Below are 72,089 nucleotides of genomic sequence, written 5' to 3'. Positions count from 1 at the left end.
AATTCTACATGTATGAAGTACAAAGTATTACAAACCCTACCTGATGGACATTTTCTTCACATACAGCACCCAAGTGTATTTTCAAGATCTATCTAGCAGTACACAAAAAATGGTGATGACTATGGGTTTGGTCTTCATAGACTCTCATCTGGATTTACATATCACCTTCCAGGTCACACCCTACCCCACCACCACCCTCTTACTTTAGTTTCTCTCCTCTTTCTTTCCATTTCTGATGATGGGCCACAGCCAAAAACGTTGATTGTAATTTCTGTCCGTATATCTGCTTGACACAGAGTTTCTCCAGCATTTTGTATGCCGCTATAGAGCAAAGGCTTTTGCAACATATTTTTGTGCTGAATGTAAAGCAACTATCCACCAATTGAGATTTTCAATAGAATGATACTTAGATCTGTGGGATTATGACATGATTTCATAAGTAGTCAAATTTTAGAGAATATTACTGGTGCGTCATAAAGTGATAAAAAGTAATTAAGAATTGTCAGACATGAGTTCCAATTTACAAATAAATATTATCTTTTAAAAACAATGTTAACTCATTATATATAATGACCTCCAACAGTTTTTTTTAAAGTCTTTCAATCAGAGGATGTTGATATTGCAGCAACATGACCATTTATGGTCAACCATTTATTGCCCTTAAGCAGAGGAGGCAGTGAAGAGTCACCTGCACATCTGTTCCTAGGATGAGGCTTTCCTTTCCAGGATATCAGAGACGTCTTCCTTCTTCAAAGTACGAGGTTTCCCTTTCTCCACCATCGATGTTGCCCTCACCTGCAATGCCTCCATTTCCCAGATATTCGCATTCATCTCATCATCCAGCCACCTTAACAGGGATAGAGTTCCTTGTGTCCTCATCTACCTCCGCATGAGCCTCTGCATCCAACACGTTCTTCTCCGCAACCATCTACAATGGGATTCTACCATCAAACACATCTTTCATTTTCTCCGCTCCCTCTATGATTCCCGACCGTATCCGTCTCTCCCCACTAATCTCTCTCCTGGCGCATATCCCTTTCCCTCTCACCTTAAACCCCTTGCTCCCTTTTATCCTGGGGAAAAAGACAGTGACCATTTCCCTTATCTATGCCTCTCAGGATTTGAGATACCTCTCAGATACAGAATTGTTTATGATATAAAAAAATAGTTGACTGCACTTCTCTCAAAGAAAAGTTTTGAAAATAAGAGATTCTAATTCTTTTTCTATTCAACTTCATGATATTTAAACTTTTACATGAATTTGTTGTGCCCATTCCAATCTCTAGCATTCAGTAAATGCTAAAAAAAAGTGCTTTTTTCCCTTTCCTGTTTATTTTCCTCTATGATGACGCACTAGATCATTGTGAGCAACTTTCTTCAAGTTTATTATTGAGCAATATCGATTCTCTGCTGGCCACAACATCCAGGCCAATATATTCCAGGGGTCTGGAAATTTCCCTCTGCTTCCTTTCACGGTAAATAAATTTAATCAGTAAGCATTGTCTTGCTATTCTTATTGCAGCTTGTTCCTCAGTCCCAAACAGGCAGTCAGTTTCACGCTGTTGTTCAGTCTCATGTGGAGTGGTAGTTCAATGCACTGAAAGAAAACAATACCTCCTTTCAGTTTTCCCTCTAACATACCAGCTGCAGAGTAAAACCACTGATTTCTCAAAGTCTAACCATATCACGAATCTTATTGGTGCCAATTCACTATCCACATGAAATAATTCCAGTTGAAATCAGTTTAGAATTAAATATTGTAATACAGAGGCACTTCAAAATTAGAATCAAATTTCTTATCACCATCTTATGTGACATGAAATTTGCTGTTTCGTGACAGCCACAGCACAAGGCAGAAAATTACAATAAATGACAAATTAAATAAATAGTGCAAAAAATGGAATAAGGAGATAGTCTAAATGTTCCATTCAGGAATCTAATGGTGGAGGGTAAGAAGCATTGAGTCTGGGTCTTCAGGCTCCTGCACCTCCTCTTCAATGGCAGTAACAAGAAGAGGGCATGTCTCGCAAGGTGAGGGTTCTTAGATATGGATGCCACCTTCCTGAGACACCACCACGGTGGGGAAGGTAATGCTCATGAGGGAGCTGGCTGAGACGGCAACCCCTTTGCACTGGAGCCTTCATACCAGTCAAAATGGTCTCCACCATACATCTATAGAAAGTTGTAAGAGTCTTTGGTGACACACCAAATGTCTTCCTATTCCTAATGAAGCTGTGCTGCTGCATTGTCTTCTTCATAGGTGCATCAATATTTTAGGCCCAGGATAGATCACCCAAGATGTTGATGCCCAGGAACATGAAGCTGCTCACCTCTTCCACTACTGAGCCCTCAAAGAGCTCTGGTGATAAGTACTTACTTTCCAGACAGAACATTGAATGGGAAAGCAATCATTGTTTTTAAAATTTTAAAGAGACAAGTTTAAAAACAAAGGAATAGAAACAAGAATGGTCAAATATGCAACACATGCCTACTTCTCCAGTCACATTATAACTGATCTTTTACCCAACAACACTTTTCTACACATTTCCCTTAATACCCTTAAGATCTGAAAATCTATCAATCTCTATCTTGAACATACTCAGTGACTGAAATTCCTCGGCCGGAATAGAGAATTCCAAAGAATTCGCCCATTCAAGTGAAAAAAGTTATTTTCATCTCAGCTCTCAGTGAATGAATTCTTATCCTGAGATTGTGATCTTTGGACTAGACACTTCATTCCGGGGAATCATTATCTCATGCCTAATCTACACTCAGCTGTTTGAAGTTTTTATGGTTTGACAAGATTACCTCTTAAGTAACTAAACGCTGGTAGATGTAGCTGGCCTAAACCTGCTCAATCTCTCCTCAAAGGATAAACCAGTCACCCCAGGAATCAATCTAGTTGTACTTTACTGCACTACCTCCATCACACATCCTGTATATTCCTCGTTATGTAAAGAGACCAGGTCTTGACAATACATTCCAAATTCAGTCTCACTCATAATTGGAGCAGGATCCTTCCACTCTTGTATTCAAAGACGCTTAATGTCAATGCATTGTTTGCCTTCCTAATTGCTATGATTGCCTACCAATTCTGATACATACAAATTGAAAAGTAAAACACAGTTTTATTTTTAATTAGTCCACACAAGAAATAACAGCACCAGCTAAGTACTGTATTCAAATTGAGAATCAAGATTAATTATGATGCAACCAGAATTATTTAAGATAGTATTAGTAATCTCTAAGAAAATTGCTATATTATTACAATCTGGGGCATCATGGAGTTCAGAGTTCAATTCCAGCACTGTTCTGTAAGGAGTCTCCATATGTCCTCCCCGTGGAATGCATGGGTTTCGCCCAAGTCCTCCAGTTCCCTCCCACGGTCCAAGGACGTACCAGGTGGGTTAATTGGTCATTGTATATTGTCTCATGATCAGGTTAAAGGCTGATTTATACTTGTACGTACTAGCTTACGCCATAGTCTACGCAAGTGGGCTACGCTGTTGTGAGCATTTATACTTTTGTGTTGGTGTGTCTGCGTCTCTCTGCAATTCACCAATAAAACGCTAGTTGGTGGTGGGGTTTCTATGCCACTGTGTTCAGTTTCTTCGTGTTGAAACTCAACACTAAGAAACTCAAACTTCAAACAATGGTGACTGAAGCTGAAGGAGGGTGAATTTTCTGTGCTTGTCCGGCCACTGAGAGACATGGACGAGGAAGTGCATTTCAAATATTTTTGGATGTTGGCAGGTAGATTTGACAATTTGGTTCATTGTCTCCAGCCATTTATTTTGCATCAGTGTACGCACAGTATACTCAGAGACTGGCAATCACCATTCGAGTTTTAGCTTCAGGTGGAAGCCAACAGGCTGTAGCAGCTAGCTACAAACTGGCATCAAGCACAGGGTCCTCCATAATTTCAGAGGTCTGTAAAGCTTTATGGAAAGCATTGCAGCCAGAGTTCCTTCCCTGCCCTTCAGTCGCCCAATGGGAAGCTATTGCAGCGTCGGAGGAAATGCGATGCTACCAAGCGGACCAATCACAGTTGTTTGGTCTGCGTCGGCGCAACGCATAGTTACATTTTGGGAGCGGTGCACATCAGGCCACAGCGTAGGGTTCGGCGTAGGGTACGCGGCTACACCGTACCTACGGTGTGCATTTGATGCACGAGTATAAATCAGCCTTAAGGTTAATTGGAGTTGTAGGATACTTGGGGTAACGTGACTGAAAATGCCAGAAGCGCCTACTCCACGCTGCATCGTGAAATAAACAAACAGACAGGCAAATAAATAAATATATGGAAATAGGTCATTTAAAACTTTGACAAATTCTATAGATGCATGGTGAAGAGTGTACTGACTGGTTGCATCATAGAAACACTCTTGAACAGCAAAGCATACAAAAAGTAGTGGATACAGCCCAGTCCATGAGAGGTAAAACCCTCCCACTTACCCCCGCCACCCACCCCCCCCCCCACTTTGAGCACATTTACAAAGAGCATTGCTGCAGGTAAATGGCACCCATCATTAAGGACACACACCATCTGGGCCAGGCTCTCTTCTCACTGCTGCCAGCAGGAAAGAATATAGGAGCCTGAGGTTCAGAAACAGTTATTACCCCATAACTATCAGGCTCTTGAACTAAAGGGGATAACTTCACTCAACCCAACACTGAATTGATTTCACAACCTATGGACTCATTTTCAAGGACTCTACAATTCATGTTCTCAATATTTATTACTTATTTACTATTATTATTTTGGCTTTTTTTCTTTTTTTTTCTAGTTGCACTATTTGTTGTTTTTTGTTTATTCGTTGTTTGGGTGTAGTTTTTCATTGTTCCTACTGCATTTATTTGTATTTATTGTAACCTTCCAACCCAATGAGCTCTGCTGCCCAGCAAATCACCTATTTAACCCTAGCCTAATCATAGGATGATTTACAATGACCAATTAACCTACTAACCAGTACAATTTTAGACTGTGGAAGGAAACTGGTGCCCCCGAAGAAAACCCATGCGCTCACAGAAAGACCATACAAGTATTCTTACAGAGGAAGCCAGCACTAAACTCTGATGCCCTGAGCTGCAATAGTGACGCACTAACCACTACTACTGTGGCTCTCGCAACAAAATGGATCTCAGGGTAGTATACGGTGACATATATGTACTTTGTTAATAAATTTACTTTAAACTTTGAGGTACTGTAGCATCAAACCATTTTAACATGGAATTGAGACTTAGTGATGCCGAGTTTTCTACTGACTTAAAGTATGTTGGAACAAATATATCCTTAAGGAATATGTTTATGAAACTCAGTGTTATTGAGAGGATTCCTTTCACATTAATTAAAACATGGCCCCAAGTAAAACTGCTGTTAAGTATGCCTGTCTGTGCACAAATAACAACCATTTCTACCATAACACAATGCCTAATTAAGCTGTATCCAGCTCAGCTTCAAAGTTAGACTGTCACTAGATGAAAGCATCGAAGCCACTTCATGTAAATCCTTTTGTTTTAGTCTGAAACCATCTAAATGATCAAGTCGATTAGTTTGTAAAATTAAGAACTTAGAATATTCCTAAGTATTATGTTGACTATTCAATTCAAAATGCAGCTCACAAGCAAAAATGACAACCAGCTTTAAGTCATGCTGCGAACAGTTTGCTGCAGTCATTTCATACAGGTGCTCAGTGAGTCATTCATCAAAATAAGTTTCAAGTGTGTAATGTGACTTGCACATCCACGTAATCCTGGCTCAAAACTTCACAAGTTTAAACTCCCACAGGATCATGAGTTGAATGCAAATTGCACAGAAGCCTACCAACAGTGTTGTACTCAGGGGCACTCCCTGAGTGAGACTTTGGGAAGTTAGTCCTAGGAACAGTTCCTGCTGCACTAAATGTCATCCCAACCCAAAGGAATTATTGTTTTTTGATTGTATTCTGGTAAAGGCTTCAATAAAGCCAAAGAGTTATCAAATTCACAGTAAGTCAAAATCAGTACTGGCTCATCACTTTCTTCTAAAGGACAATCAGGAATGGATACTAGAAAATAGCAGTGATATCCTGTTATCAATTGTTATTAATCACTGTATCGCTCCTGTGAATAGAAAAATTCCCAGCTGCAAGGTTAACAGTTCAGTTAGAGATTTAAACTGGTTACCACCTCAGATGCTGGCACCACATTCATTTTACATAAAATTATAGGCATGTGGTCTGCATGTGATGGGAGCAAAGTACACTGGAGCCAAGTGTAAAGACAATTTAACAGAGGTTGGGGTCGCTGTATAGTTGCACTACTGAGGATACGACTGAGTATTTTGTTTGCCAAACGTACACACTTATGGGTGGACCCACATATCTCCTGGATGAGCACTGGAAAGCCTATCTGAATGCACTCATCATCAAGGACCATAGAGTAATCTATCAGTTTGGAACAAATCCTTTCTAACATGGAATTCCAATGACAAACACAGAGCCGCCTGTGGTTCAGCAGCTGATGATCAATACCAAGACTCCGAATGCAACACAAGCAGCTCCTTTAAAGTCATATTGATCCACAGATGTACGACTGTCTGTTTACTTGTATTTGGTTGTTCTGTCTGAAATTAAACACTCTTCTTTTGATCTTTACACAGCTACATAACCAACTGAGTTGTAACAACATATTTTTTAAGTATTTTGCAAGTAGCTTGGAGAAGCAGCTTATTCTAAAGGTAAAAACAACTGCTGATGTGAAAATATTTCATGAATACTTAGAGAGAAAATATATTAAAACCTGTTGCCTCTTCTTAAGCATATAAAAAGTGGAAAAGCAAGCTTCAGAAGACACAGTACCAGTGTGATAGTTGGCTTTGTGAGGTGTATTTTCACCAGCAATTTATAATGATTTGCTGTGAGAGTGAAGATGATTCAGACGCTGTGCTGAATTTCTAATCATTTAGCCAGACAGATAAATGTGCCAAGCACATGATAACTATAACAAGCCAGGTTTGAGAAATCTGTCAATGCAACACATAAAATCCATCATTGCACAGATGAAAGTTGTCAATGTCTGTGTGTGAGTTGACATTATTAACGAAGTGCAAGTATCTTATATCCAACCTATACAATCATGTAAAAATATTGTTATTAAAGATCTAAGATTAGCTTTATTTGCCACAAGTGCATCTAAACATGTAATGAAATGCATCGTTTGCATCAAAGACCAAGATGTGCTGTAGAGCAGCCTGCAAGTGTCACCATGTTTCTGGTGTCAATATAACATGCCCACAACTTACTAACCCTAACTTGTACACCTTCAGAATGTGGAGCACCCAGAGGAAACCTTACAGACAGCAACAAGAATCGAATCTCAATCGCTGACACATTACACTAGCCACTACACTGTCACGCCTCAGTGAGATATATTATCTACATATATTACCTCTCAAAATCTATGGAGCCCTGCTTACCCACATAGCATGAAGAATGATGTAATGTCGAAATTTGACTTCTGGCAAGTCTTTCAAATGTATTGGGCTGAATCATGATTGGCACTGCTCTTTCATTAAAATAAATTACTAACGCAGAAGGAGCAGGCAAAACATTTTATTGATCAGTCAAGCACAGTTCTCCTGCTGTCTTTAGCAATTAGCTGCTCATCTTCCTGCTTGATAAACCTCATGCAGACACAAACAAACCAGAATACTTCTCGACCTTTCTAGATCACACCACAACAACATCAGTCATGGGAAGGGTTTGCAAGGATCGTCCTTGCTCTTGTACAAGCCTATGTCTGTAGTTTTTTGAAGATATTGATGAACTTCAAGTAGCAGACAGACATATTGTATTCTCTGATACTTAGAAGAAAAAGATATCCTTGACAGGTACAACATTCTTGAAGGGTTTTACTGGTTAGATGCAAGGGAGATGATTAAGGATTCTAGAAACAGAGAGCAAACTTTCGAAACAAGGAGACGGTTGTACAGGACTAGGATGGGGAAAGATTTCTTCACCAAGAGGGTAACAACAAAGCCTCCTCCAGTATACACCTCCCACAAGCCTGTGCACATTCCTCTGCACCCCTCACCTCTACCCCTCCTAGGAGGATACTGCTATCCTATTTCATTACGGTGGAACACACTTATTCCTCGCTCTGTACTGCAATGCTGCTGGCATATATTATGTGACCCTTTATGGACTACTCCAGAGGGTCAAATCAGCGAGGATGTAGGAAATTTAATCCCAATGCCTGCAATTTCCGAAAAAAAAAGGCATCCTTGTACGAGGCAGTCTGGCGGCAGCTTTCTTCTTTATGGATATTCTTGAAGATTAGTTAGCGAAATCGCGAACTTGATTACATGCCTGGCACTAGAAAAACTGCTTCCAGACCAGGTTCTCTATGAATTGTGACTTTCTCATGTCTCTGTTCAGTTACAGCGGTGGTAGGCAGACATGCACAATGACATTATCGCCACCTTTTCTTCTTACCGGAGCAGTACTAGGGAATGAGGGTCCTCTGTGTTCAAATGTTTTCAAAAATTTACCAGTTTAAAATATATATTGGTCAATTGATTCTCTTTTGGATGTCTCAAAAATATAGCAGCCAACTTCACAATCTCCTTCATAAAAAATGTATTGGAATTCAAAGGAAGTTTATTTGCATAGAAATGTTAGAATGAATTCACATGAGGTAAATCAAGATAGACATCCGAGTATCTTAGTAAGTTACTTGGAAGAATTTTACATCACAACTAGACTTGTACAGTTTATGGTTTACTGAGCTGTCAGTTACAAAAAAAATCACACTGCATGGTTCATAGCAAAAGAGTAATATCTCTTTAACCCTGAAGCAGCTTGGGAAACTGCAAAATGTTCTCAAGTACTACCAAATAAACATCCCTTGGTGGAACCAAAAAAGGTCCCTTTCTTTGATGTTCAACGACATTTAGAAGCAACTCTAAATCTTCACTACATTAAAAAAAAAACAGGAGAACCAGATACCTGACAACACTGGAAATCCAAAACTCTGAAATGTATAACTGTGGGACCCCACAAGCAACTAAAGAATATGCAACAGTGTTTGATTCATAAATATGTAAGAGCTATCACAATGATGCATTTGCTACATTCAAAGCAACTGTCTGGCTCGACAACCTAAATACAAAACTACAGTTGCTGTTCTACATCGTCCATAAGACTGAAGGCAGTAACATTAACTTACCCGACATGAACTCCTTGACGGCCCAATTAAAAAATCTTCTTCCCTGAAATCATAAAAACAAAGCACATTTTGAAGCCATTTACTTCAGAGGAAATCTTGAAATATTACCAGCCACCTATATGTAAAGCAATTGCGGCTAACTGAATTAGTTCTGTCTCAATCTCTGATCATAAGTTAACAGCATTACCTTTGGAGAAGTTTATTAGCAAATGTTATGTGATTCAGCTTTCAGCCTATTGATTTTTACATGGAACTCTTTACACATTAAAATTCTGCAATTTGTTTTCAGGAAAATGCAGCAAATACACAGCGGGTGAGTCCATAACAGGAAAACAAGTGAACAATTTGAGTGTGAGTGAAGATGTAGCAATTGTATCATGCAACGTTAAGCTCTATACAGTTCATTAATGACTGAGGGAATTTGAACAATACATAAATATTGCATTGTTGAAATAGAAATAGTTACAGACAACTTTATGCATGCCTAAAGATCTTCATAAAAATGGTTATAGATTTGCACAGAGATATTTTGACGAATTTAAATCAAAGTGGCATTAGGAGTTTCTGCTCATTATATCTGCACAGATAAGGTTGCTGAACCTGTCTAGGAGTTCAGGAAATTTTACAGCAAAGCCTCTTTGGTCTGCCACTTCCACGATCTTTTAAATTAGTTCAAGTTCCTAGAGTCAGGATCAGTTCACAAATTGACCCCATACCAACTTGACATGACAAATATTATGTTTGTTAAGAAAGTATTTCCAAACATCTTTTTGCATTAGAGACACCTCTTAAATCTTTTTCCTTATCAAAAGGATGTATTAGGCAATCTATACAAAACTATGAAAATATTCAGTGTAATTTATTTTACAGGATTTTCAAAGAGTTTGCTGAGGGATGGGAGCCTGATACTCCCTGACTAAATGCAGTTACTTTGCATTAAATTCATTTTCAGTTGAACTGATACAGAAAGATGAACAATGTTTGACGAAGTATCAGTGGAAGTGATTGTGTTTAATGATGCTGCCCAATAGTACTGGCTTACAGTAGACTTTACATCAGAGAACTTCAAGATTGTTTAATGTCATTTCCAGTAAGCAAGTGTAAAAGAAAACAAAATAATTGTCACTCAGGATCCAATGCATCACAAAATAAACCTAATAAGATAAAGAACACGATAATAAAAGTCATGATAAATATAAATATGTAAAATAGCTGATATACTGTACATAGATTGATTGCATGCATATAAATTGACACTAGGCATAGGATAAGATACCTGTGCTGCAAGCCTCGAAGAGAGCATAAAAGCTGTTCAGAGTATCACAGAAGGAGGTATCACTGCTACAGTCTCGCTGTTTTCCATTGCATAGTCAGTAACACTCTGGGTGCTCTGCCACATATGCCAGGGTTTGTTATTGGACAGGTACTTCTGATTTTTTCTGCACGAGTAATCTCTGCCCTCTTGGTACTTAAGATGGGGTTTCCCCCTGCTGCTCTGAGAGCTGTTCTGTCTCCCGACTTGACAGCATACCCCACCTCTGCGTTCAGCCAGGGCTTCTGTTTCGGCTGTGGAAGACCGTTCTTGAGATACTGATGTCCTCTCTGCATGTACTGATGTAGTCGGTGACCAATGAGGCCAATTCCTCGATGTCTCTGATTTCTCTGTTTGTGTGGCCTCCTTGAACATCTGCCATTAGTCCAATGAAAGCAGTCCTGAAGCATTGAGGTTGCCTCATTAGGACATACTGTGATGGTCCTTTTGACTAGTCAACACTGAATGTCAACTGTGATTGACAATCAATGGTGACTACAAAGAGATCAGAAATACAGTATAGTTGGCTTTGCACAGTTCAGACCAACCTTCCAGGATTAGTCCTACTCAATCATTCATCAAGTAGTCTGATAATCAACTTGATATAACCTGGGAGCAACCTGGGAGCAACCAACAACGATCATGCTGGAGCAAAACTGTATGCGTTGCGCAGGTAATGACATTATCCAAAGGGTTACTCATGCAGAGAAGTGTTCAGTCAAATTTCCAGAAAAACATAGGAATAGTTTTTGTCACTTTTTATTCCAGATAACATCAACTTTCAAATGAACCTCCTGAGGATAGATAGCTATATAGTTAAGTTTTTTTTTGTAATTTTCTGCATATTACCACAAATTGCTACAATATTTTAAAAACGATGGATTCTGCAGGTGCTGGAAATCCAAAGCAACACACACAAAATGCTGGAGAAACTCAGCAAGTCAGGCAGCATCAACGGAAATGAATACAGTCAATGTTTTGGGCCGAGACCAGGGTCTCAAGTTCCTCCAGCATTTTGTGTGTATTACTGCAATATTTCTTGCACTCGATTTGCGGTTGCATGTCTGAAGTACATCTATGTCTGTGCAGTGCTCTGTGGCATCTTAAAAGGCATTAGAAAAGAGTTAAATCAATGAAACAAACTGGCTTCCTTTCAATTTTCACATCATTAAATGTTAGCATGCATAATCAAAAGACTTTTCTAGTCTTAAAGTAACTTACTTTTTAATAAGGTTACCTTTTTACAAATTCAGATCAAAATCCTTCACACTCCTGTAGACCTTGGTGCCAGTACAAAACAATCAGACAACATTCTGTATAATCCTATGAACACGAAATCCACAGTCCCATATTATATTACAGGACAGATATCAACTGCAACTTATCATTAAAACAACAAATAGTTTGAACTATCACTTGAGATTATAAGTTTTCTTGTGCTCATTGCAGAAAGATATCACCTTTGGGGATAGATAGTTCTTGCATATCTCTATATATAATATATCTCTCTCTCTCCCTATCTATATCTATCTATCTATCTCTCTCACACAGACACACACACACACACACACACACACACACACACACCCCCCCGCAGTTCCTGAAGATTTCAGAAACTTGGACAAGTTGGTATACTGTCCATGAAGGAAGAGCATTTAAGTGAATAAATTGGAAAGGAGGTTAGACAGCAGTCCTCATTGTTGTTCCCTGAGTGAAGGTGATGGGTGGCTGGAATGACATGTTATGATTGGAACCCCTGTTAAACTCACCAGTGAAGCCACGATAAGAGCAATGGATGGGGGCTGAGGTGATGGCAACTTATGCAGACTCCAGTTTCACAGCAGCTTATCTTGAGTGACACTGCAGCAGGGTTTCCTCACAGCAGCTCTGTTGATTCTTTCTATGGTAAATGTGCGTTCAATGTTAACACTTTCTAAAACTACCTACCAACTAAATATACCTTTATCTCCCCTCTGTCCACTTTCCACAGGGATTGCTCCTGCCATGATTCCCTTGTCCATTCATCCCTCCCCACTAATCTCCCTCCCGGCACTTATCCCTGCACGTGGCCTAAGTGCTATACCTGCCTATTCACCTCCTCCCATACCACCATTCAGGGCCCCAAACAGTCCTTCCAGGTGAGGCAATATTTCACTTGCGAATCTGCTGGGGTCATCTGTTGTGTCCAGTGTTCGCGATGCAGTCTCTGCTGCATTGCAGAGACCAGTCAGAAATTGAGGGACTGGTTCATCGAGAACCTCTACTCCATCCACCAAAAGCAGAACTTCCCGGTAGCCAAACATTTTAATTCTGATTCCCATTCCTGTTCCAACATGTTGGTCCATGGCTTCCTCTTGTGCCAAGATGAGGCCACACTCAGAGTGGAGCAGCAATGCCTTATTATATATCTAGATATCCTCCAACCTGATGGCATAAAGATCGATTTCTCCTTCAGGTTAAAAAAAATTTCCTTCCCCTCCTCCCTTCTTCTTCTTGTATTCCCCTTGCTGGCCTCTTACCACTTCTCACCTACCTATCTCTTCCCCATCTCTCCTCCTCCTATGGTCCATTCTCCTATCCTATCAGATTCCTTCTATTCCAGCCCAGCTGTTTTCACCTATCACATTCTAGCTATCCTCCTTCCCCTCCCCCACAGTTTTATTCTGGCATCTTCCCCTTCCTTTTCAGTTCTGAAGCAGGGTCTTGCCCTGAAAGGTCAACTATCTATTCATTCCCATCGACGTTATGCTGGGAGAGTCCAGTACCAGAGGGCATGGTTTAAGAATAAGGGGTAGGTCATTTAGGACAGAGTTGAGGAGGAACTTCTTCTCCGAGAGAGTTGTGGAGGTGTGGAGTGCACTGCCTCAGAAGGCAGTGGAGGCCAATTCTCTAGATGCTTTCAAGAAGGAGCTAGATAGGTATCTTATGGCTAGGGGAATCAAGGGTTATGGGGACAAGGCAGGAACCGGGTATTGATAGTAGATGATCAGCCAGGATCTCAGAATGGCAGTGCAGGCTCGAAGAGCCGAATGGTCTACTTCTGCACCTATTGTCTATTGTCTATTGTTATCTGACCTGCTGAGTTCCTTCAGTGTTTTGTGTGTGTTGCTTTGAATTTCCAGCATCTGCAGCCGTTAATGCATTTGTACTTTTTAAAACTGGCTACTTTTACTATTTCTTTATTCACTTTCCAGGAAGAGAGCAGATCCAACAACACCTATTGGCCATCCTGAATTATCTTTGTGAAGGAGTTGGTTGCAGTAAATCTTTGCAGCCACATGCTATCTGTCAGACACAACCTGCCTGTTAAATTGACAACTGTCTCTGTAGTTCACTTATTCATTCTCCAAGATGCTATAAATGGGAATAATTTTAACTATCAGTATGGGTACTTTATTCAGAAGACATATTATAAAGCCAGCTGACATCATAACAACTTTGCTCCCCGCCCCCATATCCTTTCTCCAGAACCTTATAGATAGATAGATATACTTTATTGATCCCGAGGGAAATTGGGTTTTGTTACAGCCGCACCAACCAAGAATAGAGCATAAATATAGCAATACAAAAACCACAAACAATCAAACAACAAAATGCAAACTATGCCAGATGGAAATAAGTCCAGGACCAGCCTATGGGCTCAGGGTGTCTGACCCTCCACAGGAGGAGCTGTAAGTTCGATGGCCACAGGCAGGAACAACCTCCCGTGACGCGCAGTGTTGTAGATCGGTGGAATATGGCCGGAGTCCAACAGCAAAAAGTTCAATATCCGGGCTACAAACACGTTCCTCGATCGTAATATGACCCAGATTGCACCATCCGTTGTTAACCAGAACAGCAAGCCCCCAACTCCTTTACGCTTACCGCTCTCAGTGCACTTCCAGTCAGCCTGAACAGTCTGGAAGCCCTCCATGGAAAGTTCTAATCAGTTATGTCCTCGTGCAGCTCCATCCCAGTGAAACACATAACACTGCACTCCCGAAATGTTCTCTGACGCCTGGCTAGTGCTGTGAACTCGTCCATTTTATTACCCACCGAACTCGTCTTCTCCATAAGTCTCTGTTGTCTTGACCCGGTCCTCTTTCCTCGACTTTGTGATCCCCCACTGCATCCTCTGTGTGTTTTCCTCCAGATTTCAGCAGGGGTGTCCGCTGCTCTGCTCGCTAAACCGGCCGGCATAAGCGCAAGCAGCTGATCCCTGAAATAGACAATGCGACCATGCTTCTGCCCCGCTAATGAGACGTGTTGGAATATAACTATTTGCAGCGCTAAAAACCCAAATAAAACTCTCTCTACCAGCATGTTAGAGAGGGTGCAGCTTCAACGTGTTACCGTGAAAAAAAAATACAAAAAATAGCGTAAGTTAAAAAAGTAAGAAGAAAAAAGTAAGAATACTGGTCGGAAATCCCTACTGTTATAACAATACAGTAGTGGCAGTTAGACATATGATTATCCTTGAAGAATTGGCAACATGAAAAGAACAATAATTGTTCAAAGATCATCATTAAGAATAACACAAATATTACACCAACAGCTTCTGGGCCATTTTAGGGATCTGCTGGAGACATCTGCACAAATTCTCAGTTGGCAGTGAGCTAAAATATCAGGTAGGTAGCAATTTGTCACAACAACACCAGAAGTAACAAGAGAGTCCTTGGGCACAGCTTTGCAAACCAAGGGTAAACCTGAGCTTCCAGCAGCCTTCCATTCTAACTCTTCACCCACTGCCACTCCCACCCATCTTCCACTGAAGCTCAAGTAAGCTTCGGGAAAAGCTCTTCATTTTTCATCTGAGAATATCCCAGCCTCCAGACACAACACAACACAACAGAAACTCAATAAATTCAGATAAACAGCCTTGCCAGCTTTGTATCTCACATTTTCAGCATTTCACAAGTTCCTCTCTCACCTGTCTTCTATTTATACCTCCCCTCGATTTATGTTACAAGCCTTCACTAGCCTCTCTCAGCTGTTTTACCAGCTTCTCCTGGTCTCCATCTACTCATAGTCCTTGCTTATTGTTCCTTCTGTGTAAATTAAAATCCTGTATCTCTAATTTTCAAATTGAGATTACAAGGCCTCTGCACTGAAGCAGTGTCTGTTTCTGTTTCCACAGATGCTTTCCTACTTGCTGAATATTCTCCACATTTTCTCTTTTTATCACAGACACATCATTCTGGCTGAACATCCACAGATGCTGGAACAGAAGAACTGCGCTCATATGGGAAGTAAGACATAGCATCCGCAAACAGCTTGGTGTATCCCTTAAGCAGAAGGGATTCCATTCCATTCCATTTTTGAACAACCAGTCTGAAACTAAAAGATCTGGGGTGAGCTAGAGACCCAGACAGAGGAAATAATTCCTCCACAAGCACCAAGTAAATGGGAGTGATGGGTCAAAGGATATATGCTGAAAAGTTTGGCCATTCCTTCAATGAAGATCCAAACAAATGAGACATATACATATTACAATTAAAGCTATGTATGAAAAATCAAAGCATCAGAACACTAATTTTAAATTCTCATCCTTTCTCTCGGGGATCCAGATAAACAGCCATGAATATATTGTGTATCAAGGTGTGGACACACATGGCATAGTCTCATCACTTGGAGACAGAACAATAAACAGAACATGTTAGAAGACTGCCCAAGGAATATTCCTGCAAGGACTGTCACTGATGGCTGATAACATCCTAATAAATTCTGCCAGAAGACCTTTCATGTCCTCAGGATATCCAAAGACTTTTACATTCAGTGATTGCATCCAGTAGAACGTCCTACTTATCTCAGACATTTCCAAAAACAAGAAATTATCCTGTAAACTGCTGGTCATTGTGTCTGGCCCGTGGTTTCAAATATTAGTCATTATGTTTTCTTTCCTCACAAACATAATCAGACCTGCTGCATACAAATGATTGTTTTCTGTGGCCTTATCACAAACTTTGTGTAAGGCACCAACCTGTTTTCCCATGTCTTGACTTTTCCTGTTCTGAATGTGTAATGTATCTGGGTTTTGGAGCCTGGAAAGGTCACAATGTTTGCTCTGCTATCTGCACATGCGCAGGCGTAGGTTAGCCCATCTGGACTCAAGTCAATACATGGGTTCTGGAGCATGGGGAAATAGAGGTGGGATGGTTAGGGGCAGTCAACAGATGAGGAGAAGCACTTTGGTCTGAGCCACTATTTCCCGTGTCATCTTCATCCGTTTTACACTTCCCTGTCTTGCTGCAGATTCAGATTTAGCAAAGAACTGCTAAGGTTAGAGTCATAGAGCACTACAGCTCATAACCAGGCCCCTTGGCCCATCTATTCCATGCCAAAATATTATTCCCATCAATATACACCTTGATCATAGCCCTCCACACCTCTCCCAACCACATTGTTATTCAAACTCCTCCTAAATATCAAAATTGAACCTGCTTCCACCACTTCTGTTGGCAGCTCATCCCACATGTACACCATCCTTAAAATGAAGTTTCCCTCAGGTTCACTTTAAATATTTCACCTTTCATCCTTAAACTATGACCTCTAGTTCTAGTCACACCAACCCTCATTGAAAAAGCCTTTTTGATATATCCTATCTATACCCCTCATAATTTTGTAATCCTTTATCTAATCTCCCCTCATTCTCCTGCACTCCAGGAAATGAAGTCCTAACCCATTCAATGTTTAACTATAACGCAGGTCCTCAAGTCCTGGCAATGTTCTTGTGAATTTTCTCTGTACTCTTATAATCTTATTAATAGATTTTCTGCAGGTGGGTGACCAGGACTGCACATGTCTTCTAATTAGACCTCAACGCCTTATACAACTTCAACATAACATTCCAATTCCTGCAGTCAATACTTAACACCAAAGTGCCAAAAATTCTCTTCATGACTCTATTTACCTGCGATACCACTTTCAAGGAATTATGAATCTGTATTCCCAGATCCCTCTGTTCTCTCACACACCTCTGTGCCCTACTGTGGAAGTCCTATCTTGCTTTATCCACCCAAAGTGCAACACGTCATGCTTCTCTGCAATAAGTTCCATCTGCCATTTCTCGGTCCCTTGTTCCAGCTGGTCCAGATCCCTCTGTAATCTTTGATGGCCTTCTTTACTGTCCACTATGACCCCAGTCTTGGTCTCATCCTCAAATTTGCTTATTGAGTTTACCATATTATCATCCAGATAATTGATAAAAAAAAATCAAACAACAATGAACCCAGCACAGATCCTTGCAGCACACTATTAGTCACATGTCTCCAGTCAAAGAGCAACAATCTACTATCATTTTCTGGCTTCTCTTTCAAAACCAATATCAAATCCACTTTACAACTTCATCCTGAACACCAAGCAACTGAAACTTCTTGACCAGCCTCCCATGTACAGCCTTGTCAAAGACCTTGTTAAAGTCCATGTAGACAACGTTCATTGCCATTCCTTCATCAACTTTCTTAGTAACCTCCTCAAAATCTCCACAAGGTTGCTTAGACATGACCTACCTTGCACAAAGCCATGTTGACTATCCCTAATCAATCCCTGGCTATCAAAATAATAATATATATGATCCCTTAGAATTCCCTCCAATAACTCACAGACTATTGATGTCAAGCTCTCAAGATTATAATTTCCCAGCTTATTCTTGGAGCTTTTCTTGAACAATGGAATAATATTAGTTACGTTCCAATCCTACGACACCTCAGCCATGATTAAGGACATTTTAAATACCTCTGCTAGGGCCCCTGCAAGCTCTGCACTAGCCGCCCTCAAGTTGCAAAGGAACACCTTGTCAGGCCCTGGAGATTTATCCATCAAAATTTGCTTCAGGACAGCAGGCAGCTTCTCTGTCATCCGTATACGGTCCATGACTCACTGCTGCTTTGCATCACTTCTGTGGACTGTGAGTCTGGCTCCCGAGTAAATATAGTTGCAACAATCAATTTAAGATCTCACCCTTCTCTTTCGGCACTATGCATAGATGACCACGCCGATCTTCAAGAGTATCAATTCTGCCCCTGCAATCCTTTTACTCTTCTGTAGGAACCCTTGGGGTTCTCCTTCACATTGTCTGTTAGAGAAAACTCATGCCTTCTTTTAGCCCTCCTGATTCCCTTCTCAAGTGTCTGCTAGCATTTTTATACTCTCAAGTACCTCGTTTGTTACTACCTGACTATACCTGCTATGCACCTCCTCAACCAGGGCCTCAATATCTCTCGAAAGACCTCCCACTTACCAAGCATGCCAGTAAAACAACCTATTCTAATCCGTACTGGCCAGGTCCTTTCTGATGAATTGGCCTCTCTCCAATTTAGAATCTCAGCCTGAGGACCAGATCTGTCTTTCTCCACAATTGTCTTGCAACTAATGGAATTATGAAACCTGGAGCCAAAGTCTTCCCCTACATACACGTCTGTCACTGCCTTGTCTCCTTATCTAATTGGAGATCCAATATCACATTCTCTCTATTTGGGACCCCTATATATTAATTAAGACCATAAGACATAGGAGCAGAATTAGCCTATTGAGTCTGCTCTGCCATTTCAACATGGCTGATCCAATTCCCTCTCATCCCCATTCTCCTGCCTTCTTCCCATAATCTTTCATGTCCTGACTAAACAAGAAACTATCAATCTCCAGCTTAAATGCACCCAGCAATCTGGCCTCCACAACCACCTGTGATAACAAGTTCCACAGTTTCACCACCCTTTGGCTAAAGAAATTTCTCCTTATCTCTGCTCCAAATGGACGGTCCTCTATTTTGAGGCAATGATCCTGGTCCTAGACTCTGCCACCAATGTAAACATCCTCTTTCCATCCACTCTACCTAGGCCTTTCGATAGGTTTCAATGTGATTTCCCTCCGTCCCCCCCCCCACCATTCTTCCAAATTCCAGCGAGTACAGGCCTTGAGACTTTAATCTCTGCTCATATGTTAACATTTTCATTCCCAGAATTATTATTGTGAACCACTCCAAACCCTCTCCAATGTTAGCGCATCCTTTCTTAAATAAAGAGCCCAAAATTGCTCACAGTACTCCAACTGAGGCCTCATCAGTCCTTACATAGCCTCAGCATTACATCCTTGCTTTTATTTTCGAGTCCTCTTGAAATGAATGCTAATATTGCAGTTGTCTTCCTCAACACCGATTCAACCTGCAAATTAACCTTTAGGGAATCCTGCACAAGAATTTCCAACTCCCTTTGCAGCTCGAATTTTTGAAATTTCTCTATTTAAAAAATAGCCTCTGCTTTCATTCCCTCTACTAAGGTGCATGAGCATACACTTCTTGACACTCGATTTCATTGTCCACTTCTTTGCCCATTCTCCTAATCTGTCTAACTCTTTCTGCACCCTCTCTGCTTCCTCAACACTACCCCCACCTATCTTTGTATCAACCCCAAACTTGGCCACAAAGCCATCAATTTTATCCTCCAAGGCATTGACATACTGTACAATGTGAAAATAAGCGGTCCCAACACAAACCCCTATGGAAAACTATTAGTCACCAGCAGCCAATCCGAGAAGGATCTCCTTATTCCCAATCTCTGCCTCCTGCCAATCAGTCAATGCTCTATCCATACTAGTGTCTTTCCTGTAATACCACAGGCTCATATCCTATTTAGCAGCCTCATGTGCGACACCTTGTCAAAGGCTTTCCGAAAGTCCAAGCACACAATTCCCACTGATTCTCCTTTGTCTACCCTGCTTGTTACTTCTTCAAAAAATTCTAACAGATTTGTCAGGCAAGACCTTTCTTTAAGGAAACCATGCTCACTTTGGCCTATTTTGCCAAGTGCCTCCAAGTACCCCAAAACCACATCCTTAGCAATCGACTCCAACATTTTCCCAACCTCTGACTTCAGACCTATAATTTCCCTTCTTCTGCTTCCTTCCCTTCTTGAAGAGTGGAGTGATATTTGCAATTTTCCAGTCCTCCAGAACCATGCAAGACTATTGATTCTTGAAAGATTATTACTAATGCCTCCATAGTTTCTTCAGCTACCTCTTTTAGGACCTTGGGGTATAGTCCAACTGGTCCAAGTAACTTATCTACCTTCAGACCTTTGTTTCTCAAGCACCATCTTCTTAGTAACAGCAACTGCACTGACTCCTGCCCCTTGATACTCTCGAACTTCGTACATCCTACTAGTGCCTTCCACAGTAGAGACTGATGCAGAATACTTATTCAGTTCATCTGTTATTTCCTTGTTTCCCATTACTATCTCTCCAATGTAATTTTCCAGCCGTCCAATATCTACTCTTGCCTCTCTTTTAATACTCTCTGAAAATACTTTTGGTATCATTATTGATTTTATTGGCTAGCATACCTTCATATTTCATCTTTCTCCCACCTCTCCTTGTTTTTCTGTAGTTGCCTTCTGAGGTTTTTTAAAAAATTCCCAATCCTCTAAATTCCCACTAATTTTTGTTTTATTATATGTCGTCTGTTTTGCTTTTATGTTAGCTTTGATTTCCCTTGTCAGCAATGGTTGCGACATCTTGCCTTTAGAATATCTCCTTTGGAATGTATCTATACTGTGCCTTCCAAATTGCTCCCAGAAACTCTAGCCATTGTTGCTCTGCCATCATAACTGCTAGCGTGCCCTTCCAATCAACCTTGGCCAGTTCCTCTCTCAAGCCTCTGCAATTCCTTTTTCTCCACTGTAGTACTGATACATCTGACTTTTGCTTCTCCCTCTCAAATTCCAGAGTGAATTCTATCATATTATGAACATTGTTCCATTAGGGATCCTTTACTGCAAGCTCCCTAATCAAACCCAGTTCAATATACAACACCCAATCCAGAATTGCTGATCCCCTGGTGTGCTCGACCATAAGCTGTCCCAAAAAGCCACCTCAGAGGCATTCCACAAACTCTCTCTCTTGGAAACTAGTATCAACTTGATTTTCCCAATCTACTTGTATATTAAAATCCCCCATATTAATGTAACATTTCCTTTTCGACATGGTTTTTCCATCTCCCACTGTAATTTGTAGACAACATCCTAGCCACTGTTTAGAGGCCTGTAAATAACTCCCATCAGGGTCTTCTTAACTCTACACATCAAGGATTCTACATTTTTTGATCCAATGTCACTTCTTTCCAAAGATTTAGTTTAATTTTTTTTACCAGCAGAGCCACTCCTCCTCCTCTGCCTACTTGCTTGTCCTTATGATAGATTTTGTATCCTTGGATATTAAGCTCCCAATTACAATAGTCTTTTGGCCATGACTCTGTGGTAGCCACAACGTCATAACTGCCAATCTCTAATTATGCTATAAGATCATCTACCTCATTTCATATATTGTGTGCATTCGAATACCACACCGTCAGTCCTCTATCTGTCACCATTCTACACTACATCTCAAGGACTGCAATTTTGGCCTATCATCTGCCTGGCCTTCCTGACAGTCTCACTATACACTACCTCTGCTTGTAAACCAACATCCCAATCCTCAGCCCGATTGCTCTGGTTCCCATTCCCCTACCAAATTAGTTTAAACCCTCCCCAACAGCTCTAGTAAACCTGTCCGCAAGGATATTGTTCCTCCTTGGGTTCAGGTGCAAACCCATCTCGTTTGTACAGATCATACCTTCCCCAGAGGAGATACTAATGATCCATAAATTGAAAACTCTGTCCCCTGCGCCAGTTCCTCAGCCACACATTGATCAGCCAGATCATCCTAGTCTTGCCTTCACCGGCATGTGGCACAGGCAGCAATCTAGAGATTGCTGCCTTGGAAGTCCTGTTTTGCCAGTGGTTGTGGGAAAAATTATGTTAAGCCTACATGCAAAGACAGGAATGAAACATTGAGCATGGTGGGACTAATATTCTGAGCTGTTTCTATTTTAGTGCAAGGAGTATTGTAGGTAAAATAAGAATGAGCTTATTGCATTGATCAGCACGGGATTATGATATTGTATCCATTAGTGAGGCTGGCTGCAGGAGGGGTAAGACGAGCAGCTCAATGCTCTGGCATTTTGTTGTTTTAGGCATGATGGCGGGGAGATATTAAAGGGGAAGGGGTGTCATTACTTGTTAGGGAAAATATCATGGCAGTACACGAACAGGACAGATTGGAGAGCACGTCTACTGAGGTTATATATACATATCAAATATCGCTATGATGATTGTACGTTCTAGTATCAATTGTTTGGCAACAATAAAGTATAAAGTATATAGGTGGAACCAAGGAATCAGAAAGGAATGACCAAGTTAATGGACTTAAATTATAGATCTCCCAAAAGTCAGTGTGATTTAGAAAAGCAAATTTGTGGAGAGATAGAAGACAGTTGTAAGAAAAATAAGGTGGTGAAAGTAGGTCATTTTAACTTCCCACATATTGATTGAGGCTTTCATATTGTAAAAGGACTGCATAGAGTTTGTCTAGTAATCATAATTCTATTAATTTCAAGAGAATTATGGAGAACGATAGGATTAATCGTGTTGAGAAAAGCCAATTTTGATGGCATCAGAAAGGATTCAGCAGGTGTGGACTGGGATAAGTTGCTTTCTGGCAAAGAAATGCTTGTTAAGCAGGAGTCATTCAAAAGTGAACTATTGAGAGTACAGAGTTTATGCATACAGGTTAGAATAAAAGGTAAGGTTAACAGGCTTACAGGACTTTGATGTATGAAGGATATTAAGGCCTTGGATAAGAAGAAAGAGGAGGAGATACATAGCAGGTAAAGGCAGCACAGAACAAATGATGCTCCTGAGGTGTATAAGAAATGCAAGAGAACACTTTAAGAGGGTAACTGGAAGGGTTAAAAGAAGACATGAGATTGCTCTGTGAAAGGATAGCAAGGGACAAATTTGATCCACTTCAAGATCAGTGTTGCCATTTATACAAGGAGCTGAAAGAGACAGGGGAGATATGGAACAGATTTTTTTTTGCATCTGTATTTACTCGGATGATGGACTTAGAATCTGCAGAACTGAGGCAAAACTGCAATGAGGTCATGGTCCGCATCCGTATTACGAAAGAGGAGGCGTTTGCTGCCTTGATGCAAATTAGGGTGGATGTCGCCAGGGTCTGACAAGGCAACACTTAGTGGAGAGGGTACTGCAGAGATTGTAGGAGTCTTGGAAGAGGAATTTATGTTGAATTAGCCCCGGGTGAGATGCTGGAGGATAAGAGGATAGCAAATGTTCTGTTGTTTAAGAAAGGTGCTAAGAATAAGTCGGGAAATTATGGACCGGTGCATCTAACATCAGTAGTGGGCAAGTTATTAGAAGATATTGCGCAGAACAAGATATATAAAATTTAGATAGACAGGTCCTGTTTAGATATAATCAATGTGGCTTTGTGTGGGGTAGGTGCTGTCTAACTAATCTCACAGAATTTTTCAAGGAGTTTACCAGGAAAGTTGATGAAAGAAAGGCAATGGATGTTATTTACATAAACTTTAGCAGGGCCTTTGACAAAGTCTCACATGGGAGGCTGATCCATAAAGTCTAGTGGTGTCAATGCTGGGTCTGTTGTTGTTTGTTATCTATATCAATTATTTGAATGATAATATGGTAAACTGGACCAGCAAATTTGCAGATAGGCATAGAGGACAACAAGGAAGGCCAAAGCTTGCAGCAGGATCTGGGTTATTTGGATAAGTGGGCTGAGGAATGGCAAATAGAATTTAAGCAGACAAGTGTGAGGTGTTGCACTGTGGGAGAACACACCAGGGTAGGACTTACACAGTGAGTGATAGGGCACTGAGGGGTGTGGTGGAACAGAGGCATCTAGGAGTACAGATCCATAATTCATCGAAAGTGGTGTCACAGGTAGATAAGGTCATAAAAAGAGAGCTATTGGCACATAAATCAATATAGTAAGTACAGGAATTGGGATATTATGTTGAAATTGTGTAAGATGTTGGTGAGGCCTAATTTGTATTGTGTGCAGTTTTTGTCACCTACGTACAGGAAAGATGCAGATAAGATTTAAAGAGTGCAGAGAACATTTACAAGGATGTTGACAGGACCTGAAGACGTGAGTTATATGGAAAGATTGAATAGATTAGGTCTTTATTTCCTGCAATGTAGGAGACTGAGGAGAGATTTGATAAAGGTAAACACAGTTGTTAGAGGTAGCCACAGAGTAAATGAAAGCAAACTGTTTCCACTAGTTTGAAGGTGAAAAGTGAAATATTAAAGGACAACCTGAGGGAGCCCATTCTTTATTCAGAGGGTGGTATGAATGTAGAAAGAACTACCAGCTGAAGTGGTGGATGATGGTTCAATTACAACATTTAAGAGAAGTTTGGCTAAGTATATGGATGGGAATGGTATGGAGGGCTATGGTCCAGGTGTAGGTCGATGGGACTAAGCAGAATAACAGTTTGGCATGAACTAGATTGACCAAAGAGCCTATTTCTGCTTGTAATATTCTATGACACTATGAAGTTGATTGTATCGCAATTTTGAATCTCCAGGCGCTCATTGTATTGCCACATCTAATGATCTGTGCACACAACTACTCTTACAACAGGACAAAGCATTGCCACAGAGGAATAAGACATCATGCCTCTCCTCTCAATGCAATCTCTCTGCCTAACATCTGCCTCAGATGTTCTTCCTTTTTTTCCTTGAGTTGCTTAACAAATGTATCCAGATTAGCAGGATTGAAGGATCTATCCTTTTCAGATAGTCTTACCAATGCTCTCCTTTTCCCAGCAATGTTCCTGTTCACTTGTGAAGTATGAATTACCTGGTGAGAACTCAGCAAACAGTACTACTGTCTCCAGCATGTCCAAGTATCATTCAGACAGATAGACAGTATGAGTAATGATGAACAGATGGCGTAAATTATGCTGTATTTCAAAAGCCAGTGAAAATGTCCTCCATCAATGAGGAGGTTTTGTGCTTTCTTGCTGCACCTTTTATTGCATGAGAGAAATATTTATGGGAGGTTAACATTAGTGAGAAATTCTAATGTAAGGTCTATGAATCTCGTGCTCACTCTGCCCATATGGTAAAAGGTTCAAAGTTCAAAGAAGATTTATTATCAAAATACATACATGTCACCATCTACAACCTTGAGATTCATTTTCTTGAGGGCATTCACAGTAAATAAGAAGAAACACCACGGAATCAATGAAAGACCATACCCAACAAGACAAACACCAATGTGTAAAAGACAACATACTGTGCAAATTCAAAAAAAGAAAAATAAAATAATAATAATAATAATAATAAACAAGCAATAAATACCAAGAACATGAAATGAAAAGTCCTTGAAAGTGAGCCTATAGGTTGTGGAAGCAGTTCAGTGATGGGATGGGTAAAGTTGAGAGAAGTTATCCCCTCAAGAAGCTGATGGTTGAGGGGTAATAACTGTTCCTGAACCTGATGCTGGAAGTCTTGAATCTCTTGTACCTCTTTCCTGATGGCAGCAGTGGGAAGAGAGCATGGACTGAATGGTGGACGTCCTAGATGATGGATGCTGCTTTCCTGTGACAACGCTCCATATGGATGTGCTCAGTGGTGGAGAGAGATTTACTCATGATGGACTGGGCTGTATCCATCATCTTTTAATGGCTTCTCCATTCAAGGACATTTGTGTTTTCATTCCAGGCTGTCATGCAACCAGTCAATATATTCTCTACTACACATTCATAGAATTTTGTCAAAGTTTGAAATAAAATGCTGAATCTTTGCAAACTTCTAAGAAAGTAGAGGCGCTGCTGTGTTTTCTTTGTAATAGCACTTCGAGTGGGACACAGGACAATATCTCTGAAATAATAAAACTGAGGAATTTAAAGTTTCTGACTCTCTCCAACTTTGATTCCCCCAAAGAGGACTAAATTGTGGTCCGGCAGTTTCCTCCTCCTGTGGTCAATAATCAGCTCCTTGGTCTTGCTGACATTGAGTGAGAGGTTGTTGTTATGGCACCACTCAGCCAGATTTTCAATCTGTCTCCTATGTGCTGATTCATCACATGGCAATGGTTTCGTCAACAAACTTAAATATGGCATTGGAGCTGTGCTTAGCCTCACATTCATAAGTGTAGAGTGAGTGAAGTAGGGGACTAAGCAGACAGCTTTATGGTGCACCTAGATTGATGGTAATTGTGGAGGAGATGTTGTTGCCAATCTGAACTGACTGGGAACTGCAAGTGAGGAAATCGAAGATCCAGTCATACAAGAAGATATTGAGGACAAGGTCTTGAAGCTTATTGATTAGTTTTGAGGGGTTGATAATATTGAATACTGATGTATGCACTTTCACTGTTCAGAAGTCTCAGGGTTGAGTGAAGAGTGAATGAATTGGCATCTGCTGTTGACCTGTTATAACGGTCGGTGATTGGAGCAGGTCCAAGTTGCTCCTCGGGCAGGAGTTGGTATGTTTCATCACCAACCTCTCAGAGCACTTCATCACATTGTATGTAAGTGCTACCTGATGATATTCATTGAGGCAGGTTACCACATTCTTCTTAGGCACCAGCATAATCGAGGCCTGCTTGAAGCAGGTTGGGTAACTCCGACTGACAAAGCAAGAGGATAACAATATCTGTGAACTCTCCAGCCAGTCGATCAGCACAGGTCTTCAGTACTCAGCCTGGTACCCCGTATGTTCTGGATTCTTCCATGGGTTCACCCCCCCCCCCCCCCCCGAAGGATGCTCTCATGCCATTTCAGAGACTGAGATCACAAGTGTTCAGGGGCTGTGGGAGTTTGTGAAGGTGCCTCTGTGTTTTGATGGTCAAAGGCATTGAGCTCATCTGGGAGCAAGTTCCTGTTGTCACCTATGACGCTTAGTTTCACTTTGTAGGAAATGATAGCATTCGAGCTCTGACACAGCTGTCGAGCAGTCTTCAGTGATTCAAGTTTGGTCTCAGAGGAGAACTCTGTTGGTAAGTAGAACGGACGGCACTAAATCATTACATGTTCCAGGCTGGGGGGACAAAAGTGCAACAGAACCGTTATGTCTGAGCACCATGAACAGTTAATCAAGAAACAGGGACCATTCACTTTTTGCATTCTCCAAATCAGCAATCCAGTCCATCCATTCTATCAAGAAGCCCTCAAGTCTTACCGGCATATCTGGCGTGTCTGAGGTCAGCCATGTCTCCGTGAAGCACAGAACACAGTAATCTCTCATTTCTCTCTGATACAGAAACATTGCCCTTAGTTCCATAATCTTGTATCCTTGACAACAAGATACTGGGTAGAGGAAATTTCATACCCTGATGTTTTAGTTTAGCTTGGAGTTCTTTCCTCATCCATCTCTTCGGGCTGTAGCAATGTACCACCATCAGCTTAAAGGTGTTGTAGCTGCATTCATGACAGTTGTCCGCCGAGTCCTTTAGAAGATCGTGAAATCCCTAGTTCATTAAAATGTTTCAAAAGTACGTAACTTAAAGGGAAATTACAGGCTGCAGATTGCAGTGAAAGTAGTTCAGAAGTAGAAAAGATTTGAGATAATATATGAAATCAGTCTTTTTGTCAATCCACTCCAATGAATGTAGTCTTCAATACGGTCAGATGTTAAAAACTGTCACCTTCAAGGAAGAAATTCTAAAATCTTTAAAGGTGTATATCTGTTCTACGGAACAATATAGTAACTTAAGCCTTCAGTAGTTGTCACTCAACTGCATAGCCCCAGCACTTCATGGATCTAAAAGGCTGTGTTATGGATTGTTAGACAAAGGGCATCCTTCAGAAATTATTTTGCTATCAGACATTAGTACAAATAAGAACCAATCTCCAAAAAATTAGAACCTGTCCAAATGTAAACTGCAAGCAGTAATCAGTGTTAAAAATAAAAGAAAATAAAAATAAACAAACAATGCAGTCTACAGAGGACAGGCTACTGCCCACAGCAGGAGATCCTTCAAGATATATGGTTCACAAACTGATATGACAAGAAGATGTTTTCCTATGCAACAACCAAACATAAAGCAATGGGGTATGTTAATTGATTTACATAAAACCAGGCATCTTCAGCTAAATTATTTTGCATCATGTGATAGAGATCAAGAAAAATGACAGATTAGACTATGTTTATAATTTAGTGCATCAAACATGTACTTGCTCTGAATATCAGTAAATGGGGTGTTGGTCAGCCCTCATGACACTAATGTTGGGTGCAAAAACTGCTGGAGAACTTAATGGGTTAGGCAGCATCTGAGCAGAGAAATGGGCAGCCAACATTCTGGTTAAGACCTTTCGTCTGAACTGACCCATAACATCGATCATCCATTTTCCTCTACAAATGTTGCTTGACTCTGAGTTTCTGCAGCAATTTGTATTTTGCACCAAGGTCTAGTATCTGCAGTTTCTTGTATCTTTGTTAATTTGGGGTGCTTGGATTCTCTGTCCTCAGAAGCTTTTAAATCATTTTTCTGAATTACTCTGTACCTGCAAACATGTTTGAACATTCATTGATGTCTTGTCACTTGCATGTGCTCCAATCGTTCAAGTTCAGGTTCATTGTAATTCAACCATATACGGTATATGTATACCGCCAAATGAAACAAAGCTCCTCAAAGCTCCAAAGAGACATAAAAATGCATATAACTCATCTGACATAACACATAATGTAATACTACCACAAATAACTTAACAAATAATCAAATATATTCCACAAGACAAACATTTAGCGTCATGTGTATTTACAACACAAGTCAAAAAGTAAACAGTATAATGCTACTGGTGCTTCTAACTTACGAAACCTGGGTAGTGGCAGAGAGTTCAGTCATCTCACAACCTGGGGGAAGAAGCTATTTCCCATCCTAACAGTTCTTGTCCCAATGCTATGGTACCTCTTGAGTGATGGTAGGGGTCAAAGAGATTATTGGATGGATGGGAGGATCCTTGACAATGCTAAGGGGCCTTGTGTATGCAGCACACTTGATAAATATCTCAGCCAGGTGGAAGAAAGACAACAATGATTCCCTCGGCAGTTCTCACAATCCTTTGTAGGATCTTGCACTTAGATGCCTTGCAATTCCTGTACCAGAGGGAGATGCAGCAAGTCAGGACAATGGTGCTCCTGTAAAAATGGTTAGAATGGGAGGCGATAGCCTCACTTCCCTCAATCTCCTCAGGAAGTGGAGATTCTGCTGTGCTTTATTGACTGAAGAAGTGGTGTTGAGGGACCAGGTGAGATCACCCGTTATGTGCACTCCCAGAGACTTGGTGTACCCAACTCTTTCCCTGAAGAACCCACTTATGGGCAGTGGAGAGTAGTCAGCCTGTTTCTTCCTGAAGTCCACAATCATCTCCTTAGCCTTGTCTATCTACATTGAGACTCAAGTTGTTGTGCTCAACTATTCTACCACCTCCTCTCTGTATGCTGTCTCATCTTTGCTGTTGATGAGACCAACCACTATTGTGTCATGAGCAAACAACGATTCAGCTTGAGCTGGATGTAGCAATGAAGTCATGCACCAACAGCGTTAACATCAGTGGGCTGAGCAGACAGCCCTGGGGGGTATCGGTGCTAGATTAATTGTTGCCAACACAGACTGGCTGTGGTATTGTGCCAAAAAGTCCAAGATCTACTTGAAGAGAGAGGTGCTGAGACCCAACGAGGACAGATCTCCCACCATTTTCTGAGGGATGATAGTATTAAATGCCAAACTGAAGTTGGCAAACATCATCCTGGTGTATGAGGCACCATTTTCCAGGTGGGACAGAACATAGTGTAGAGTAAACGCTATGGCACTGTCTGTGGACCGATTTGTGCGAAACGTGGACTGGAAAGGGTCCAATGTAGCAGGAAAATAGGACTTAATGTGGTTCATAAACAGCCACTCAAAGCACTTCACTGTTGTTAACGTTAGTGCCACTGAATGGTAGTCATTAAGGCAGGTTACTGTCTCCCTGTTGGCCACCAGAATAATAGTGGCTGCCTGAGACCCTGTAGGGACAGTGGACTGTGCCAGAAAGATGTTGAAGATGTCTGTTAGAACCTCTTTTAACTGGGCTGCACAATCTCTCAGCATCTGACCAGGCATGTTTTCAGGCTCCACAGTTTTACATAGGTTGACCCTGGCAGAGGTCTTCCTCACACCAGATGCGGCCAAACAGAGTGGCTGCTCTTTGCGAAGGGGGGAGGGTGGCTTCTTCACCAGCACAGTACTCTGTGCATCAAACCATAAATAATTAATTCAATAGGATCAAAATGCTGAAGTTAACAATATCATTGTAGTGATCAAAATTGTATGAAATCACCTGTTATCTTCTTTGTTCCTAATAGCATAAAGCCTCAATGTACTTTGACTTTGGAGAGATTCTATTAAGAACATCTCCAACAAACTGCCTGCTTGTCCTAATGAATAAAGATCTTTTGCCTCTATTAGCTCAGTTTCATAAAGTGGTGGCTTAGTGGCAGCATATAAACCCTGTCCCACCACCACCAACACCCAAGGGAACATCATTAAGGCAGAGTGCCTGCAGAAGTAAAGAGGCAGAGACCAGCAAAGCTTGTAACTTGTACTTTTCCAACCTGATGGCATGAACATTGACTTCTCTAACTTCTGTTAATGCCCCTCCTCCCCATCTGTTATTTATTTATTTATTCTTTTTCTCTCTCTACTTTTTGTCCCTCTCACTATACTCCTTGCCCATCCTCTGGGCTTCACCCCTCCCCCTTTCTTTCTCCCTGGGCCTCCTGTCCCATGATCCTCTCATATCCCCTTTGCCAATCACCTGTCCAGCTCTCGGCTCCATCCCTCCCCCTCCTGTCTTCTCCTATCATTTTGTACCTCCCCCTCCCCCTTCCACTTTCAAATCCCTTACTAGCTCTTCCTTCAGTTAGTCCTGACGAAGGGTCTCAGCCCGAAACGTTGACTGTACCTCTTCCTAGAGATGCTGCCTGGCCTGCTGTGTTCACCAGCAACTTTTATGTGTGTTGCTTGAACTTGTACTATTACTTACTTCCCATTGACCCTCACAATAAGGTCAACTGATGACTCACTAATCTTAGCCTCACACTTTTTAGACGCAACAGACTGATATGAAAGTTGCAGCAGCAACCAAGATCATTCTTTGTTGTTATGACTATTGACGGGGGTGGAAGGCTGCTGAGGAAACTGGAGACAGTAGAAAATTGTAATAGAAATGGGTGAAAATCAGCAAGGCATGAGTATATTAGACTGACTGAATTTGGTGTCAATATACAAACGTATTTAAATATATATTCTGAATGTCTCACTAATCGCGAAAAGAATAAATTAAAATGCAAACTTAACTAAACATGTTTGGCAAACCCTTTGCCTGCATTTGTCACAATGTGTGATGATGATATTGAAAGGCATCAGTCATGTCATAAAAATATCACCAAACAGAAAATAGCATGCAGTAGTTTTATTAGGCTCTGATCTCAGGCAACTTGTTAATTGCTTTAACAACAATGATTTCCTGCAGTTGGTGCTATGGAATCAATGTTACCAGATGACTTAAATAATGCTCCAGTTTCTATTTACTGAATACTGTACAAAAAGACTTTGTACAGAGTACAGTAGCATAGAAATACCTCAGTGCCTTATTAACTGGAGATACACAGGGGAATCTGCACTTGTTTAGAACATAGACCATGGAATATTACAGCACAGTGCAGGCCCTCTCAACCCCTGATGTTTAGTCAACCATTTAACCTACCCTAAGATCATTAAACTTACATAGCCCTGCATGTTTCTGTCAGCTATGTGTGTAAGGTTTTCTTAACTGCCCCTAATGTACCTATCTCTACCACCACCCTTGGCAGGGCCATTCCATATACCTACCATTCTCTATATAAAGAACTTACCTCTAACATCCCCCCTATACTTTTCGCCAATCATCTTCAATTATAATCATAAGCTTAGTTCACTCACTTCAATGACAAAAGCCTTCCCTGTTTCCAACTGCTGCAGCAAAATTCAGTCACAAAAGGGCCAAGGCCTTTGTGTTGAAGGGCCAGGTCAAGTGCGGGTCATGGATGTCTGGGTGAAATGCACAATGTCTAAGTGTGCATTGCACACCTTAACATCACTGCACGTATACAGTGCCCTCCATGCATCGCATGCCTGGAACAAGTATAGCAAACTGACACACCTGTGCACCTAGGACAAGCTGATTTTTGATCAATTTCAGCCGCACACCACGCAAACCATTGCAATGAAAAGCTGAATTTCTCAGCCAGTATCTCGCAAAATGTTTAATAAAACTATCATTTAATACAACTGAATAGAATAACTATTCAAAGAAATAACCTATATCAATTCCACTGCCTCAGCCATAGATTTGGTAGTGCTGAGGGCCTAGTGATTCACAGAAGATGTTTTGTTCTGCAAAGAAGTCAATTTACTCCAGAAAATAAGAGTCTGATTATAAAGTAGATGAAAGAGAAAATACAGTAAACACTCCTAGAGTAATTTTATGTAGGAACTAAATCCTTCCAGTGCGTCAGCCTCTTATGAGTTTAACTTTCCGAATGACAATACAACTGATGTCTAGGATCCCTGATTTAAATAGCCTTCTGCAAACACCTCCCTTTGGAGTATACCCACAGCTCATACACTGCAGTAATTCAAAGCTGTAGCTCACCACCACCTCCTCAAGGGCAATTAGAGATGGACAATTAAATACTGGCTCAGCCCGCGATGCCCACATCTCTTGAATGCACAAAAGGCAGGGGAACGTAAATGAGGAGGGATCACAAAAGATTATTTTCAGAAGTTTACAGTCTTGAGATTAAGTTAATTTCATAATGTTGACATATCGAAAATAATAAACTGATAAAATATAATTCAACAGTTTACTCCCTGAGCAAGCTGAACAAATACTAGGTAAGGTATTGTCTCTTTCAGATGAGTTTCATGAAGTTCTCCATTTTTAGAAAAATAAAAGGCGATATCAAGATGCAATTCATTTGGATGGATCTTTGTTGTAAAGCTGGAGACAGCAGTCTGCCAACCACTATACTTCTTTTCCAGCATAAAAATAATATTTTTAAAAATGTAAAGGGGGTTTCTGGTTCATTATTACTTGCCTTGCACAGTCACACAAAGTTTACATTGATCCTTTTGTTCACATAATACAAGAGCTAACATAACGTAGAGAACAGCAAGGATTCAAAGATATTCTGCTCTATTGGAACTAAACTGATTTTCCATGAGTTGGGCCTACTAAAACAGCTGACGTTTTAAAATAAGAGCTGAAACATCTAGTTATAGCACTCAGTTAATGCACACTACTTGATCAGAATCACTTCAAAGATGATTTTCACTTTCTGTTACCATGCCTCCTCTCTTTACTTTCCAAATTGGTCACTAATGTAATTTATGAATCCACTGAACCAATGACATAACCATATTTTTCTAGGTCTAATTTAAAAGAATCTACTGCAGTTTTACAGTTAACATTTTTGAAAGTCTGGAAAAGAACACATTTTGACAAGACTCAAAGTGAGAAGCAAGTAAATACAGACAATTTAACTTCATACCACACCATTCTCCAACACCTCCATTACTAGAATTTAGATTCAACGTTTTAGTTTCTCAACATAACTGGAGCTTATTAGAATAATCTTCATAATCTGGAAGAAAAATATTTATAAATGATTTCCAGAACGTTCTGTAATTAGCCCTTAGCTTCAATAATGTGGCAATACAGTGTCAACATTTCATACTTCATCAGCAGAGGAAATGAAGCTGACCTTCGAGTGTTAGGGTTGAACCATCAAGATGATCACCCTTTAGACATTTCACTTCTATTGATATACATTTGTTGTGGTTTCACAGATGGTCCACTTGCATCCCAATTAACATACTGCCCATGGCCCAGCTTTCATTCAATTGCTAGCCAGCATTTCTACAAAGTCCATAGGTCAGCCATTCCTCCCCCAGTCCCAGTCATCAGTGGTTAAATTTTGTTCAATGTTTGTCTTCCATTGTGTTGGCAGGTTAAACATTGCCCTATAACCTGCATTAATTCCTTTAAATATCTGAATGTATCGAGATGGGTCTAGGTTCTAGTTCTTGGTCAAATATGCTAATATGCATTATAATGGTGATCACCAATTTCTCTTCAGTTCCATTATAGTCTAAGGAATTACATTTCATTAGAGTTCAATACACATACAGTGCCATATGGGACATTTAACAAGCAAATCAAGAATGTGTTTATGCCTCACTGTTTCAAAATAAATTCAGTTAATTTCTTTATTTTATTGAAGGACTCTTTTTTAAAAAATCTATTGAATCAGAAAAACTAGGAATACTTTATGTCTTCTAATTTTAAAATAAAATTAAAAATCAGGAATTTAAACATGTTGAGTGTGAAAGATGAGATATTTCAATACAAAGTGGCTGGATTTGAATGTACTGGTCTCAAAATTACATGGACCATACAGCACAGGAAGAGTCCAAACAGTCGTTGAGAAAGTACAGAATTAGAAATAATAAGACAGAAATTTGTTTTGTGATACCTACAAATCTATATTGCAACCACCACTATGAATGCCAAAACCTATTAAAAAATTACAATGCTCTACAATAACAAAGCTGCAGAATTAAAGAGAAAGGAGCTCTTTTTAAATTTGCCAGGAATATGGCTGAGTTCCTCAGACTGAGGTAGAAAAGACTGAGTCTGAAGAACAGAAAAGCATACGAATATATTCAAATAATTTCTTCCAACAGGTGATCACAGGACATTATTGGTACCAGATGGCATCCTGAAGTGTTATACTAAACCATAGGAGAATGTTGTAGGTCTACAGAGAATCCAGATGAAAGGCAAGTGCAGCAAAACAAGGCATAAATAATAAGGCACTACACAATAAATACTCCACCAAGTCACAATTTGTCTTCAAATTTGAATGTCGTCAAACTGAAATACTTCTGGCTTTGCAGATTCAAGAGCATTTTCAAAAAGTCATTTAACAGAAAAAACAATTTTCCTCCCAAAACTGTATGTCTAGCTGTTAAATTCTGCAATAAATCTAACACTTTCATGATACTGTAATTGTGTTATCAGAGTATCGGGCATGCACATTGTCAGATTAGCAATCTAAAGATTACTGAGGCATTTCTGATCTAGTTCACAAAAAGACAATAATCAACAAAAGATTTATGTGTTTTTATATGCTCCCATTTTTTCTTATAATACATGTCACAATTATTCTTCAAGGTACTATTTTAGAGCTTGTCACATAATTGAAACCATTCTGTGTTACAGGAAAAAAACATATTGTAGTCGTATTAAGCCACTAAACATGTGAAGACGTTTTTTTTTAATGTCAATGATATAATAAGAAAGATCACCACAGCAATCTACATTACCTAAGATTTTGAGAAAATAATAAACTATTAGCAGAGGTCTGTAGATTCTTGAATGACAAAATTAATTAAGATAATATAATAGGTTTCCGGAGCTTAAATTGGCCTTTTTATGGAGGATGGTAAGTGGGAAGAACATTGGAATAAGCATGCCAGGGTATAACAAAAATATAAATAAGGGTTTCAACAGTAGTTCGACTAAAGTGGAATAGAGATTGGTAATACAAGGGTGGAAATAGATTTGATAATGACTGGGTGTACATTCAGAAGCTCATCTCTGGGATCAAGTTCAAACCAGCTGTGCATTCAATATTAAGGGACAAAATTGATGTCTGTTCTGTTCCTAACAGCCGAGAGATTGACAAAATGTTTTCTTGATTTCCTGTAAATTAGGGAAACATCGCTAATTCTTTCACTCAGACAGCCGGCTGTGCCTCCCATATTTCAGCTGCTGTTCGATCCATGAATGGTTTGGAGGAAAATGGCTGCGTTCGATATCCGTGCCTCAGATCTGCTGAGCAGATGCCTAGTTATGCTGGAAAGTTATTATCATCACATCACAAGGATTCAATGCACAGTTTTGCAGATATTTTCCACAGTCCACACGTCAAGGTGAGGGAAAGTTATCTATTTCTTCCTGTTAGTGTGTTTCTAATGATCTCTCCCTACTACTCTCTACAAGTTCGGCTCCCAAGACATGGAAGCATGCTCTGTACATGTACTGTGAGGGCAGCTTCAGAAGACAGCACCAACAAACTGCCACATCACCAGCCGCATTAAGCAATTTAAACTCTCACCACACCACTCTATCGCCAACACAATGTGCTTGTGGCATTTGACACCTGCAACACAGATGGCAAAATCTCAGCAAAGCTCCCTTGCCAACACCTGGGAAACATTTGATCTCAGTCCAGCCCAATCACCTTTGTCCCGTCTTTTGTGACCTGTGGTTTGCCTTGCTGCTCCTGCTATGAATGCAGCCAAGTTACTTGATAACAAGCCCTTGTAATGCAGACGGCTTCCGATGGCTTCAGAAGATGAACGTGAGCAACGCTGGCTCTAACTGGCACAGCTCTGGCTTCACAACCTCTCTGAGAGTGGTAATTGCCTAGGTTAGCTGCCCTTTTGGGAAATAGTAAGAGCAGAGCCTGATTGACACTGGAAGGAGCTCAGATGTTGTTATCGGTTCAGAGGAGAAAAGATTCAGACTCCATGGAAGTACTTACCCTGATGCAGAACATCCGTAATTGTGGCAATCTATAGGAGGACCAATCATTAGATGCCATGGCATATTCTAAGCAATGAGGAGTTCCTGACTCCACACAAAGAGTAGAAGCAAACTCTACTTTTTCTTATTTGGTCCATGAATGGACAGTGATGGTTTGATTACTATATTACACATAAAAAAAAACACAATTTGTGATTTTGTAATTGCCCATATTTCATTATGCATATCACATTTTACTTCTAGGCCCCTGGAAAATCCAATTATAGTTTTAAAATCCATCCATCTGTGTTTTCTGTTGTTTCTTTCTTCTGGGAAGTCGGAGGCAGAATGCTATTGCTGTCATTCCCATTGCAATATAGTGGCTGAGACGAAGAAAGGCATAATTATTGGGACCTGAGAATGCAATATAGTGGCTGAGACGAAGAAAGGCATAATTATTGGGACCTGAAAATTAAAAAATAGTGGCACTCTCACAGGCTAATCAGCAGGATACTGTTAATGACATAACCTAATTTTTAGTTCTCAGTAGCTGACTTCAGATCAAAAACCACCTGCTCTGGGAATGCAAATCTTGATATGTACGGGCCATTCCCAGGTTACAGACGTCAGGCTTATTGATGTCTTACACACCAATGAGCTCTCATAATATTATTAAATTCAAAAGTCCAAAATACATACATGCATGAATGGCAGAATTAGCTTCCCCTCTCTTCTCCAGTTCTAGTAATTGCTATCATCAATCCTCTGTGCTTTTGTTATCATTCATTACAATGCTGTGGAGATATGGTCACAATATCGAGTAATTTTTGTGTAGTTGCTAGCTTAGGGACAAAATCAACTTCTGGATGTCTGTAAGAACAGAAACTGCTCATTATTCAAGGATAACCTGTATTGCTGCTTAGAATCAATACATACCCAAAACAGGCTTGTTGTTTTTCACCCCTTTTCTGTCTTATCTCTCAATCGTTTTCATAAGGAGATCACTACTGCAAATTATTTATTGTGATAGATTTCTGCTTTCATCTTTGTTCCTGTAAAAACTAGGTTCAACTATATGGACCGGGCATAGTAAATTCTATATAGCAAGCAGTTTTTCCTGGTCCACATGGCTGAACCTAAATTTTTCGGTTCAGTTTACTCGCTAATATTTTAAGACAATAAATTTATTGTGTTATTAAAGTAATTAAAACCTTGTAGGAAAAAAAAATTTTTATAAAGAGATTTACATATTCTGCAGCAAATTTACATTTCTAGCCAAAGTGATTAGAGTCCTCAAAGAATTAGAAGATTAAAGGAAACCAGAAAATGAAAGAAATCATAAAGGTCAGAACAGACCAATTCATTCACAAATGAGAGAAAGTCTGCAGATGCTGTATATCCAAGCAACACACACAAATAAGAGTACAGTTGTTGTAGAGTCAGCTGAAGGGTCTCGGCCTGAAACGTCAACTGTACTCTTTTCCGTAGATGCTGCCTGGCCTGCTGAGATCCCCCAGCATTCTGTGTCTGTTGCTCAGACCATTTCATTGTTTGGGGCAACTAATATCATGTACACTAATATAGAATATTTATTTGCCCGGTACAAGAGCATTAATAACCATCTATTCCAATGGGAAGCAGATGGACAAAGAAATAGGTCCTGTTCCAACTCCAAAAAGGAAAACTACTGCTCATAAACTTAGAACAAATAAATATCCAACTTATCAACTGCCAGGTAGTTCATGGTTCTAATTTAGAAAACAAGTAATTTGTCATCAAAAAACACTAATTGCGGGGTGTTGAAATCACAATCCTAAAAGCAATTCCCCTTTATAGAATAATTATATCAGTTAGGTATATATTTTTAAAAGGCTAAGGATTCTGTATGCATTTCCATAAATTATTACAATTCTGTTAAGATGAAATGTATTACCACTACAAGGGATTTCAGCACTCATACTTGTTAATACATTTCCAATATTAATATCCAAAAACATTTGGAACAAAGATGACAATAAAACATGGAATTTTTGACAAACAGAAATAAAATTCCACCTCAATTAAATTTTGAAGATTATAAAAATTTGCACTCTAGGTAGTCACATAAAAAATTGCGATTATGTTAATAGAACTATTTTCATACAATAATGCAGGAGTTGTAGTTGGGCATTATTCAAGCAAAGGAATCCATACCTGGAGTCATTGAGCCATAGAAGAAGGACCCTTCAACCTAATTTATCCAAGGTGACCAAGGTGTCTTCCTAAGCTAGTTCCTGACTTGGCTCTATCCCTCTAATTTTTTCTGATCCATATACCTACCCAAATGTTATAGCTGTACCTACTTCTTCCACTTGCTCTAGCAGCTTGTTCCGTACAGGCACGGTTCCATGTGAAAAAATTGGATGTCAGCTCCTCTTTAAATCTTTCCCTTTTCTTTTTAAGCCTATGCCCTCTGGTTTTAGACTCCCCACACCCAACGGATCAAGACTCTAACCATCCACCTCATCAGTGCCCCTCTTGATTTTATAATCCCCTATAATGTCATTTCAAGGAAATCGGTCCCAGTCTGTTCCCATAAACCCTTCAGTCCCGGCAACATTCTTGTAAATAATTTCTGCAGCCTCTCTGGCTTAGTCACATACCATGTCACACGAATTTCCCATTCATCACCAGTAACTACTGTCTTTTTTATTCTTTTCCAACCAAACATGCAGGTGTTCAGAGATATGAAGGAGGAAGTACCCTCACCAAGATTATCTGAAAAATCTACCTGTTTTGTATGAACTATACACACGGATCTGTGGTGCATCTTATGTTTCTTTTGAATAATAATTGTTGCTTCAAATTTGCTTTTCTTCATGTTCTTCTCTCTGGCCTGAAATAATGTTTATAAAAAAAATACCACAGCAGACCACAAGGACTTCATAAGTAAAGAGGTCCTGGGAGTTTATGAGTATTTGTCAGTAGATTGACTTGTTGGATGTTAGGAATTCAAGTGAACTCATATTTCCCAAGGTTCAGAACTCAACTTACTCTATGAAACATCACAATAAAGAGGGAGTAAAAAGGGATTTAAAGTGCTATCCTTGGGTCTGAGTTACATAAGGTCTGGTGTGAATAATGGTTAGTACCACTTGTGGGGCTTAAATTATACATTAAATTATAATATCAAATAATGTTCATACCATCCATTAAATGAAACAAAAAATAATGTCAGTTGTGTCCTGCATTTCTCATTGATTTTTAATTGCAATCTCTAAGCACCAAGTACTAATTACTGTATATGATTGTTATACCACATGGACATGGAAGAATGGTGGATTTACATTTGATTTTTCAAATGAGTTATAAAAGAAAAGTATCATGCTGGAATTAAAATATTCACTTCTATTTTTTTCTAAAGTTTAAAAAAAAGCATAGATTATACTTAGATTGAAAATATCATTAACTGTTACTCATTTATATAATTAAATAAATCCTCAAGCTAGATGATATGTAATTGTGCATTCTTGCACTGAGATAAAAATTAGACATAAAATTACATATACTCACAGAACTAGGAAAGAATAAGAAAACTGCTGAGTTCGTGAAGCTTTTTACCCAAATTAATTACCTACATTTGAATACCCATGTCTATCGACTCTAAAATATCAGTCCATGAGACAAAGTAGCAGAATTAAGCCATTTGGCCCATTGAGTCTGCTCTGCCATTCCATCATGGCTGATTTATTAGCCCTCGCAACCCCATGCTCCTCCCTTCTCCCCATAACCTTTGTTGCCATGACTGATCAAAAATCTATCAACCTCGACTTTAAATATACTCAATGACTTGGCCTCCACAGTCATCTGTGACAATAAATTCCACAGTTTGACAACCGTCTGCCGAAAGAAAATCTTCTCCATCTCTGATCCCTCTATTCTGAGGCTGGGCCCTCTGGATCTAGACTCCCCTAGCATAGGAAACAACCTCTTCACATTCATTCTATCTAGGCCTTTCAATATTCGATATGTTTCAATGAGATCACTCCCCATTCTTCTAAACTCCAGTGAGCACAGGCCCAGAACCATGAAACATGTCTCATACACTAACCCTTTCATTCCCAAAATCATTCTCTGAACCTTGTCGCATACCTTTCACTAGTTCTTAAAAAACAGAGTGGATCTGTTCAAAGGCATGTTTATTCTAGCATGAGAGATATCCTCACCTCATGGATGGAGGCTGCATCTGATTTACAGCTTATGAAGTTTGGTTTTAGACATGTTTTCATGCTATGCTCCGGCTATTGTCTGTTTTGCAAATGTCTGCTCCTCCACTTCGGTACTGCTGCACTTCTCAAGGCAATCAGTATATCAAGCTCCCCTTAGTTATACAATGTACAATGATGAAGACATTACATGCCTCTAGACATGTACATATTTAAATAACAGCAAAATACTATGGGATTATACAGGCTCCATTTTTTGTCACATTATAATATAAAATACATAAAAATCTCAGTTTCATATATATTTCCACAACAACCTATCGACACTGTTTAAAGCACATTTTTTTCTTAAATAAGGAGCCTAAAACTGTTCTAAATACTCCAGATGTGGTCTGACCATTGCCTTATAAAGTCTCAGCATCACATCCTTGTTCCGATATTCTAGTCCTCTCGAAATGAATACCAGCATCACATTTGCCTTCCTTATCACCAACTTAACCTGCAAGACAACTTTTAGAGAATCCTGCACAAGTACTCCCAAGTCCCTTTGCATTCCTGATTTTTGAATTTTCTCTCCATTGAGAAAATAGTTAATGCCTTTATTCCCTTCTACCAAAGTGCATGGTCATACTCTTCCTTGCACTATACTCCACCTGATATATTTTCTCAATGTGTCTAGGTCCTTCTACAGACTCACTGCTTCCTCAACACTTCCTGCCCCACCAACTATCCCTGTATCATCTGCAAACTCGGTCTCAAAGCCATCAATTCCATCATCCAAATCATTGACATATAACGTGAAAAGTATCCCAACACCAACACCCATGGAACATCCCTAGTCATCAGTAACCAAGCAGAACAGGCCCCTTTCATTCACACTCTTTGTCTTCTACCAGTCAGCTAACCTTTTATTCATGCTCGTAGCTTTCCCATAATACCAAGGGCTCTTATCTTGTTTGGTAAACTTGGATGTGACACCTTGTCAAAGGCCTTCTGAAAATCCAAGTAAACAACATCCACTGGCTCTGCTTATTCTGCCTGTTGGTTCCTCAAAGAAGTCCAAACAGATTTGTTGTTGTGTATTTAATATTTCAGTAATCTTATAAGTATATTATTTGATTAAGCATTCTTCATTGTTTATATACTTCATTAGGATTATATGTAAAATACGTGAATTGCATACGTCATGATGCTACCGCGCAATACATACGGGCCTCACTTCAAGTAAACATGAAGTTAGACTCACATTTCAACTCACATGTCTTTCTTTTATTTGGTTTAATGTTTTGGAGTTACCAAACATAACAATGGCAATGAAGTATTTTTAAATATGCAGTTTAAAAAAAGCAGTGTCATACATGTCTTCGGGGCAGGTGGGGAGGGAGAAGAGAGGGAGAAGAGAGAGAGAGAGAGAGAACTGAGTTTTAGAAAGAGAATCAACAAAACAGAAAATTTGCAGGTACATAAATAGTGAGTACCAGGTGATGATAATCATAAACAAACAACAGAAATTGCTAGCTACATTGGGAAGATTGACATGTTTGATTACACAACAGATAACTGGATTTTATATACTGAATAGGTGCCAATTGTGCTCAGTGCATTGGACTTAAAGGCATATAGTTTGCTTTGAAGTTTAATTGTTCCAACCAAATCAACCAAAGTGAGCTTGTCTGATATTGTGAAAGTAATACATGAACAGTTAGAACTGAAACCATTGTTCATTGCAGAATGTTTTAGGTTCCATAAGTGAAAAAAAGAAGGGGAGTCCATTTCCGCACCATGGCTGAATTGAAGAGATTGTCTGAGCATTGCCAGTTCAATTGCCTTAGTGATGCACTGAGAGATTATTTAGTTTGTGAAATCTTACAAGAAAGCTTTCAAAAATGGCTCCTAACTTAATTATAACTTACATTTAAAACAGCAGCTGAAATAGCTGTATCAATGGGAACAGCAGACAGGAATGAAAGTGAGTGTGAACAAAACTGCACTGTCTAAACAGAAGCGGGCCGGCCAAACAAACTATACTACCATTGTGGCAGGGCTTCACATAAACCAGATCAATGCAGGGAAGAGAAGCAGAATAAACGGTGTAAAGACAGGAAGGTAGAAGGGCTGAAATGTGTGTACCTCAATTCAAGAAGCATCAGGAACAAAGGTGATGAACTGAGAGCTTGGATACATACATGGAATTATGATGTAGTGGCCATTACAGAGACTTGGCTGGCACCAGGGCAGGAATGGATTCTCAATATTCCTGGATTTCAGTGCTTTAAAAGGGATAGAGAGGGCGGAAAAAAGGGGAGGAGGGGTGGCATTACTGGTCAGGGATACTATTACAGCTACAGAAAGGGTGGGTAATGTAGCAGGATCCTCTTTTGAGTCAATATGGGTGGAAGTCAGGAACAGGAAGGGAGCAGTTACTCTACTGGGGGTATTCTATAGGCCCCCTGGTAGTAGCAGAGATACAGAGGAGCAGATTGGCAGGCAGATTTTGGAAAGGTGCAAAAATAACAGGGTTGTTATGATGGGTGACTTTAACTTCCCTAATATTGAGTGGCACCTGATTAGTTCCAAGGGTTTAGATGGGGCAGGATTTGTTAAGTGTGTCCAGGATCGATTCCTGTCACAGTATGTGGACAGGCCGACCAGGGGGAATGCCATACTAGATCTAGTACTAGGTAATGAACCGGGTCAGGTCACAGATCTCTCAGTGGGTGAGCATCTGGGGGACAGTGACCACCGCTCCCTGGCCTTTATAATTATCATGGAAAAGGATAGAATCAAAGAGGACAGGAAAATTTTTAATTGGGGAAAGGCAAATTATGAGGCTATAAGGCTAGAACTTGCGGGTGTGAATTGGGATGATGCTTTTGCAGGGAAATGTACTATGGGCATGTGGTCGATGTTTAGAGATCTCTTGCGGGATGTAAGGGATAAATTTGTCCCGGTGAGGAAGATAAAGAATGGTAGGGTGAAGGAACCATGGGTGACAAGTGAGGTGGAAAGTCTAGTCAGGAGGAAGAAGGCAGCATACATGAGGTTTAGGAAGCAAGGATCAGATGAGTCTATTGAGGAATATAGGGAAGCAAGAAAGGAGCTTAAGAAGGAGCTGAGAAGAGCAAGAAAGGGACATGAGAAGGCCTTGGCGAGTAGGGTAAAGGAAAACCCCAAGGCGTTCTTCAATTATGTGAAGAAAAAAAGGATGACAGGAGTGAAGGTAGGACCGATTAGAGATAAAGGTGGGAAGATGTGCCTGGAGGCTGTGGAAGTGAGCGAGGTCCTCAATGAATACTTCTCTTCGGTATTCACCAATGAGAGGGAACTTGATGTTGGTGAGGACAATATGAGTGAGGTTGATGTTCTGGAGCATGCTGATATTAAGGGACAGGAGGTGTTGGAGTTGTTAAAATACATTAGGACAGATAAGTCCCCGGGGCCTGATGGAATATTCCCCAGGCTGCTCCACGAGGCAAGAGAAGAGATTGCTGAGCCTCTGGCTAGGATCTTTATGTCCTTGTTGTCCATGGGAATGGTACCGGAGGATTGGAGGGAGGCGGATGTTGTTCCCTTGTTCAAAAAAGGTAGTAGGGATAGTCCGGGTAATTATAGACCAGTGAGCCTTACGTCTGTGGTGGGAAAGCTGTTGGAAAAGATTCTTAGAGATAAGATCTATAGGCATTTAGAGAATCATGGTCTGATCAGGGACAGTCAGCATGGCTTTGTGAGGGCAGATCGTGTCTAACAAGCCTGATAGAGTTCTTTGAGGACGTGACCAGGCATATAGATGAGGGTAGTGCAGTGGATGTGATCTACATGGATTTTAGTAAGGCATTTGACAAAGTTCCACATGGTAGGCTTATTCAGAAAGTTAGAAGGCATGGGATCCAGGGGAGTTTGGCCAGGTGGATTTAGAATTGGCTTGCCTGCAGAAGGCAGAGGGTGGTGGTGGAGGGAGTACATTCAGATTGGAGGATTGTGACTAGTGGTGTCTCACAAGGATCTGTTCTGGGACCTCTACTTTTCGTGATTTTTATTAACGACCTGGATGTGGGGGTAGAAGGGTGGGTTGGCAAGTTTGCAGACGACACAAAGGTTGGTGGTGTTGTAGATAGTGTAGAGGATTGTCAAAGATTGCAGAGAGACATTGATAGGATGCAGAAGTGGGCTGAGAAGTGGCAGATGGAGTTCAACCCGGAGAAGTGTGAGGTGGTACACTTTGGAAGGACAAACTCCAAGGCAGAGTACAAAGTAAATGGCAGGATACTTGGTAGTGTGGAGGAGCAGAGGGATCTCGGGGTACATGTCCACAGATCTCTGAAAGTTGCCTCACAGGTGGATAGGGTAGTTAAGAAAGCTTATGGGGTGTTAGCTTTCATAAGTCGAGGGATAGAGTTTAAGAGTCACGATGTAATGATGCAGCTCTGTAAAACTCTGGTTAGGCCACACTTGGAGTATTGTGTCCAGTTCTGGTCACCTCACTATAGGAAGGATGTGGAAGCATTGGAAAGGGTACAGAGGAGATTTACCAGGATGCTGTCTGGTTTAGAGAGTATGGATTATGATCAGAGATTAAGAGAGCTAGGGCTTAACTCTTTGGAGAGAAGGAGGATGAGAGGAGATATGATAGAGGTGTACAAGATAATAAGAGGAATAGATAGAGTGGATAGCCAGCGCGTCTTCCCCAGAGCACCACTGCTCAATACAAGAGGACATGGCTTTAAGGTAAGGGGTGGGAAGTTCAAGGGGGATATTAGAGGAAGGTTTTTTACTCAGAAAGTGGTTGGTGCGTGGAATGCACTGCCTGAGTCAGTGGTGGAGGCAGATACACTAGTGAAGTTTAAGAGACTACTAGACAGGTATATGGAGGAATTTAAGGTGGGGGCTTATATGGGAGGCAGGGTTTGAGAGTCGGCACAACATTGTGGGCTGAAGGGCCTGTACTGTGCTGTACTATTCTATGTTCTATGTTCAGATTTAAAAGCGAAAGTTGCAGAAAATGCAATAAAGTAGTACACATAGAGAGAGCATGTTAGGCAGACAAAAATAAATGGAACTGCAAATGAAAGAGATAAAGATAAAAAGTCAAGTTACAGTTCCCAAAAGAGCACTAATCTGCATGCTGTTGATGAAAAATCTGATAATGATGACAGTGACACAAGACTGAGCAGCCTTAGGATTTGCAACGTAAATACAATCAAAATTTTTAAAAATGAGAAACCCAGGATAAGATGTTAATATCCCTCACACCAATGGGTTGTGAGCCCTTGCTTGAGACCGCTTTGATGTTGTGAGTTTCACAAGGTTGACATGCAGGGGCTTTCGAGTGGGCAGCCTCCTTCCTAATGTTTCATTGATTAGCCCAATACATCTCCAAAGGGCTCGATGATCATTTCTGGCATCCTGGAGTCACACCCCCCCACCCATTGTGTCATCCCACTCTTGATGCTATCTTGGAGTCCAGGAGAGGACTTTTCACTTAATCCAAAGCCAGTGACTGTTTCTTTCTGCCACCTCTGATATGGCTCTGATGGTTTGCTGTAGAGTCTAACCATGGATCTCTAGCTCCTTCAGCAATTTAGTGGTGGATGTGGCTATCAATCCACTACAACCCACTTCCACAGGACAAACTTTGGTTTTCCAGCCCCATTGCTGAGGTTCAGCTGCTCGATCTACATTGCACCGCCTCTTGCACTCATATGCTTCACCCAGTGTATCCTCCCATGGGACTGAGTTCCACAACGTAGATGATCCGAAATGAACTGGACCAGAGGAACAAGTCTGGACTAAGATTGGTGGCAGCAATTTCCAGTGAAAAGGTGAGTTGTTTATTGGCATCTGCCAGCATTTTCCAGTCACGAGCCAAGTTCATCTGTCCTGTTTTTGGCTTAGGAGGGAGATGAGTTGGTCTTTTCCCTCACTCCCAGACGAATGCTGATGGTGTCGGAGGGTTAGTTGTTCTAGAGGGCAAGAAGTAGGTTGCTATCCTCTTGGTCTCAATTGCCGCTGCCAAACTCTTCAAGACCTGGTTGTGTTGCCACATGTATCTGCCTTGTGCGGGGCTGGTTTTGCATCCTGCCAGAATATGCTTGAGGATTGGCGGAATCAGGTACAGGGCATGGGTTGGGTCCTCACTGAACCACTGGTGGAGGTTTTTTTGTGAGGGAAGCACATCATATGTAGCTCTGTTCAGAAAACTAAACTTGTTTGCTTCCAACTCCCATATGTTCTTCCAGCTTATTTTATCCCTCTCAATGCTTTCCTACTGCATCTATTGCCCCTGCTTAGCCAGGGAGACAGCATTTGCACTCCTTCTCACTCTTCTTGTCCCTGAACCTCCTTGACAACCATCTTCCTTCGCTCTGAATTGTGGCCTTATGCCAGGTGGGTCCACTTGCAGCCAGACCAAAGCTGCCCCTGCCCTGTCAGACTTGCCCCACAATCTCCCTCTGCCTAAGGGCTGCTGTTGCTTGTTGCACAGCATCAGCTGGGGTCCATTTCTGCCCAGTTGATAAGGTCCGCGCAGTGTTACTGATGGTCTTGTCATGAGTGTCTTTGAGTGTCATCTACTGACACATCTTAGAACACTTGAATTTCTCTGTAAGGCCAGTGAAAGGTAATTCCAGGACTCCTTTACCAGAGAGACCAATGTTACTGATAAACCTTGGGACACTGAGCCACTTCTTTATGAATGACATGATGGTTCACTCGAGCTTCTTTATGGTTGTTAGTGGGACCTCATAGACAGTGAGTGGCTACATCACCCAGGGGTAGGAGTCCAAACTGTAATCACCAAAGCTTTGGTTTTCCGGGCATCATGGTCTTTTCGATTTTATCCAGGCCGCTGGCGATGTGTTGCTCTCGCCTCACCTGAAGTTCTCGTCTCGCCTTGCATCGCCTGAAGCCTTGCCTTGTCTTGCTGGTAACTCTCGCCTCGTCTCACCTGCAGTCTTGTCCTGGAGTCACTCTGTACCTAGCTCCCTTCCTGTCCCTTGCCTCCACCCAGGTAAGCCAGGCCGTCTTGCCATTACCTGCGGTTGGTTCTGTCCCTTCCTGTCCCATGCCTCCGTCGGGTGGTGATCCGTGCCCTGCCCAGGAGAACCGCACCCTGCCCAGATGAACCACGCTCTGCCCAGGAGGAGCCTGCCTAGCCTCAAGCCTGAAGACTCCAGCCTCCTGCCTAGCCTCAAGCCTGAAGACTCCAGCCTCCTGCCAAGCCTCGCCTCAAGTCTCTAGCCTCTAGCCTCAAGCCTGAAGACTCCAGCCTCCTACCTCCTGCCAAGCCTCACCTCAAGTCTCTAGCCTCTAGCCTCAAGCCGAAGACTCTAGCCTCCTGCCAAGTCTCGCCTCAAGTCTCTAGCCTCTAGCCTCAAGCCTGAAGACTCCAGCCTCCTGCCTCCTGCCAAGCCTCGCCTCGTCTCTAGCCTCTAGCCTCAAGCCTCAAGCCTGAAGACTCCAGCCTCCAGTCTCCTGCCAAGCCTCGCCTCAAGTCTCTAGCCTCTAGCCTCTAGCCTCAATCCTGAAGACTCCAGCCTCCTGCCTCCTGCCAAGCCTCACCTCAAGTCTCTAGCCTCTAGCCTCTAGCCTCAAGCCTGAAGACCCCAGCCTCCTGCCTCCTGCCAAGCCTCGCCTCTAGCCTCAAGCCTTAAGACTCCAGCCTCATCCTGCCTGCCAGCCAAGCCTCATCCTTGCCTAGTTCTGGGGCCTGAGCCAGAGGCAAGACCCAGGTACTGGGTCCTTGTCCAGTCTCTGGCTTGGAGTCCAAGCCCGGGCTCCTAGCTCTCTTGTCCAGTCCTGTTCCGGATTCCCGGTTTTCATGTCCATGTCCTTGCTCTCCCCCTGTATCCTAGTCCTGTCCCTAGTACTTCAGTGTCTGTGTCTTGCACTTGGGTCCGTTCCCAGCCACCTCCGTATGACAGTGTCACAAACATAGGTAGGAAAGGATTGAACAAGGGGGTATAAAACAGTGTTGAGATATGCAGAAATGAGTTCGGTGGGGCAGGAGCAAGCTGAGACAATGGGTCTACCTGGACAGGCAGGTTTGTGGATCTTGGGTAGGAGGTAGAAACAGGAAGTGCGAGGTGTGGGAACTATAAGGTTGGTAGCAGTGGATGGGAGATCTCCTGAGCGGATGGTGTGGGAGACAATGGCCTGGTGATGATGGTGTGGGAGACAATGGCCTGGTGCTCCTTAGTGGGGTCATAATCGAGGGGTAAATAAGAGGAGGTATCCACGAGTTGTCACTGTGCCTCGGCAAGGTAGAGGTCAGTGCGCCAGACTACAACAGCACCCCCCTTATTGGCAGGTTTAATAGTAAGGTTAGGATTAGTGCGGAGGGAGTGGAGAGCAGAGCGTTGCGAAGGAGTAAGGTTGGAATGGGAACAGGGTGTGGTGAAGTCGAGACGTTTGATGTCCCGTCAGCAGTTAGCAATAAAGAGATCCAGAACAGGCAGAAGACCAGAGCGGGGTGTCCATGAAGAAGAGGAGGGTTGAAGACGGGAGAATGGGTCATTGGTGGGGGTGGAAGAGTCCTTGCCGAAGAAGTAGGCTCGAAGACGGAGCCGGCGGAAGAAGAGTTCCACGTCATGGCAAACACGGAACTCGCTGAGGTGTGGGTGAAGGGGGACAAAGGTGAGGCTCTTACTCAGAACAGAGCGCTCTGCCTCAGACATTTGAAGGTCGGAGGGGATGGTAAAGACCCGGCACGGATGAGAAATGGGATCAGAGGGGGGAGGGGGAGGGAGGCTGGTGGTGTCAGTGGAGAGGGGAGGGCTGGGGTGAGAGGAAGAAGTACCTACAAGGACCCAGGAGCAGCTAATGGAATGTGAGGGAGACGGGGTTGCAGAGTGGTGGTGGGGGAAGGGGAGACAGGAGTCACAATAGCAGCGCGTGAAGACCCAGCCTGGAGTTCAAGGCTGGAATCTTGTGAGCTCGGATCAGAGGGGGGGAGTGGGGGAGGCTGGGGGTGTCAGTGGAGAGGGGAGGGTTGGGGTGAGAGGAAGATGGAGCCTCTGAAGGCCCAGGAGCTGATGGTGGGATCTGAGGGAGACGGGGTTGCAGAGTGGTGGTGGGGGAAGGGGAGACGGGAGTCACATAGGGATTTCCTTTGTCCTTCCAAGATGCTTGGATCTGGTGCCATATCATTCTTGTATGTTCCAAACACCCCACGAACCCTAGAATTTCTGCTTTCTGTACAGATGTATCAACGTACTTGTTTCCCTCCAGTTAGCTGGCCAGCCTCTGTGCTATCACAGTGGTAAGATTTTCCCCTCGACATTCAGAAAGCAGATTAGTCGACACTGACTGATTTTTTCTGCATCCTTTTCTTTTGGGAGCAGGATACCGCCAGCCCTTTGCCACACTTTGGGTATTATTCACCTCTGCTACACTACCCTCCGTTCTTATAAAGACTATATGGTACTCCATTGAGCCCAGGAGCAGATGCCGCTCTTGCCCGTCGGACTGTCTCCTCCACTTCTTTCCATTTTGGAGGTCAGAATCCGGGTGGTGGGTGGAGGGCTGAATTGGTGGGATGTTGGATGAAATGATCATATGTTCCTGCCTTTTCACGTTGGTGTCAATCTCTTCCAGGTGCTCTTCCAGTTCCTCCTTTGATGTTTTAAAGTTCCACTTTTTTTCCAGTATGAAGAGATCTTTAATGAACTTAAAAGGGTCTTTGTAGAACTGCTTTCTTGATTGTTCTTTCTTTCTGCATAGATTTCTTCAATTCTCAGCTCTTCGCAACTTTGTCAGTCAGCTCTTGATGTCTGCTTGAGGTTGGTTGAAGCCTTCCCTCTCACTGTCTGGGGCTTTCTTTCACCGTTTCAACTTCCTCCTTTCTTGAACAATTCGCTAAACCTCCTGCTACCTCCTGGACTTCATTGGTGGTGATGATGTCCTCCTGTTCTTCCTTGTACTGACTCCAAACCACCCTTCCCCATAGCAGTAGATGATGTCTTCCACTGCATCCAACTTCTTTTCTGCTGTTCCTTTTAATTGCTCCAAAATTTTCTTCAAGTTGGGGTTTTCAAGACAAGCAATATGGCTTTTACAGAATTGAACAGCAAATTAATTAAAATGGATTTGGACACTGGCACGGGTGATTCATTCAACCCACAAAATGAATTTGAATGGCATTACAAACATACTGAAATGATTATCTGCAGATATCCAACAAAGAACTTAAAATGGAGAATAGCTGTCTCCTGTAGGAATGACATTTGTAACAGTGAAATACAACAACCAACAAGCCACTATGGGCTTGTATGAGGTAAAAACAGGAGGGCCAGCATCGTGGCAATTTTATTGGCAGAGATAACTACAACTTGATTGGAGATCAGTCCACTATTTGCATGTCACATCCCCTGCAATAGAGCCAACTGAAAGCATATTAAGAAAGATCCTGAATGATACCATACCTATCTTCATGCTGAACACCATGAACCATTGCCCAACAGAGGACAAACATAGAAACATAGAAAATAGGCGCAGGAGTAGGCCATTCGGCCCTTCGAGCCTGCACCGCCATTCAGTATGATCATGGCTGATCATCCAACTCAGAACCCTGTACCTGCTTTCTCTCCATACCCCCGATCCCTTTAGCCACAAGGGCCATATCTAACTCCCTCTTAAATATAGCCAATGAACTGGCCTCAACTGTTTCCTATGGCAGAGACTTCCACAGATTCACCACTCTCTGTGTGAAGTTTTCCCTCATCTCGGTCCTAAAAGGCTTCCCCTTTATCCTTAAACTGTGCTCCTCGTTCTGTACTTCCCCAACATTGGGAACAATCTTCCTGCATCTAGCCTGTCCAATCCCTTTAGAATTTTATACATTTTAATAAGATCCCCCCTCAATCTTCTAAATTTCAGCGAGTATAAGCCTAGTCGATCCAGTCTTTCATCATATGAAAGTCCTGCCATCCCAGGAATCAATCTGGTGAACCTTCTTTGTACTCCCTCTATGGCAAGAATGTCTTTCCTCAGATTAGGGGACCAAAACTGCACACAATACTCCAGGTGTGGTATCACCAAGGCCTTGTACAACTGCAGTAGAACCTCCCTGCTCCTGTACTCAAATCCTCTTGCTATGAATGCCAACATACCATTCGTCTTTTTCACCACCTGCTGTACCTGCATGCCCACTTTCAATGACTGGTGTACAATGACACCCAGGTCTCGTTTCACCTCCCGTTTTCCTAATTGGCCACCATTCAGATAATAATCCGTTTTCCTGTTCTTGCCACCAAAGTGGATAACCTCACATTTATCCACATTAAATTGCATCTGCCATGAATTTGCCTACTCACCTAACCTATCCAAGTCACCCTGCATCCTCTTAGTATCCTCCTCACAGCTAACACTGCCGCCCAGCTTTGTGTCATCCGCAAACTTGAAGACGCTGCATTTAATTCCCTCGTCTAAGTCATTAATATATATTGTAAACAACTGGGGTCCCAGCACTGAGTCGTGCAGTACCCCACTAGTCACTGCCTGCCATTCTGAAAAGGTCCCGTTTATTCCCACTCCTTGTTGGTGTTGGTGTTGGTGCCAACCGCTGTGCCTCTGGCTGGAAATCATATTGGACCAAGGAAGGACCATGCTGCTCAGAGGAATCGTGAAAGTGATGAAAGCAGTGATCTAACTACAACCGTTTTTGTAGGCAACATATCTGAGAAAGTTTCTGGTATGTTAATCAGGCAGTTACTTGCAAAACGTGGCTTGGTTTTCAGCTGGGAGAGATTTCAAGGAGCTTCAGGAAAGCTGCAAGCACTTGGTGTTTGTGAGCATAAAGAACTACAACCTATTCTACGTGCATTAAGGTTATTGCAAGAACTTCAAGTGGGATACAAAAATCTGCTTGTAAAAGCAGATGCAAAGACCAAAGCCCAGCTGGATGAATGGAAGGCCAAAAAGAAAGAAGCCAATGGAGATATGAAAACAGAGGATTCAGCAAATGCTGTTGTGGATGAGGAAACCAACAGGAGAGATCAGATCACAAAAGGGAGCAATATAGATGGATTATGAAGAGAATACTCTAGCGCCCTTATTGCACCTTCCCAAGATGAAGGTGCACATTCTAGAAGAAGAAAAAAGAAGAGAGCTGTCCAGAGCTGTCAAAACCACTTCCTACAGTCTCAGAGTCAACTCCTACAACCAGCATGAAGGAGACCCCAGAACCTGAGAGTGTTTCATGGCCACAAGTCTCACCTGCCAATAAATCATAGTTGTTCATTTACCATAGTATCACTAATATCTAAAATCCTATCAATCCATCTTGACTATATTCAATTCAGGCCCCTCAGCCTGTCTAGGCTGGGAATTACAAAGATTAGTGGATCTTTAGATGAGGACATTTTTCTCTCATCTCAGTCCTGAATACCTGACCTTTAACTTTGAGCCTGTAATTCTTGGTCCTTGACACCCTAGTCAGGGAAAATAACATCACCCATCTATTTTTGTGTTGTCACAAGTCCATACAAGAATTACTTCCGGTAGGCTACATACTGACAACTGCAAGAATTTGCAACAGATCAGTTGAAAATACCAAAATATAGACGGAAATGCTCAAAACGCTCGACAAGTTCGGCAGCATCTGTGGAAAGAAAAACAAAGTTGTGACGAAGGATCGATGAACCTCAGTTTTTATTGCAGGAATGGGTGCTTAGGCCCAACATGCCCATGCTGGCTGTTTTACCCACCCACATTAATCCCATCTGCTGCCATTAGCGCCATATCCTTTGATGTTTTGCCAATTTAGGTGCTTATCTAAATACTACTTAAACATAGTAATTGTATCTGTCAGATATCAATCAGTCTATGTAAAGAACAAAAAAAACTCTCAGATCCCCGTTAAACTACCTCTCACCCCAAACCTACGCCGTCTTGCATTTTATATTCCTGCCAGTCGAAATAGATTTTAACACTCTACCCGACCTATGACTCTCATTATCTTAGATATAATTATCAGTTTACCTCTCAGCTACCTTTGCTGTAGTGAAAACAAGCTCAGCCTATCCAATCCAGACAACATCCTGGTGAATCTCCTCAGCACCCTCTCCATAGCAACCGCATCCTTCTTATAGTGCAACAACTGGAATGGCACAATAGTATTCCAAGCATTAACACAATCAGTAATTTGTAAACATAAGTTCCTAACTATTATATTCTGTGCCCTGACCTACAAAAGCATATCATTAACACGAGTTGGTTCTTACAGGAAACTCTTCAGTACATCTTAAATAGATTCTATTGCTGCACATCTACCTCTGTGCTGTACACTTAATACATTATTCATTAGTGCAAAAGGGGATGCTTTGATTTATATTTTAAGACACACTTGCCAATAAAACCAGGAAGGTTGTAAACAAGGCTTTTTGTTGTAGGAGTATCAGCATGCATCACCTGGTGATGATTCAAGGATGTAAATATTGTTAAGACCATCTCAATTGACCACTTTTATGGTTGACCCAACAGCAAAGTATACAGACTATTAAATATAGGTGTGTTTCATTTTTACTGCCAGTCCTTTCTGGCATAGCCTTACACAAGCTTCCTTCATTTCTCATCAAATACATTCCTAATTCAAACAAGTGCATATTCAATGTGTAATTTTAAATTGTGTCTCACTGCACTCATCTTCAACATAATTAACAAATAATATCTTTTTGATTAAATCAACTGCACAATCCATGGTCGCTTTCTGACATATGATCGGGTATTTAATAACTACATAAATGAATCATGAACAGTCTATATATTTTTAATATCTATGACTTTGGCCAGTGGCTTTAATCGGTCTTAAATAAAGTGCCAGCTTGGCTGAATATCAAACATCATCAGGGAGCTCAAATTGACTGTGATGAGACGAAGTGCTCTCGCAGTATGCTAATATGCCAATTGCAACCTTGTCTATTTGTTTTGTTCTCTGAATGATCAGTGGAAACAGAAGGAGTCTAGAAGAACTAAATATGCTAATAAATTATAATTACAGAACATTTGCATTAATTAAAACACTTTCTGATAATCTTCTGCTTAACCACTTCACGTAATTTTTTCTGCTTTGGAGCCATGTTCATCTCTGTCAATTACCCTCCAGTCTTGGTCATGGGTCAAATTTACAAGAAGCGAGAATTACAAAGGTTGCTTTCACTTGTTTATATCAATTAATGTGATTATGATTTAAGTGAACCCATATTGAATTGCTGTTCAGTTCTAATCTCTACATTGGATGATACACTTCCCAATAACTGTTTTACGTCCACAGCAGCCCAAGAGGCCAGAATGAAAATCACTTCGGGAATTTCTATAATTTGGAAGACCGGGCACAGCATCAGGGGGAATGAAAAACTTCAAAAAGATATGAATATAGGCATCTTTAACCCAATATTCATAGCGGCTAATGTTCCCTGAGAATGTCAAAGGAAGCACTTTATTAGTACCTAAGCTTTGTAAAGGGAACTGTCAATGCTTGGATAGAAATTGTGATAAATATTCCAGTTCTCCTGCATCTGTTCTTCCCCATTGCCACCAGTCTTTGCTACTGAAAAGTCAAACTAAAAAAAAACATGAAATGTGTGGCATTTCTGTGAATCACCTGATGTAATGATTATAGCTTTGAAGGTGACATGATAACTTGACAAAACTGTTAAAAAATAGCATACTAATCCCTGGGCTTTATAAATGAAGAGGTAAAAAAGCAAAGAACGGTGCAGTAAAGCAGAGGTCCCCAACCTTTTTTGCACTGCGGACTGGTATATTATTGACAATATTCTTGCGGACCGGCCGACCGGTTGGGGGGGGGGGGGGTTGGGTTGCCAACGGACAAGAGTAACTATCAAATATATTGTGTTTACCCCGAGAAGACTACAATTACCATGAAGCCTTGCACGGGCACCTGTGTGCGCATGCGTGTACGTGCCGATTTTTTTTCCTACAAATCATTTTTGGCGATTCTGTTCGGGGGGGGTGGGGTGTTAATCATGACCGGAATATAGAAGATCAGTCAACTATAAGTCACTTTTTAGTGGCTAATACACTCAATTGCGTTTCTAAAAGGGTTTATCTAACCAATTTAATATTAAACACACAGCGCATATTTTCCTCGCATGAATATAGTGATAAGTCAATTACTGTATAAGTCACTTATAAGTCAATAGCATAACATTTTATGTAACGTTTGGATATTAAACACACAGCACATATTTTCCCCGTATGAACATATAAAATCATTGCAACACACCAATATCGCTGAATCAGTGGGAGCCCTGGGCTTGTTTTCCTGCAACAAGATGGTCCTATCGAGGGGTGATGGGAGATGGCGATACTCGAAGGAGGTTCCTTATGTCCAGTCTATTCCGCAATTTAGTTTTTGTTGCATTCATCGCAGAGATATGTTGGAAATGGAAGCAACACTTTCAGTGCTTTCGTGGCTATCTCAGGATATTTAGCCTTGATTTTGATCCAGAATGCCAGCAGAGATGTTATGTCAAGCATACTTTTCAGCCCGCTGTCATTTGTAAGCTCGAGGAGTTGATCTTCTTCCCGCGCTGACATGGATGACACGTTGCATAATGACCTCGCGTGCGTTCAAGCTCAACAGTGGGCGTGACAGGGATTGAGGAAAGATGCAGCTGACTCATATCGCCAAATCATATCGTTTCCTCGCAGCCTGGTACCAGTCCGCGGCCCGGTGGTTGGGGACCGCTGCAGTAAAGGATTCTATATGATGCAGCACATGAATGGGTAATCAAGTGCCAAAGATAAAGGGTCGCAATAGAGTCTGGCTTAAAATCAGGCACTAGATTTTTGAAAACATGTTGCAGAGATAACCAACACAAAAAGGTGATTGCATGGAGCAGTGGACAACCATCAGAAGTGACCAATGCCTCACTTTCAGTGTTGAACTTTGGGTTAATCACTCAATTGTTCGCCAATATGTCCCTGGATTTGCCAAACTGGGATGCCTTTTCTATTCATCTTCTCATGCTGCATCTTGATTTCCTGCACCTTCAACATTTGTGAACTGAGAGAACCTTTAAAACTTGCTCAAAGCATTCTTAATTTTCAGCACAAATGTGATCAACCCATAAATTTAACTGATGAAGGGTTCCGGCCTGAAACGTTGACTGATCGTTCCCACGGATGCTGCCCGACCTGCTGATTTCCTCCAGCGTGTTGTGAGTGCTGCTTTGACCCCAGCATCTACAGAGTATTTTGTGTTAACTGTTGCAATTTCCTTCCCCTCTGTTGGCACCATCCGAGTTTGAAACCAGAATGGATTAATTATGCAAATATTTCTACCAATGCAAAAATTAATATTTGTACAGATATATTCACAGATTCAAGATGTGCCTCTTTAAAGCCAAAATACCTTCGAAGCGTAGACAGTTTTATAATGCCTACTCTTCCTCCTATTTATCTTCCATATACTCTTTTTGCTTTACATGTCAGCCACTTAGGCCATGCTTTCCTCTCGCTGCTTCCATCAGGGAGAAGGTACAGGAGCTACAGGACTCACACCACCGGGTTCAGGAACCCCTCAGCCATCAGGCTCTTGAACCAGAGCGGATATCTTCACTCAAATTCACTTGCCCCATATCTGAACTGTTCTCAAAACCTATGGACTCAATTTCAAGGACTCATCATTTCATGTTCACAATATTTATTACTGTTACTTTTTCTTTTGTTTCCGCTGTATTTGTATAGTTTCATTCCCATTTGCGCATCAGTCGCTTGCCCACTTGTTGGGTGTGGCCTTTCATTGGTCTCATCATATTTCTTGGATTGACTGTGTATACTCCCAAGAACACAAATCTCAGGGCTGTACATGGTGACACACAAGTACTTTGATAATAAAGTCACTTTGAACTTTGAAATTACAGAGAGGATGCTACAGGGAAATCAGTGGGGAATGTGATAGCTCTGAGAGCAGGCGTAGACTTGACAAGCTGAATGGTCTCTGATGCTGTGAGAAAGTATAAAAGTTTTTAAAAATACATTGTAACTTACTTAGGCTACTCCAAAAACACGTTGAAAATCCAGAATGTCTCTCTCTCTCTCAAAGGATTTTAGGTGCAGGGAAGCACCACCACCTTCAGATTCTCCACCAAGAGTCACACTCATCTTGACTTGGAAAAATGTTATTTTTGACTCATGTGGGAATACCTTTACTGAAATGGCTGCAGCAGTTTGTGAAGGCAGTCCACCATCAGCTGCCTGAGGGATTGGCAATAAACCGTGGGCTGGCCGGAGGTAAACACATATCAAAAAATGAATAAAAGTGGCGAAAAAAAATATTGGACCCTTGATTAAAATTAACACCTTCAACTTTAGGCATAAACCAAGGTAAAAAAAAAAGTTATTTGTTTCTATCGTGAAAATGGTATTCTGCTCGATGCAAGTTAGCTCTTAGCAATGTCAATGATCCTTCCCATTCACCTGACAAACCTCTACCATCATGCAGGAGGCACTGTAGCATTAGGACAAGAACTGTTAGGATAGGAAACAGCTTCTATCCCCAGGCCGTGAGATGACTGAACTCCTTGCTACCACTTGGGTCTCATCACTTATGAACTGCCAGTAGCATTATACTGTTTATTTTTTGACTTGCGTTAGTACCTTATGCTAAATGTCAATCTTACAGAACATATTTTACTATTTGTTGCTTTATTTGTGGTAGTATTATTTTATGTGTGTAAGTTCTATGTACTTTTTTTGTGCACCTTGAACTGGAGGAACATTGTTTTATTTGATGGAATACATATATACAGTTGAATGACAATAAACGGAGTTTATTTAGTTTATATATCTTAGCTGGAATTACCTATTATGATTGTTATAATTTAATAGACTAGTGGGCAGAAAGGGTATTTCCTATGTTAGAAGGGGTAACGTTGAGATTTACCATTTGTAAAACTGATAATGCTGAAACTACAGCAATTTATTTGAAAACCCCGACGCAGTTACTACAGCCCACATCTTGCAGCAATATGTTACCATTTACCAGCATAACAGTATATAACTCCCGTACAAACTTTAAGTCCCAAATGTCTGGCAAGTCGCTATTCTGAGTTTGCTTCACGACTAATGAGGGAAAACACCTGTGAGGGACAAAGCACTCATTCACTCAGATTTTTTTAATAATATATTTATGTGCTTTTAAGTGTTAGTAAAATCCTTAATCCATATCAGGTATTTTGGGGAAATGCTTTTGTCATTAACTTGATTTTATTTTTGTTCTTTAAAGGCCATGAGCACCAATGAATGTGTCTGCATTCATTTCTCCTCCGAACTACCCACAGAGTGATATGCCTGTCTGCTCAAAGAGCAACAGAAAAGCAAGCACAGTGCAGTAGGTGTCATGTTACATTTAGGCCACATGGGGCAAGGATGACACATTTCCTTCCCCAAGTGAACCAGAGGTTCTTAAAGACAATCTGGTACAGTAGTTGTATTGTTGATTACAGATGTATTTAATTACTGGAATTTAAATCCCCAGCTGCTGTGCTGTTTGTCTGGGCCTCTGAATATCAGTCCAGACTGCAGCATTATACAATTCAAAGTAGTTGATGCATGTTTCTGAAAGCCTTTGAACATTAGAAAGATTGGTGTGTTTGGCAATTATCTAAGACAGGGTTTGGCTGACATGAGTACCACATTTTTCCTCTTTGCTTGCGGAAGAAACTTTTCCAGATTCATTCCTTCAGTCTTCCTCCCTTCACTGTCTTCTGATTCTCCTCCACCACAAAAGACCCACAAACAAGGCAGCTCCCAACCGTAAATTCCATGGGGGAACTGCACTTGTTAAGTACAAGTGGGCATTAATGATGCAGGATAGTTCATGCTGCCGTAAATTTTGGACTGTTAAAATATGACGCAGTATATGGTGGTTAGCAAACTATTGGAGTGTCTTTCACAGTGGTGAAGATCTGAATATACAGTATAGTATTGACACAAAACAGTTTTGCTGCACTCCAATGTGTCTCTCCTACTGTAAACACAATGTATATTTGTATGAATGTCAAAGATTCCAGCAATACATGTTGAAGATCAGTTGTGTAACAGATTGACAATCAATTAAGTGATCGAAGAAACACGTAACCCTTAACATTTTTTGTCTTAAATTATATCTTAATCAACTTCCCCTCCACAATATGACAAACTTGTATTTAGAAAGCATCTTCAGTGGAGTAAAAACTACCTCATTTCTTTATTCAATTAAAATCAAACAACAAGGAACAGAAGAATAGAAGAAAATGCACATACTGTATTGGTAAAAAAAAAAGTAACCAGCAATCTTCTACTGTTGAGTCTACAATAGGTATACATTCATCATGTTTGATTGGTAAAGGAATCTGAACACATCCTATCACCCTTTCCTCTCCTCAACACAGTCAAATATTGAGAAAGGATCAATAGTGTATAAAGATAAAAACAAAGCGTTTGCACCTTAACAACCTGATAAAACTTTTCACTAGGTCTAAAGATCCACAGTAAGGCATAAAATGGCAAAAAGCTATGGCTAAATTAATGTGATCTTCTACAAGGAACGACTAATTCTAATGCTCTGTTTTGAACTGGTTATGCATTCATTTTAATGAAATTTCATTGGCAGCAAGTAAGCAGAAATGTTACCTGCCCTGAGATTGTAGGTCACTACCTGAACTAACATTACATTCCCAGTTGGTTAACCCTAAACAAAGAGATTCCTGCTGCTAAACTCATTATACAATCAATTCAGGGGTGATCTTGTATCTTTATACACATACACACACACACACACACACACACACACGCACGCACACACACAAATATTTACACAGGAAAAACGCTTAAAGGTAATAATAACTCTCAAAAGACAAACCATTAGTGGAATATGTTGTAATTATTTCATCAGTAACACTCGGCCACTTCTATTTCGATGCATGGATTTAAGATTCTTATATTAATATGTCAACTATATCACACTTTGACATGATCTGCAGATGTCAATTCTTAGGAAATTCAACTGATATTGAGCAATTGAGAGATGGGACACAGCATCTCAATTTTCCTGTTCAACTTGTGGGTACATTTTAACAGCAAATCTTTGTTCAAATATAAGATAGCTTTTTATCTTTGCTGATCAAACTCTTCCCCAATACTGATCATGTCCAGATATACTCAGGGGATTTGAATATTTTAAGAATTGATCTGATGCATTCTTAACAAGTACCAAACGAGAAAGATACAATACTGGTGATTGAACTGCTTCTGGGGAATTCCCCTATTCATCGCTTCATCATCTGTTCTTATTTGATAATATTTTGAAGATTGTTAGAAATTGGAGCTATGCTTTTATCTTGTACTTTGTAATCTGGGAGAACAATGATGCACATTGAAACCCTTCACAGATGAGTGTGAGCAACTTGGTAACAGTATTTTCCATGAATGCCAAGAATCCAACTTACTGTCTAACTTATCATCAGTACAGACAACCATGACCTTCTTATGCATGACTAGGTACAGTACAGACAGGCAAAAAAAACTGCAAGTCTGTACTATCTGTAGATAGGTGGAGGGGTATGTAGTGCTGAGGAAGAAATGCGATTACAGCAGGATTTAGACAAATTGGACAAAGAAGTGACAGATGGAATACAATGATGGGAAAAGTATGATAACGCATTTTGGCTAAAGGAAAGAGAGTGCACACTAAATGGGGAGAAGGTTCAAACATCAGAGGTGCAAAGGGACTTAGGAGTCCTTGTACAAGACTCCCAGCAGGCTAATTCACAGGTTGAGTCTGTGGTAAAGAAGACAAATGCAATGTTGGCATTTATTTCAAGGGGAATAGAATATAAAAGCAAGGAGATAATGTTGAGCCTTTATAAGACACTAGTCAGGCGGCTCTTGGAGCATTGTCAACAGATTAGGGCCCCATATCACAGACAGAATGTGCTGTCGTTGGAGAGAGTCCAGAGGAGGTTCACAAGGATGATTCCAGGAATAAAGGGGTTAACATACAAGGAGCATTAGGCAGCTTTGGGCCTGTACTCACTAGAATTTAGAAGAATGAGGGAGGAATCTCATTGAAACCTATCGTATGTTGAAAGGACTAGATAGGGTGGACGTGGAGAGGATGTATCCTAATGTGGGGGTATTCAGAACTCGAGGGCACAGCCTCAAAATTGAGGGGCAACCCTTTAGAACAGAGGTAAGGAGGAATTTTTTTAGTCAGCGATGAGTAATCCTGTGGAAATCTCTGCCACAGACTGCGGTGGAGGCCAAGTCCATGTGCAAACTTAAGACGAAGTTGATCATTTCCTGATCAGTCAGGACATCAAAGGATATGGCGAGAAGGCAGGTGTGTGGGGTCGAGTGGGATCTGGGATCAGCCACGATGGAATGGCGGGCTGAATAGCCAAATTGTGCTCCTATCTCTTATGGTCTGATGTACTACATGAGGGCAAACCAAGTCTAGGTAACAGAAGATCGTTGCTGTGGAGAGGCACAAGGGACAAAGAAATCCACGCAGCTTGGGGCCAGTATTTTCTGCCATGACAGCACTGACTGGCAGCCTAAACAAGAGGAAGTGAATGGAATAAAACTAGGGGACTTTACAGACAGTATATAGTTTCCACTGGTGTCTGAAGGGGCAACGGCAAGGGGTACCACCATGCGACATTCTTAATTTTTTATTTGATTTGGAAGAGTGATAAGGAAAGGGCAGAAGGGCGGCATTTAGGAGATGATGGTGCCTAACAGCGATTCCTTTGCTTGCATCTTCGGAAACAGCTTTATTTCTATCTATGGTATCTCTTTTTTCTCTTTTCAAGGTTCTTTTGAAGAGCCTGACCTGGAATTACACGCTGACTTCGGTTCTTTGTGGAAATGGGACCGGCTCTCAGGGCCTCACGACCGGCCGCTTTCCGATATGCTGAGGATGCGGCCCGGAAGAATAGTGCGCCTTCAGGGTGCCGGATTTTCATGGCTCTGGAGGCGGGCAGATTCAAGGCCAGTACTGCCGCCACCTGATGTGTCATGGGAGACAGAAGCAGCAAGCTGGCTGCTGGTTGTGTGCCCAGAGACCTGAGTTCTTTGGGCACAGAGCTCGGAAGAAGCAACTCAACAGACTTTTAACACCATAAATCAGCAAGTTGCTTTGCTATGTCTCCCCTCTCGCGGTGAAACGGGGGCACCTCTTTTTCCCTTATTAGGGAGAGAGAGAGCCTGTGATATGTCGAATACCGGGTGAACAAGTAGTCTTTGGGGTACTGCAAGTCTGTGTCTTTATTGATGCTTTGCTGCATGCTTGAGAGTTGGGGGAGGGATGCTGATTCTTTTTTGCTGGTGGGGGAGGGGGGTCATTGCTTTGGGGCTGCTTATGCATGAGAGAGGGGAGTTTGGGGGTCTTTGGGATTCTAAAATCTAATTGTCATTCATTCTTTGGGGCACTCCTCTGTTTTCGTGGACGTTTGCAAAGAAGAAGAATTTCAGGATGTATATTGTATACCTTCCTCTGACATTCAATGTACCTGTTGAAACCTATTGAAAATAAGTCTTTAAATGTCCCTCCAGAATCACAACGATAACTTATCCTCTGTAGCCCAATAATAGAATACAGACAGATGGGCATGGAAAACTCTGCATGCAATTCATATACAGAACATTTGACTTTGGCCATGGCTCATGATGAGGCTTCCATGAGGTTTCAAATGGAACAACTGAGTGGTGAGATACAAGAAGGCAGCTCCAAAATGGTAAGTCTAATAATTCACTTTATGAAGTTTTACAGCATTCTCAAGGCCTTCACTATAAAAGAAAATTAAACAAAACATTTTTAGAAGTCCCAAGAACTGTTATTTTCTGTCATTTTGAGCATTCTTTCATATATTGTGCCGCTTATAACTCAGGTCAAGCCCATTACCTGTTAAGTAAAAACTACAAGAACATTTAAGATCACAAGGACGAAGAATTCAGCAGATGCTGGAAATTCAAGCAACACACATCAAAGTTGCTGGTGAACGCAGCAGGCCAGGCAGCATCTCTAGGAAGAGGTACTGTCGACGTTTCGGGCCGAGACCCTTCGTCAGCACTAATGAAGATCACAAGGCCCATGTTCTTGATTTGGAAACAACACAGCATTTGAAGATACTATGAAGCAGCCCACAGTAACATGTACGCATGATCATTTGAAATTTGAATTTGAAATAATTTGAAACCTATGCCCCTCATAATTTTATACACATTTAAAACAATCCTCTCTGCCTCCAGTATGCCAATGAATGATGTCCTAACCTCCAATCTCTCCCTGTAATTTAGTCCTTCAAGTCCTAGCAACATTCTTATGAATCTTTTCTATACTCTTTCCAGCTTAGTAACATCATTCTAAGAGTAGAGTGAACAAAACTGAACACAATAGTCAATGTGCAGCCTCACCAGCCTTCTAAATCATCACACCATAACCTCTCAACATTTCTGCTTAAGTGCCCTGCATTATGAAGGCTGGCAAGCCAAAAGACTTCTTCACCACCCTGCCTACCCATGGCTCCATTTTCAGTGAGCCATGTGCTTCCATTCCAAGGTACCTCTGTTCTACAACATTCCTCATTCACTGCGGAAAGTCCTCCCTGGATGTGACTTTCTGAAATACAACACTCCGCGCTTCTCTGAATTAAACTCCATTTGCCGTTCCTCGGCACACTTACTTGGCTGATCAAGAGCTCCCTGAATATTTGATAACCTTCATCGTCCACTCCACTACCTATTTTAGCATCATTTTAAAAATTTCCCTGTATATTCTTATCCAAATTGTTCAACACAAACCAAGCAGGACTCTGCTCAATGCTCATTTTGTGTTAAGCTTCAAATCACAAGGCATTCAAACTTCACTCCCTGAGCATTTGGAACTTTATAATTCACTGATGTACATCTGTCATCCTTCCCATAGATTGTCAATGCAACAAACAGTGCAGACGCGATGCTAGTAATCACTCCATCCTAGGTATTTATTGCATGCTTTGTGCTTAAGGCAATGCTCGGGAGTGCATCTTACACACACACAAAAATTGCACAGGTAATATAGAACTGCTTGTTGTGGTAATATGCCAATTGAACTGGCACAAGGCTCATTCACCATCAAGAGCTGTTTTTTATGCTGTTTCATTGTCCCATGGAACCACACTCACAACTATTTTCAGTCATTTAAAGTTTCCAGACTTGAAGTATCTCTTGTCCCTGTGTGCCTTGTCATCAGCCCCTTACCCACTGCACAGTGAAAAATACATTAGCTCATGTTCTGTCTTCAAAAATTGTGTTAAAGCTTTTCTTCCAAGCAAAAGCACTAGTATCTTTCCATGTGTTAGATCCATTTATGCTGCCCTCCTGGCAATTCAAAAGTCTATAAAAACCCATCAATGCCATCCTCACCATCAAATTTTAAGATTCTGATTAGATTTAGAGTCATTACTGTATTAGACCGTGGGCACAATTTACTCACCCAGTCTGAACGAGCTACAAATCGACCAGTTTTCACACGTTCGGGCTGTTATCACTCAACCTTGTTCAGCGTCTCTGTTGAGTTACTGCTCCTTGTTTTCCTCTGACTTCAACTGATTCGGATTCTGTTCTCCACCTCAGCAAGCCTGTGACCTTCATCTACATATTGTTAACAATCTACTTTGCTCTTCCTTTATGCTGCTGGAAAACTCTCTTTCCACACTGCTGTTGTTCTAACTCAGTACACGCTTCATATTCACTTCCTGAAAATAATTGTTTTCTAAAGGACATTTTTCACAGAAGTGTCATCTGATACATTCCCAGCAATGCTTTAAGATGAAAACTCGACACAGGAAATTAAAACTTGAAACAATGTTCATCAAATCCTTAATATTTTCCTGAACTGCAATACAATGATGCTCTTGAGTTTCCCTGCCTATGTTTGCTGTCGGGATAGAGCAAGTACATATTTAAATTCTTTCAAGTTGATAGAAAATCAAAATGAATTAGCACTTCGAGATTATTTGTTTCCCAATTGACGATGAAAGATAATTGACATCCTTGAGTCATTCCATAAAACATTAATCAAAAGTAAAGTGGATGCTATAACTGCATAGTAAAGATAGATGACTGTTACCACTGACTATATTTTGCTGGAGATTTTGGCAATATGCTCATCAACAAGTTCAACAAAACAAACTAATTGAAATGCAAACAACAGGAATTCTGCAGATCTGGAAATTCAAGCAACACACATCAAAGTTGCTGGTGAACGCAGCAGGCCAGGCAGCATCTGTAGGAAGAGGTGCAGTCGACGTTTCAGGCCGAGACCCTTCGTCAGGACTAACTGAAGGAAGAGTGAGTAAGGGATTTGAAAGTTGGAGGGGGAGGGGGAGATCCAAAATGATAGGAGAAGACAGGAGGGGGAGGGATGGAGCAAAGAGCTGGACAGGTGATAGGCAAAAGGGGATACGAGAGGATCATGGGACAGGAGGTCCGGGAAGAAAGACAAGGGGGGGGGGGAACCCAGAGGATGGGCAAGAGGTATATTCAGAGGGACAGAGGGAGAAAAAGGAGAGTGAGAGAAAGAATGTGTGTATAAAAATAAGTAACAGATGGGGTACGAGGGGGAGGTGGGGCCTTAGCGGAAGTTAGAGAAGTCGATTTTCATACCATCAGGTTGGAGGCTACCCAGACGGAATATAAGGTGTTGTTCCTCCAACCTGAGTGTGGCTTCATCTTTACAGTAGAGGAGGCCGTGGATAGACATGTCAGAATGGGAATGGGATGTGGAACTAAAATGTGTGGCCACTGGGAGATCCTGCTTTCTCTGGCGGACGGAGCGTAGATGTTCAGCAAAGCGGTCTCCCAGTCTGCTTCGGGTCTCGCCAATATATAAAAGGCCACATCGGGAGCACCGGATGCAGTATATCACCCCAGCCGACTCACAGGTGAAGTGTTGCCTCACCTGGAAGGACTGTTTGGGGTCCTGAATGGTGGTAAGGGAGGAAGTGTAAGGGCATGTGTAGCACTTGTTCCGCTTACACGGATAATTGAAATGCTATTTTATAGGCAAGGTCCTTTTCTTAAATGTATAAACTGCCTGAGGGAACTGTCCTTCCCTCAATCACAGGACTCTACAGAGAGTGGTGCGGACAGCCCAACACATCTGCAGATGTGATCTTCCCACTGTCCAGGACATCTACAAGGACAGGTGTGTAAAAAGGGCCCGTAGGATCATTGGGGACCTAAGTCACTCCAACCACAAACTGTTCCAGCTGCTACCATCCGGGAAACGGTACCGCAGCATAAAAGCCAGGGCCAACAGGTTCCTGGACAGCTTCTTCCACCAGACCTTCAGACTGACTAATTCATGCCAATACCATTGTATTTCTATGTTATATTGACTGTCCTATTGTACATACAATTTATTGTAAATGACTATAAATTGCACATTGCACATTTAGACGGAGATGTAACATAAAGATTTTTACTCATTTACACAAAGGATGTAAGAAATAAAGTCAATTCAATTCCAGCAACACACACAAAATGCTGGTGGAACACAGCAGGCCAGGCAGCAATTATAGGAAGAAGTACAGTCAATGTTTCGGGCCAAGACCCTTTGTCAGGACTAACTGAAAGAAGAGATAGTAAGAGATTTGAAAGTGGGAGGGGGAAGGGGAGATCCGAAATGATAGGAGAAGACAGGAGGGGGAGTGATGAAGCTAACAGCTGGAAAGTTGATTGGCAAAAGGAATACAGAGCTGGAGAAGGGGGAGGATCATAGGACGGGAGGCCTAGGGTGAAAGAAAGGGAGAGGGGAGCCCAGAGGAAGATGGAGGGCAGGCAAGGAGTGACTGTGAGAGGGACAGAGAGAGGAAAGGGGGGGGGGGGGGGGGGATAATAAATAAATAAATAAGGGATGGGGTAAGAAGGGGAGGAGCGGCATTAACGGAATTTAGAGAAATCAATGTTCATGCCATCAGGTTGGAGGCTACCCAGACGGAATATAAGGTGTTGTTCCTCCAACCTGAGTGTGGCTTCATCTTGACAGTTGAGGAGGCCGTGGATAGACATATCAGAATGGGAATGGGACATGGAATTAAAATGTGTGGCCACTGGGAGATCCTGCTTTCTCTGGCAGACAGAGCGTAGGGGTTCAGCGAAAGAGTCTCCTAGTCTGCGTCAGGTCTCACCAATATATAGAAGGCCGCATCGGGAGCACCGGACACAGTATATCACCCCAGCCGACTCACAGGTGAAGTGTCACCTCACCTGCAAGGACTGTCTGGGGCCCTGAATGGTGGTGAGGGAGGAAGTGTAAGGGCATGTGTAGCACTTGTTCCGCTTACAAGGACAAGTGCCGGGAGGGAGATCGGCAGGAAGGGATGGGGGGACAAATGGACAAGGGAGTTGCATAGGGAGCGATCCCTGCAGAAAGCAGAGAGATGGGGAGGGAAAGATGTGCTTGGTGGTGGAATCCTGTTCAATTCCGATTTTAAAACCTAAACTAACCATTTCTGCATTTCATGGTCAACTTTGTCTCTCTCTCTCTCTTTCATGCTTCTGTCAGCATCTTACTTGCTGAACTTCGTCAGTCTTCTTTCTATTCACTTCTTCCAACCTTAAGCCTCTATATCTTTCTTATTTCTTTCATCCCCTATTCTTGATTTCATTTCCTCTCCATCAGGAATTCCCCTTGAACATTTATTTGCAGCTCTCATTGTCCTTTCAGCCTTCTTTATTTCTATTCTCTTCCACTTTCACTGCTTTTTCTAAATGTTTGTTTCCTGTTTTTTTAAAATTTTGTTTCTATTCCATTTTGGTCTCCTGCATTGCTCAGTCATATTAAAATTTAATCCTGTTGTTTTTTTTATTGTTGCTGGAGCAGCCACACAAAGAAGCAGTGGGAGATGGCATGGAAAAGATGGGAGAGTCAATTTGCCGAGGGGCAGAGCTTGAAACTGATCCCCATAGCATGTGTTTAAATAGAGCAAAACAAATCATAAACACAAGAGATTCTACAGATGCTGGAAATCCTTAGCAACATACACAAAATACTGCAGGAACTCAGCAAGTGAGACTGCATCAATGGAGAAGAAACAGTTAATGTTTCAGGCCAAGATCCTTCATCAGGACTGGAAAGGAAGGGGGAAGAAGCCAAAATAAGAAAGAGGGAGGAGGGGAAGGAGTACAAGCTAGCAGGTGATAGTTGAAACTCGGTGGGGGGAAGTTCAGTAGATGGGGATGGGTGGATGAAGTCAGAAGCTGGGAGGTAATAGGTGGAAGAGGCAAAGGGCTGAGGAGGAAGGAACTTGATTTGAGAGGACAGTGAACCATGGGAGAAAGGGAAAGATGAGAGGCAGCAGAGGGAGCTGATGAGCAGGTAAGGAGAATGGGGAATGGGAAAAGAGAGAAGGCCGAGGAAGGAGAAATTACTGGAAATTGATACACATGCCATCAAGTTGGAGTCTACTCAGGGGAAATATGAGATGTAACTAATCCAACCTGAGAGTGGCCTTATGGTGACCGTAGAGGAGGCCATGGACTGACATGTTGGAATCAATACCTGCTATGTACAGTTTGATAGGCAGAACTATGTCACACCCACACAGGTTCCCACATCTCCGGATGACGCTGTAATTTCAGTCTCCAAGGCTGCCATTCAGGTATCCTTCAAAAGGCACCTGGCCCTGACGGAGTACTAAATATCTACACAGACCAACCGGCTAGAGTATTTACGGACATAGTGAACCTCTTGCTTCTGCAGTCTGAGGATCCCTCTGCTACAAGAAGGTGTCTATTGCAACAGTAAGTATTACACGCATATCCTGTTTTCATTATTCATTCTTGTTATGTGTACTCAATGTGAAAACAAAAACATGCTCTATTGAATTGAAAATTGTAAGTATTTGCTCAAATTTGAGATGCCTTTGAGTGAAAAATCCTGCAGAAGGTAGTGAATTTAGCCCAGTACATCACATTTAAAACCCTCCCAACCATTGAGCACATCTATATGAAATGTTGCCGTAAAGAAGCAGCAACCTTCATCAACAATCCTCAGCAGCCAGGCCATGCTCTTTACTCACTGCTGCCATCAGTTAGAAGGTACAGGTGCCTCAGGACTCAGGTTCAAGAACAGTTACTGCTCCTCATCCATCAGGTTCTTGTATAAAAGAGGATAACTACACTCATTCTATTTCTCCGATGGTTTCACATTAAGGCTCTTTATCTTGTAATTTCATGCTCATTCTTTATTGTTATTTATTTATATTTGCATCTGCACTGTTTGTCATTCATTGATCCCGTTTACAGTTACCATTCTATAGATTTGCTAAGTATGCCTGCAGGAAAAAGAATCTCAGGGTTGTATGTGGTGACATGAGTGTACTCTGATAATAAATTTTACTTTGAACTATTCTTTTAACTTTGAGATGAAGGTAGTAGCCTTAAAATAGTAAGGCTTTGCCTGCTGTTGGCGACCGAGGTTGAGGTCGAATCGTTCGGACAGAGATGGCACTCAGTACTCAGTGTCGGAGAGCTGATCAGAGCTCAAAGTTTTCGGATGACTCAGTCGGACTGTGGTCAGCATGGCAGGGAGAGTTTTTCTTCCTTCTCCCGTCTGCGTGAGATGTGGGACATTTGAGAGACTTTTGAACATTTACTGTGCTCATGGACTTCTTCATCAAGTTATGGTATTGTTGCACTGTTGTAACTATATGTTATAATTATGTGGTTTTATTCAGTTTTTTCAGTCTTGGTCTGTCCTGTGTTTTGTGATATCACACCGGAGGAAATATTGTATCATTTCTTAATGCATGCATTACTAAATGACAATAAAAGAGGACTACATGTCTTCATAATCTAATGGAACCGTACTAGTAACAAGCTTGTTGAAAGGGAACAATTCATGCACACATTTTATGTCTTTGACATAGTAAAGTACCCAACTACTCTACAGCATAGAAGCCCCATACAAAGGTATCAGGACAGTGACCAAAGTTCAGAGTAAGTGTTACATAGGTGGAAAACTTAATGAGGATGTGTCTACGCTAATGTCCCTCAAGGAAAAGTTATTGGCCCAGATCCTGCTGACATCTAGCCAGCAGTCCCATAAGTACAGAATACCCCTGGAGGTTAGATGGTGGCACATCAGATGTCCTACTTTCTCCCTAGACTTGCCCCTTGATTTTGGATGCGGCTTCTCTTCACTTAAAAAAATAAGTGAAGCAAAGTTATTTGCTTTCTTATAACATCCTTTATTTTAGTCAATACTTATGATTTTATTTAACTTACATGTGCATTATTTTTAGTTAAATGGTTTTTTAAAATTAATTACATTTCAGTTGTTTCTGATGTCTCTATCCTTTGGGGGAGGAGAGGAAGCTGTCCGAAGACAATGTGTGTGGCTCCAATGTCTGCCACCCAAAGCCCAATCACTGCTGTCGGGCTAACAGCTGCAGTACTGACATCTACTGAGACACTGGAAGACATGCAGCCACAAATGGTACAACCAAGGAATCAGTGCACGATTCATCTCGTGTAGACTTCTGACTATTATATCACCCAAAATAATCTCACCCTCCTTTCTACTGTAATGTTCTTAAACATTGATTAAAATTAAAAGTCCTGCAACTGCAGTTTATAAAGGATTGAAACACAGCTGATAATTTAGGCAAGGCTCACTGTTCAAAGCCCTTTAGAGGATAAATAATTAAAATAAGGTTTGCATTTGTACAGCCCCTTCCATAACCATTAGAGGTCCCTAAACGCTTTACAGCCAATGAAGAACTGCTTGAAGTGCAGAGCTTACTGGAATGCTGCCAATATGCATGCATCAGCAACGTGATAATGAGTAGATAATCTGTTTTACTCATGATGGTTGAAGGATAAATATTGGCCAGGGCATCAGGTGTAATTCAACTGT

This window comes from Mobula birostris, chromosome 15 (assembly GCF_030028105.1).
Source record: "Mobula birostris isolate sMobBir1 chromosome 15, sMobBir1.hap1, whole genome shotgun sequence".
Lineage (NCBI taxonomy): Eukaryota > Metazoa > Chordata > Chondrichthyes > Myliobatiformes > Myliobatidae > Mobula > Mobula birostris.
This window is presented reverse-complemented; position numbering follows the sequence as displayed.